Source organism: Entelurus aequoreus, linkage group LG11, assembly GCF_033978785.1.
Source record: "Entelurus aequoreus isolate RoL-2023_Sb linkage group LG11, RoL_Eaeq_v1.1, whole genome shotgun sequence".
NCBI lineage: Eukaryota > Metazoa > Chordata > Actinopteri > Syngnathiformes > Syngnathidae > Entelurus > Entelurus aequoreus.
Genome location: NC_084741.1, coordinates 28,578,185 through 28,650,273, shown reverse-complemented (window position 1 = coordinate 28,650,273; position 72,089 = coordinate 28,578,185).

Genomic DNA, 72,089 nt, shown 5'->3' with positions numbered 1-72,089 from the left:
AGACAAAAGTACACACAGTTGTACAACTATTATCTTTATGATCTTTTTTTTGTTAGTTTCTCTGTTACTGTGTGTGGCCAATTAAGCGACTTTTGGCCATACCTGGCTGGTGACATTTAGCGACTTTCTGGTTGATGTTAAGATTAATAATAGCAACAGTTCTCTTCATCTTAATGCAATTTATTGTGTCTGTCTCTCCACATTTTGCCATTAGGTACTTTGAGCTCTTGTTGGTCAGTCACTCTAAGGTACATTGTTGCTGCCATCATAGCTAGCAAGCTGCCTGCAGATAGCGACATTTTGGTGTCCTTTGAGAAATATTAAGAAAGAAGACAAAAGTACAAGACATTGTACGATTACTATCTTTTTAAAATTATTTGTTTCACTGTGTGATTGACCGACTTTGCCGCTAGATTTCGCGTCTTTTGGCCATACCTGGCTAGCGACTAAAAACATCATTTAGCGACTTTTTGGTTGTGAAGATAAGTGGTAAAAGCAGATCTTCCTGTTGGTCTTCCCACATTTTGCCATTTGGTACTTTGCACTCTTCTTGGTCACTCCAAGGCATTTGTCCCTGCCTTCAGCTAGTCACTTGGCTCTTTTGGAATATATTTCACTGTAATTGGCTCTCTCTCTCTCTTTCTCCTCAGTACAAATCAGCCTGTTCCCTTGCCATTCATCACTGACCACTCTGCTCTCCTGTCTGTCAGACATTATTGCTGCTTGCAGATAGCTTGGGGTCCTTAGAGAAAATATCAGAAGAGAAAAGTACACAATTATCTTAATTATCTTTTTTATTCAGTCAGTCCTTCAGTGAGTCCCAGTGTGTTGGCGATTAAGCAACGTTGGCATTCAATTAGCGACTTTTGGCCACACATGGCTGGCGACTCAAAAAACTAGAAAAAAAGTACAAAAAGTTGTACAATTAATATCTTTATTATCCTTAATTCCCCTGAATCCTAGAGTGTGTTGCAATTAAGCAACTTTGCTGCTAGGTTTAGCGACTCTTGTTTTGGGCATACCTGGCTAGCGACTACAAACATTATTCAGCAACTTTTTGGCTGTTAAGATTAACGTTAATAAATTAAATCCTAATACAATTTATTGTGTTGGTCTCGCCATCTTGCTATTAGGTACTTTGAATTCTTGTTGGTCTCTGCTAAGGTATCTGGCTGTTGTCTTTGCCTTCAGTTAGTCACTTGGCTCTGGAATATATTTAACTGTACTTGGCTCTCTCTTTCTCCTCAGTACAAATCAGTCTGTTCCCTTGCCATTTAGACATTTTCTTGATTGGATCATCACTGACCACTCTGCTCTCCTGCTGTCTATCAGACATTGTTGCTCCCATCATAGCTAGCAAGCTGCCTTGGTGTCCTTTGTGAAAATATTTAGATAGAAGACTAAAGTGCACAAAGGTGTACAATTATTATCTTTTCAAAATATTTGTTTCACTGTCAGTGTGATTGACCGACTTTGCCGCTAGATTTCGCGTCTTTTGGCCATACCTGGCTAGCGACTGAAAACATCATTTAGCAACTTTTTGGTTGTGAAGATAAGAGGTAAAAGCAGATCTGCCTGTTGGTCTTTCCACATTTTGCCATTTGGTACTTTGCACTCTTGTTGGTCACTCCAAGGCATTTGTCCCTGCCTTCAGCTAGTCACTTGGCTCTTTTGGAATATATTTCACTGTAATTGGCTCTCTCTCTCTTTCTCCTCAGTACAAATCAGTCTGTTCCCTTGCCATTTAGACATTTTCTTGATTCGATCATCACTGACCACTCTGCTCTCCTGCTGTCTATCAGACGAATCAGTTGATTCTCTGCTCTCAATTGTCTATGCTAGTAAGCTGTTATTCTCTGCTTTGGAGTGTTGATGCTGGGTTGCTAGTTTTCTAAATCACCTCACACACTTGAAGGAAGCAGCACCGATCATAAACACACAAACAAACTCACACACACACACACACACACACACACACACACACACACACACACACACACACACACATAGTTGGTTTATCTGTTGTGATAGGCAAAGAGCCAATGTGCAAAGAAAGAAGGGAAATATGGATCATAAACGTTTAAGTGGAGGAGCTAGAAAAAAAATTCAGCAAGAAAAGAAAAAAAAGGAATCAGTTTTACTTGAGAGTGTTCCAAATATCTCCAGCTTCTTCAGTACAAAGACATCTGCTGAAAGCAATTCTATAAATGCTACTGCAAATTCAGCTAAGGTTAGCAATGCACCTGAGCTAGCATGTAGCTCCCAAGATCCTGAGACCACTACAAGTGTAGACACTGAACCAAATGCTTCTGATGCTTATGATTCAACCAATTCAGCAGTAGCCAGTTGCTCGGATGAATGTGAGGTCACTGCACCTCTGGACAGCATAGAAAATGAGCTGAATCTTTCTTCAACACCATCTACAGTGACAACTCTACCTAGTGATCCCGCTAAATGGGCTGAGACCCTCACTGAGTCAATGAAGGAAGTTCTTATTCAAAGAGGTGCAAAATCATTTCACAACCGTCACAGCCATTATCCAGCTTCTGTGAGGAACAGTGGGCTAGGAGGCAAAACCCGATGCCTAAACAATGAACATTTTACTTCACACTTGCCCAATGGACAACGAGTACAAAGAGAGTGGCTGATGTACTCTCCCTCTACTGGTAATGTCTACTGCTTTGCATGCAAACTGTTTTCCCCAAAAACGCATTCTTTTGTGACAGGCTATTGTGATTGGAAACACTCAGAAAGATTTGGTGAACATGAGCGAAGTGCTGAGCACATAACCTGCATGCAAGCAGTCTTGAACCGCGCCAAAGGTGCCACAGTTGATGCAGACCTGTTCAAACAGTTTCAGGCAGAGAGCAGCTATTGGAGGCAGGTGTTACAAAGAGTTGTTGCAGTCATTAAATTCCTTGCAGAAAGGGGCCTTGCATTTAGGGGTAAAAATGAATCGTTAGGGTCTCCTCTCAATGGGAACTACCTTGGTATTCTGGAGGTCCTGGCTGAATTTGATCCCTTTCTAAAGGATCACATCAGAAAGTTTGGGCAGATGGGTCGAGGTAATACCTCATATCTGTCCTCCACCATTTGTGAGGAATTCATTGAATTGATGGGTGCAAAAACCAAACAGGCTATAGCAGATGAACTGCAAGCAAGCAAATACTACTCTATCATTGTGGATTCAACCCCAGATTTATCTCATGTGGACCAATTGACATTCATATTCCGTTTTGTTAGCAAAGAGGGCAGTGTTGTTGAACGCTTTGTGGGTTTTGAGCCCATTACTAGCCATACAGGTGAAAGTTTGGCTAACTGTGTCATGTCTGTGTTGGAAAATCTAGGGTTAGAGCTGTCAAATTGCAGGGGGCAGGCTTATGATAATGCCAGCAACATGTCAGGGAGGTATAATGGGTTGCAGGCTCACTTAAAGAAAAGCAACCCATTAATACACTATATTCCATGTGCAGCTCACTCTTTGAATTTGGTGGGAGTCAACAGCATTGACAGATGTGGAAATGAAGTCTCTAAGTATTTTGACTTGATTCAGTCTATTTACAACTTCACAACTGCATCCACACACCGATGGGACAGGGTATTTGGCAATTCCAACATAGATCTCACACTTAAAGCTTTATCCAACACGCGTTGGAGTTGCCGTGCAGAATCTACCAAAGCACTGTGGCAGAACTACAGTAAAATAAAAGCAGCACTACAGGTTATTTCCACTGATGACACAGAGAAACGAGACACACGAACTGAAGCTGACAGTCTAGTGCGGAAGCTGGATTCACTTGAGATGGCCTTCATGGCAGGCTTTTGGGACACTGTTCTGTCCAGATTTCAGGCCACAAGTCTGCAACTTCAAAAAGCAGACATGGACCTTGGTACAGCAGTTAGATTGCTGGAATCTCTGCGCACCTTTGTTCTCTCCCAAAGAGATCTATTTGATCATTTTGAGCAGAAAGCCTTAAACATGTTGGGTGGCACCCCATCTTACAGGGCTGAACGGACGAGGAAACGTAAAAAGTTTGCTGATGAATCAGCATCCCCAGATGTTGTGCTTGAGGGAAGGCAACTGTTTCAAATAGAGACATTTATTGCCTCTATTGATCAACTGAGTTCAAGCCTTAATCACCATCTGGAGGCCTACAAACATCTGAACAATTTGTTCAGTGTCCTTTTCTCTTTGGATACAGAGTCCAATGCTTCAGTCCTTCACAAGGCCAAGATTCTCACTGAATCATACCCATCTGACCTCAATGAAAGTCTTGGACAGGAGCTTATACAGTTCAAATCTTTTATACAGCTCAACAACACTGATGAGGAGAGGACCCCTTCAGGACTGCTCAAAACAATAATACATTTTGGACTACAGCCTACGTTTCCTAATACATACATTGCGCTACAGATTTTTCTCACTCTACCGGTCAGTAACTGTGAGGGAGAACGCTCATTCTCTCTTTTGTCAAGAGTAAAAAATGAGCTGCGCACAAGAATGACTCAGAAAAGATTAAATGCGTTATCTCTAATGGCAATTGAGAGTGAGCTGACAAGAGAGTTGGACTTCAATGATGTGGTGGATGATTTTGCAAAATTGAAAGCACGAAAGAAACCCCTTGCTTAAAGGTGCACTGTGTAAGATTTTTAGGTTATTTCCAGAATTCACCCATTCACTAATGTTAGGCTACCTGTTTTCATGAATACTTACCACCACCATAAAATTCTAAGTATCCATTATGACTTGGAGAATTGCACTTTTGCCATTTCTGGGAAGTGTCACCTGGATTGTGAAGATAGGATTGACTTTAGGCAGAAGCTTGGTGCTTTCTCTGGCAAACTGAACCTCAAGCTTCATTCTCTGCAGCTTTGCATTCTTGTGCAGACTTTCATCCACAAGGAACTTTTCAACTTCCCCACTATCGTGAAGGGGCCATCAAAAGATTTCAGTGTGTCCAGCATGTCTAGTCTCTTACTCTCCTTTCTTTGAGCCATCTCTTGTTTCTCATCTGCCCTACTCTCGAATTTTGCCTTCATGAATTTACTCCAGTTGAGTTCAACCTCCCTTTTTGCTTGTGCTGCTGCCTTGAAACCTCTGAAGCTCCTGGCTCTTCTGTAAAATTATTGACCTATTGACTGCGTTCAGTGTGCCCAACTTCTTCAGTTTGTAGTCCACCTTGCCACATTGTCTCTCCATCCCAATGTTGTGCACAGGGGTGCCATCAATGTTACTAGCCTGTTCACTGACAGGGTCCATTGGGAAGGTCTCCTCATCCATCCTCTGCCTGGCCAGGACAGTCTTCAGATGGGGCAGCATGAGATCTGTCAGCTGCTTCACTTCATCCAAGTATTCGGCAGCCACGTCTGACACTGAGTTCAGGACATGTCCAGTGCCTGTCCAGCCACTATAGCATTCTTGGAAATGGGCTATCTTGACCTGCATGCAGCCCTTGTACCATGAACTGGCCTACACCTTTCTTTGTGGTGCTCTCCGATGCATGTTATCATTTTACCTTTCTCCTTCTCCTCAAGCTTAACCACAAATAGATACAGACTTTGAGCCTCAATTTGCTGCACAGCTGCCGTTATGCCAATGTGTTTTCCTAAGATATTATTTTATTTTTAATGATAGAAGGGAGGAAAAGGGGGCAAAAATCATGTCCGATTTAGTTTTTTGGGTGGGTTGGGGGGTTTATTTCATGATAGCTACCAACTTCCAATACATAATATCTCTCAAATGACCCAATGCACCATCACTGAAGTGGGCGTAATCATTTTCAAAAATGTTTATTTTTAGGCCATTTATCCCCTCCCCCTGTGTCTGTGTGAAACCTGTGCTTGTCAGTGTCTGTGTGGTATACCTAATAGTGTGTGTGCAGTATGTGCACTCTTCTGTACAGTACAGTGTGCATGTCTGTTCACAGTATACAGTATTTCTTGCATAGTGCGTGCGTGTGTGTGCGCCCACACGCGCGGGGGGTTGAGGGGCCAAGACCATGTCAGGCCCAGGGGGCCAAAATTTCTTAATCCGCCCCTGACTCCAGCTTACTCTCACCTCACCTGGGGATAGGTTGATTGGCAACACTAAATTGGCCCTAGTGTGTGAATGTGAGTGTGAATGTTGTCTGTCTATCTTGTGAGGAACTCGCATGGCTGCCGTTTGTGTGTCCCCAAGATGCAAGAACCAGGAGGAGGATGAGCAGGTAAGATGATTTTAATTATCATAAACAGAAAATAAAGCGCTCTTGCATAAAAATTCCAAACATAGAGAGTCTATCATCGAGCACTGAGGAGTGCTCGAGACCAAGCATAAATAGCATACATGTTGATTGGCAGCAGGTGTGGACCGGCTGCCAATCAACGGCAGGTGAGGAAAAAACAGTGCTCAGCGGAACAAACAGGAAATATAACAAAATAAGAGCACTGACAGGAAGTAATACAAAACCCAGGAAACAAATGAAGTGACCGATCGTCACATATCTGTGTTGGCCCTGCGATGAGGTGGCGACTTGTCCAGGGTGTACGCCACCTTCTGCCCGAATGCAGCTGAGATAGGCTCCAGCAACCCCCGCGACCCTGAACGGGACAAGAGATAGAAAATGGATGGATGGATAATGCGTGGTATTCTTTGTTTGTACGCTTGATTCTTTGGAACGATACATGGGCAAACAGTTACGTTTGGCCGTACAATAACAAAGCTAAAATATACAAAAACTGGTACAACATTTGGACGATATCTTTGGTCAATAATTAAATCATGCGAAAAGTAAGGCATATAAAAAACAAAGCACCACTGTAGCACTGGCCTAACATATTCTATATGGGCTATTCAATGACTTTAGCCCAAAACAAGATAAGTACAGTGGAATCTCTTAAAGTTGATCACAATAGGCCTTTTTCCACCGCAGGAACTTTTCCATTTACCCGGGTAAATAAAGTACTCCCATGTGTTTCCACCAAAAATTACCCGGGTAGATTTAGTTCTTCAGGAACTATTTTTAGTTCCTAGTAGCGAGGTCCGACTTCCGGCAGTTCTCAGGAACCTTAGAGGGGCGTACTGTGCTGTCGACACAGTTAGGGGCGTTTCTAAAAACGTTATTTTCAAACACACGTCTATAGAATATGTTAGGCCTGTTTCCACTAAAAGTTCGGGAGCTTTAAGTTCCTGGAATCTTTACTTCATGAAATTAAAGGTTCCTGTAGAAGTGTGTGGTTTGTGTTTCCACCGCATTTCACAGTTCAGTGTAGTTTATACAAATCAGGCTGATGACGTATGGAGAAAAGGTTTACTGTGTTTCTTCACTGATATCATGTAAATAAACAGACAATAGGTCATACTTATTTTACTTAAGTGTAAGTACATAAAATACGAAGCAATAATATACAAAATAATTATATATATTTTTTTAAGTATACAGAATTTTACATACAAATTCAGGCTTTTGTCATCCTCTCAGTTAATGCTGAATTTATGAGGGTCAGGCGAGTCCTTATGGTCCATTTCATCTGTAAATAATCCATCCAACCATCTTCTTCCGCTTATCCGAGGTCGGGTCGCGGGGGCAGCAGCTTAAGCAGGGAAGCCCAGACTTCCCTCTCCCCAGCCACTTCGTCCAGCTCCTCCCGGGGGATCCCGAGGCGTTCCCAGGCCAGCCGGGAGACATAGTCTTCCCAACGTGTCCTGGGTCTTCCCTGTGGCCTCCTACCGGTCGGACGTGCCCTAAACACCTCTCTAGGGAGGCGCTTGGGTGGCATCCTGACCAGATGCTCGAACCACCTCATCTGGCTCCTCTCGATGTGGAGGAGCAGCGGCTTTACTTTGAGCTCCCCCCGGATGGCAGAGCTTCTCACCCTATCTCTAAGGGAGAGCCCCGCCACCCGGCGGAGGAAACTCATTTCGGCCGCTTGTACCCGTGATCTTGTCCTTTCGGTCATAACCCAAAGCTCATGACCATAGGTGAGGATGGGAACGTAGATCGACCGGTAAATAGAGAGCTTTGCCTACCGGCTCAGCTCCTTCTTCACCACAACGGATCGATACAGCGTCCGCATTACTGAAGACGCCGCACCGATCCGCCTGTCGATCTCACGATCCACTCTTCCCTCACTTGTGAACAAGACTCCGAGGTACTTTAACTCCTCCACTTGGGGCAGGGTCTCCTCCGCAACCCGGAGATGACACTCCACCCTTTTCCGGGCAAGAACCATGGATTCGGACTTGGAGGTGCTGATTCTCATCCCAGTCGCTTCACACTCAGCTGCGAACCGATCCAGCGAGAGCTGAAGATCCTGGCCAGATGAAGCCATCAGGACCACATCATCTGCAAAAAGCAGAGACCTAATCCTGCAGCCACCAAACCAGATCCCCTCAACGCCTTGACTGCGCCTAGAAATTCTGTCCATAAAAGTTATGAACAGAATCGGTGACAAAGGGCAGCCTTGGCGCAGTCCAACTCTCACTGGAAACGTGTCCGACTTACTGCCGGCAATGCGGACCAAACTCTGGCACTGATCATACAGGGAGCGGACCGCCACAATCAGACAGTCCGATACCCCATATTCTCTGAGCACTCCCCACAGGACTTCCCGAGGGACACGGTCGAATGCCTTCTCCAAGTCCACAAAACACATGTAGACTGGTTGGGCAAACTCCCATGCACCCTCATGGACCCTGCCAAGAGTATAGAGCTGGTCCACAGTTCCACGACCAGGACGAAAACCACACTGTTCCTCCTGAATCCGAGGTTCGACTCCAGCACACCTGAATAGACCTTACCGGGAAAGCTGAGGAGTGTGATCCCACGATAGTTAGAACACACCCTCCGGTTCCCCTTCTTGAAGAGAGGAACCACCACCCCGGTCTGCCAATCCAGAGGTACCGCCCCCGATGTCCACGCGATGCTGCAGAGTCTTGTCAACCAAGACAGCCCCACAGCATCCTGAGCCTTAAGGAACTCCGGGCGGATCTCATCCACCCCCGGGGCCTTGCCACCGAGGAGCTTTTTAACTACCTCAGCAACCTCAGCCCCAGAAATAGGAGCGCCCACCACAGATTCCCCAGGCACTGCTTCCTCATAGGAAGACGTGTTGGTGGGATTGAGGAGGTCTTCGAAGTATTCCCTCCACCGATCCACAACATCCGCAGTCGAGGTCAGCAGAACACCATCCTCACCATACACGGTGTTGATAGTGCACTGCTTCCCCTTCCTGAGGCGGCGGATGGTGGTCCAGAATCGCTTCGAAGCCGTCCGGAAGTCGTTTTCCATGGCTTCCCCGAACTCCTCCCATGTCCGAGTTTTTGCCTCTGCGACCGCCGAAGCCGCACACCGCTTGGCCTGTCGGTACCTGTCCGCTGCCTCAGGAGTCCTATGAGCCAAAAGAACCCGATAGGACTCCTTCTTCAGCTTGACGGCATCCCTCACCGCCGGTGTCCACCAACGGGTTCAAGGATTACCGCCGCGACAGGCACCAACTACCTTGCGGCCACAGCTCCAATCAGCCGCCTCGACAATAGAGGCGCGGAACATGGTCCATTCGGACTCAATGTCCAGCACCTCCCTCGTGACATGTTCAAAGTTCTTCCGGAGGTGGGAATTGAAACTCTCTCTGACAGGAGACTCTGCCAGACGTTCCCAGCAAACCCTCACAATGCGTTTGGGCCTGCCAGGTCTGTCCGGCATCCTCCCCCACCATCGCAGCCAACTCACCACCAGGTGGTGATCGGTAGAAAGCTCCGCCCCTCTCTTCACCCGAGTGTCCAAAACATGAGGCCGCAAATCCGACGACACAACTACAAAGTCGATCATGGAACTGCGGCCTAGGGTGTCCTGGTGCCAAGTGCACATATGGACACCCTTATGTTTGAACATGGTGTTTGTTATGGACAATCTGTGACGGGCACAAAAGTCCAATAACAAAACACCACTCGGGTTCAGATCCGGGCAGCCATTCTTCCCAATCACGCCTCTCCAGGTTTCACTGTCACTGCCAACATGAGCGTTGAAGTCCCCCAGTAGAACGAGGGAATCACCCGGGGGAGCACTCTCAAGTACTCCCTCGAGTGAATCCAAAAAGGGTGGGTACTCTGAGCTGCGGTTTGGCGCGTAAGCGCAAACCACAGTCAGGAAACGTTTCCCCACCCGAAGGCGGAGGGAAGCTACCCTCTCGTCCACCGGGTTGAACTCCAACATGCAGGCTCTGAGCCGGGGGGCAACAACAATTTCCACCCCAGCCCGTCGCCTCTCACTGCCGGCAACGCCAGAGTAGAAGAGAGTCCAGCCCCTCTCGAGAGAACTGGTTCCAGAGCCCTTGCTGTGCGTCGAAGTGAGTCCGACTATGTCTAGTCGGAACTTCTCCACCTCGCGCACTAGCTCAGGCTCCTTCCCCCCCAGCGAGGTGACGTTCCACGTCCCAAGAGCTATCTTCTATAGCCGAGGATCGTACCGCCAAGTGCCCTGCCTTCGGCTGTCGCCCAGCTCACATCGCACCCGACCTCTATGACCCCTGCTATGGGTGGTGAGCCCATTGGAGGGGGAACCCACGTTGCCTCTTCGGGCTGTCATGGGGACAGGCCCGGCCACCAGGCGCTCGCCATCGTGCCCCACCTCCGGGCCTGGCTCCAGAGGGGGGCCCCGGTGACCCGCGTCCGGGCGAGGGAAATCTGGGTCCATAGGTTTTATTTTTCATTGAGGTCTTCGAGCTGCTCTTTGTCTGGTCCCTCACCTAGGACCAGTTTGTCTTGGGAGACCCTACCAGGGGGCATAAAGCCCCCGGACAACATAGCTCCTAGGATCATTGGGACACGCAAACTCCTCTACTACGGTAAGGTGGCAGCTCAGAGAGGATATTAATAATAGATGTCTGCACACTAAAAAATGATGGGTTATTTTGATAACCCAATTTATGAGTTGCTAGTGTGGGGTTAAATGTTTGAGTTATTTTTATGAAGAGCAACCCATTTTTTGGGTTATAAGGGTATTATTTTCACTCAATTTCTGGGTTTTCAAAATGATGAACCATTTTTGGGTTGTTTTTCAATGAGTAACTCATTTTTGGGTAAATGGCTTTTTTAAAAAATGATTATTAAAAAGTTACTTTTTTCTTGAAGGGAATTGTATTAATGATTAATCTCATTGACATTATTTACATCTTATGTGCATGAAAATATTTGAGCATGCTGTACAGAACTACTATGACCATACATGGCAATTCTTGTAAAAAAAATGTCACTCATATCTTGCTTTTGAGTATATTTTAATGGAATAAAAATAATTTTGATCAGTAGTTGGGAAGGAGTAGGACAAACAAGCAGTAAAATGTATAATATTTAACCAAATTGCGCAACCCAATAGTTGGGTGGGGAATAACCCAACATTGTAGTGAGCATAACTCAGCTTTTGTGTTAAATAAATTAAACCCAATAGTTGGGTTATGAATCAACCAACATTGAGTTAGCATAACTCAACCTTTGGGTTTAATCATTCAACCCAATAGTTTGGTTGGGAATCAACCAACATTGAGTCATCATAACTCAACTTTTTGATTAAAAAATTCAACGCAAAAGTTGGGTTGAAAAAATTAACCCAACTTGTTGAGTTAAAACAACTCAAATAAGGGGTTTGTCTTTTTTTGATGCTAGTAACTACACAAATGAAGTGTCACTGACTACTTTTACAGCATTTAACGAAGTAAAGAGTATATATTTGTAATAAAGTAATATTTGATGTGATTTACTTTTGTTCCACTCGTCCTTTATTTCACATTCATCTTCAAACTACGAGGTCGTAGTGGCAGTGAGCAGCTTGCCTTGCTGCGTTGATGTCAGGCTGAATACTTTATATTCTTCCGGAATACTTTTAAAAGTGTTTGTCCACTTCTTGTGGCGTCCCATATTGAAATGGATTTTGTTAAAATTAATAAACAACATAAAACTGCCTACTAGATTAAAGACTACAGCTGAGTAAAAACACAGCAAGGTAGTTCCACTATTCAGCGTTCTTTAGCACAGTGGTCCCCAACCTTTTTGTAGCTGCGGACCGGTCAACGCTTGATAATTTGTCCCGCGGCCCGGCATGGGGGTTGGGGGGGGGTGATTTTTTTTTTTTTTTTTTTTTTTTTTTTTTTTTTTTTTTTTTTTTTTTTTCATGAAAAAAGTAAAATATTAAACGTGAATCCACTGTGTACTCATATGGACCTTTATTAGCACATTGCGCCAACAACATAACATCAGTATAACACATCAACGTCTCTGGTAACTTCCTCTCTGCCCATTACATAAATAAAAAAATCACGTGGAAAAATATATAAATGACAAGAATTAGCAATTCCACGCTACTTTCATTATGAATGTTATTTTTCAACAGCTGAAATAAAGTTGTCAGTTTGAACCAGTGGAGGCTCCTCCATAGAGGTGGAGGAGGCCTGGCCTCCCCAATAATTTGAGAGAAGAGAGAGATTTAAAAAAAACAATAAATATATTTATTTTATTTATTTATTTTAACAAAAAACATATTTTTTATTTTTTATATTCATATTATTTTAGTTTTGTTCATAAATCTAAATGTTCCCATGGCTAAAACCCAATATTGCAATTGTAAAGCAACAGGCCAGATTTCCCTATCAGTTTGTATTAAGGGAGGCCAGGCCTCCCCTAGGAAATTAGCTTCTCATAGAAGTCAATGTAATGCATGCTTTTTCATGCCAATATGTGATTGGCCAGATCACTGAAAATGGGTGGGCAACGGAGGCCTGGCCTCACCATGCATTGTGTCCAGGGCTGAAAGATTGACATTTTGTTCGTCCAATCACATGCTACTGGTTCATTTGGAATCAATCCTTTCCTTTCCTAATCAACACAGAAGCCATTTTGAGAATTCGCCAGCCACTTCAGTCAAACAAACACTCCCCATAGTGGCTACGAGTGTCCTATCAACTTGTGCTTTTCAGGAAATTTAGAGAACACCCCTGGCTATCATCCGTGAAGTTTATAGCTCATATAGCCAAATACTTTTGCTTAAAACGACCTCGGAAATCGGCGAGATTCTGGCGCAATTTGAGATCTTGGGCTGGAGATAGATACCTGGAGTCCAGGAGAGAGCATGCCGCCCCTCAGCTAAACCAGATGTGAGTTGAACTAATTAGATGTCTCTACCAGTGTTACACCACTAGTTCTCAGTAGTAATAACACTCCATTTTGTCTGTGTTTCTCAGCAGATAAAGCCAACTGGAACCATATTTTTACATATTTTATATTAAATATATTGAATAAAACTACATATGATAAAGAAAGTGTTATCTTATCTTTTTTATATGCTAAACTTGATTAAATTGGTGATTACATGTTGAAGCTGTAGAAGAATGAAAAATGTAAGCTAAACAAAATTGTTTTTAACTACATAATTAAAATTCCTGCCTTTTACACATGTTCACTTGGCGTTTATATAACATCCAAATGTCATTTCTCAGCTTAATTATCAGGCAGGCTCATAGACTTACAGCAATGTAATTTCTTCAGGAAGGCACAAGGCTAAGCTCTGCACAATGAATTGCATCAGCAAGAACTTTCTGACTGTAGCTTACACTCCAAATAGTATGCCTTTGGCCAGCACAAAGACAGATAAGAGAACAGGGAACATTCCATCGCGAGTGAAGTGAGCAAGCGGGAAAAAAATGGCCTCCTCAATTCTGGAAGTCACCAGCCTCCACTGGTTTGAACCGTCAGATAAGCCTCCTGCATGTTTGTGTGCCCGAGTCGACTCACAAGCTCCTCCTCTCCCTCACCTCCCTCTGCCCAAACGCGCTCTGATTTTCGTTGCTATGGTAACGTTTACATGCCTTCAAAATAAGATGCAGATACAACATTAAAAACAAATATAAAGTGCATGAGATTTTTAACTCACCGTAACGCTAAATCAATGGGAGCCCTGAGCTTGTTTCTCTGCAACGAGACGGTCCCAACTGGGGGTAATGGGAGACAAAGACACCCGAAGTGTGTTGCTTATGTCCAGTCTGCTACATTGTTTTGTTTTGGTGGCTGTCACTGCAGAAAATCCCGCTTCACACAGATAGGATGTTGGAAATAGCAACAGGGTTTTCAGTGCTGTGGTGGCGATCTCGGGGTATTCTGCCATGACTTTAATCCAGAAAACAGGCAGAGTTTTTGTCTGAAATACACTTTTAAGGCTGCCGTCATTTGCGATCTCCAGCATTTGATCTTCTTCTTGCACAGACATGCTGGATTCATCTGCTTTGTTGACAAATGGGTCGCGGATCCATTCCTCGGCAGTTCGTGGGTCTTTTGAAGTTGGGAAGTAGCGCTCAAACTCTTTTAAAAGCACAGACAGGTGATCGTGCAGCAGCTTGGTGAATGAAGGCGCAGGCTCAGTCTCACGCAAAACCCCCGCCAATGTTTGAAACATGTCCAGGTTTTTTGGGTTGGTGCACTAATTGTAAGTGTATCTTGTGTTATTTATGTTGATTTAATTTAAAAAAATAAAAATAAAAAAAAATAAAAAAAAAATAATAATAATAAAAAAATCTTCTGCGGCCCGGTACCAATCGAGCCGCGGCCCGGTGGTTTGGGACCACTGCTTTAGCACACATACGCACCACAAACTTCCGTCAGTCTACCCCAGGGCAGCTGTGGCTACGAAAGTAGCTTACCACCACCAGGTGTGAATGAATGATGGGTTTTTAACATGTAAAGCGACTTTGGGTACTTAGAAAAGCGCTATATAAATCCCAGGTATTATTATTATTAAAAGTTCCTAGAAATCGAAAGATCCTTTGTTTTTCTTTCTCTCCGTTGTCAAGAATGTTGTAATAGAAATACACAAGAAATAAGACATAAACAAACTGTCTGACTTTTTTTTTTTTTACAGGAATTGCCGTGGATGGTCATAGTAGTTCTATACAGCATGCTCAAATATGTTCATGAGCATAAGATGTGTGATTGTAAATAATGTTAATGAGATTAATCCATGATAAAATTCCCTTCAAGAAAAAAAGTAACTTTTTAACTTAAAAAAAAGCCTTTTACCCAAAAATGCGTTACTCATTGAGAAACAACCCAAAATTGGTTCATCGTTTTGAAAACCCAGAAACTGGGTTAAAATAATACCCTAATAACCCCAAAAATGGGTTGCTTTTCATAAAAATAACTCCAAAATTTAATTCAACACTAGCAACTCATAAATTGGGTTATCAAAATAACCCAGTATTTTTTAGTGTGCAGACATCTATTATCAATATATTATTATTTACAGATGAAATGGACCATAAGGACTCGCCTGACCCTCATGAATTCATCATTAATTGGGAGGACGACAAAAGCCTGAATTTTTATGTAAAATTCGGTACACTTTAAAAAAAAAAATCAAATCGTTTTGTATATCATTGCTTTGTTTTTTATTTACTTACACTTAAGTAAAATAAGTATGACCTATTATTGTCTGTTTATTTAAGTGATTTCAGTGTAGAAATACATTAAACCACTCCTCCATACAGTACGTCATCAGCCTGATTTGTATAAACTACACTGAACTGTGAAATGCGGCGGAAACATAAACCACACACTTCTACAGGAACCTTTAATTTCACGAAGTATAGATTCCAGGAACTTAAATCTCCTGAACTTTTGGTGGAAACAGGCCTAACATATTCTATAGACGTGCTTTTGAAAACATAGTTTTTAGAAACAGCCCCAACTTTGTCGACAGCACAGTACGCCCCTCTAAGGTTCCTGTTCCTGAAGAACTAAATCTACCCGGGTAATTTTTTGTGGAAACACACGGGGTATTTTATTTACCCGGGTAAATGGGAAAGTTCCTGCGGTGAAAAAAGACCTATTGTGATCCACTTTAAAGGCCTACTGAAACCCACTACTACCGACCACGCAGTCTGATAGTTTATATGTCAATGATGAAATCTTAACATTGCAACACATGCAAATACGGCCGAGTTAACTTCCATCCATCCATCCATTTTCTACCGCTTATTCCCTTTTGGGGTCGCGGGGGGCGCTGGAGCCTATCTCAGCTACAATCGGGCGGAAGGCGGGATACACCCTGGACAAGTCGCTTATAAAGTGCAATTTTAAATTTCCCGGGAAACTTCCGGTTGAAAACGTCTAGGTATGATGACGTTTGCGCGTGACGTCAATGGTTGAAGCGGAAGTATTCGGACACCGTTGTATCCCAATACAAACAGCTCTGTTTTCATCGCAAAATTCCACAGTATTCTGGACATCTGTGTTGGTGAATCTTTTGCAATTTGTTCAATTAACAATGGAGACTGCAAAGAAGAAAGCTGTAGGTGGGATCGGTGTATTAGCGGCTGGCTGCAGCAACACAACCAGGAGGACTTTGAGTTGGATAGCAGACGCGCTACCGTGACTACAGCTTTGGCTTCCAAACATTTGATTGCTTGCCCGTACGTGTGTGTCGCTATGTGCATGTCACGTACGTAACTTTGGGGAAATATATGTTTGTTGCCGACTCTGATGGCGGCCGGGGTGTCGTCGAAAGCTACAACGCCCGCCGCCGCACCGCTGTCCTAACCTTGACTTCCCGCGTCTCCGGGCCGCCGACCGCATCGATGATCGGGTGAAGTCCTTCGTCGCACCGTCGATCGCTGAAACGCAGGTGAGCACGGGTGGTGATGAGCAGATGAGAGCTGGCTTTGGTGGAGAGCTATTGTTTTTAGTATAGCTCTGTCGAAGTCCCGTAGCTAAGTTAGCTTCAATAGCGTCGTTAGCAACAGCATTGCTAGGCTTCGCCAGGCGGTACAGCATTAACCGTGTGGTTACAGGTCCAGAGTTTGGTAGTATTGTTGTTCTTCTGTCTATCCTTCCAGTCAGGGGCTTATTTCTTTTGTTTCTATATGCATTTAAGCACAATGCTATCACGTTAGCTCTGTAGCTAAAGTGCTTCACCGATGTATTGTCGTGGAGATAAAAGTCACTGTGAATGTCCATTTCGCGTTCTCGACTCTCATTTTCAAGAGGATATAGAATCCGAGGTGGTTTAAAATACAAATCCGTGATCCACAATAGAAAAAGGAGAGAGTGTGCAATCCAATGATCCCTTGTATCTAAGTTACGATCAGAGCGAAAACAGATACGTCCTGCACTGCACTCTAGTCCTTCACTCTCACGTTCCTCATCCACAAATCTTTCATCCTGGCTCAAATTAATGGGGAAATCGTCGCTTTCTCAGCACCAATCGCTCTCGCTGCATTGAAAACAATGGGGAAATGTGAGGAGCCCTTCAGCCTGTGACGTCACGCTACTTCCGGTAGAGGTAAGGCTTTTTTTAATCAGCGACCAAAAGTTGCAAACTTTATCGTCGATGTTCTCTACTAAATCCTTTCAGCAAAAATATGGCAATATCGCGAAATGAACAAGTATGACACATAGAATGGATCTGCTATCCCAGTTTAAATTTAAAAAATCATTTCAGTAGGCCTTTAAGAGATTCCACTGTACTTATCTGGGTCACCTGAAATGTTTTGGGCTAATGTCATTAAATAGCCCAAATGACTTCATGGAAATATTATCTTGAAAGGTATTTTGCAGCAGTGTTTAAATATATTGACTCACACTGTAGCCACTGTGGAACCTGTGAACTTTAATGGCCTGCTGGCGCAAAGTAAAATTATTACTTTTATATTGGTTGAGTGTGTGTGTGTTTGTGTGTGTGTGTTTAAGTCATGGACAGAGATAGAGGCCTACTGAGTCAGTCACAGACACACTGGGCAGCCGCTAACGCTACTAAAAGATTCCTCACTTGTGCTACAAACCTGATTTTGGGTTTCATGTCAACAACAGGATAGAAAGGAAACTTGTTTAGAGTAGTCAGTATACAGCTTGGATATCAGGAGAATTTATTATCCACTGAAAATGAGTCAACATAAATCAGGAGTGAGTGGTGTGTGCATAAAAGTAACAAACATGCATTTCAAGTATGTTTAAAATGACATTTTAAGAAATAATGTATTGTTCATATTTTACAAGTAGTGTAAAGATGAGTTTTTCTATAAATAATCACATATGAATAAAAAATAATAATACATGGAACACTACAAATCAGTTCAATCCAAAAATTGTAAAAATCTGAAATATGAAAAATTAAAACAAACATTTTGGGAGGTCCAAGGGGAAAGACAAGTGTTCCTACTGCAGTGAAGCCAATTCAAAACTGCTATTCTGCTTTGGCATTAATCCATCCATCCATCTTCTCTGAGGGAGAGCCCCGCCACCCAGCGGAGGAAACTCATTTCGGCTGCTTGTACCTGTGATCTTGTCCTTTCGGTCATAACCCAAAGCTCAAGACCATAGGGGAACATAAGAACATCGATCGACTGGTAAATTGAGAGCTTTGCCATCCGGTTCAGCTCCTTCTTCACCTCAACGGATCAATACATGGTCCGCATCACTGCAGATGCCGCACTGATCCGCCTGTCGATCTCATGATCCACCTTCCCTCACTCGTGAACAAGACCCCGAGGTACTTAAATTCGTGGGGTTTGCTGGTAGCGGGGGTGTATATTGTAGCACGGAAGAGTTAGGGCTGCAAGGGATTCTGGGTATTTGTTTTGTAGTGTTTATGTTGTGTTACGGTGCGGATGTTCTCCCGAAATGTGTTTGTCATTCTTGTTTGGTGTGGGTTCACAGTGTGGCGCATATTTGTAACAGTGTTAAAGTTGTTTATACGGCTACCCTCAGTGTGACCTGTAAGGCTGTCGACCAAGTATGTCTTGCAGTCACTTACGTGTGTCTGTAGAAGCCGCAGACAACATGTGAATGGGCCGACACGTTGTTTGTATGGATAATAAGCGGACGCGACGGCAGGTTGTAGAGGACGCTAAAGGCAGTGCCATCACAGCAAGCCCTCAATATTGTTGTCCGGGTGAAAATCGGGAGAAATTCGGGAGAATGGTTGCCCCGGGAGATTTTCAGGAGGGGCACTGAAATTCGGTTGGCAAGTATGACACATATTGTACATATACATTCACTGTACAAACATACATAGACACATATTGTACATATACAAGCACATTTGCATACATACACTCATGCATATAATCAAGTTTCCTCAGTGGTGTGCCGCCAGGGCCAGCAAGGCCTTCTCTGCTGGCTTAACATAACCAGAAATCATGATCATAATTAAAGATACAATTATTTTTTTATTTACTTTCCCTAAATATCTACAAGTATTCATATTCTCTTCATGTCATATTATGCTCGTTCCAGTGCTGTTGTTTTTAGTTTGAGTTTGTATCTAATCAGAATTCAGCTAGCATTTGTTGCCATGCTGTACCAAATCTGCCAAAGGCCTTCAGAATCAACAATATGGCACAGTCAGTGAATGGGGACATACAGTGATAGACAGTTGCAATAGCCAATCAGGTCACGAGTTGTTGTCAGTAAGGCCTTCTAGCTGGCTTCACGTTGAACGTGACATTTACACGTCCTGTGATTGGATACTCATCGGGACCGTTAGTGGATGAATTTGAGAACACATGGAGTTCATCACAAGTTGTTGACAGTAGCCTCTCTAAGTAGCCTTATGTCAACGAGACTGTGATTGCATACTCCTCATTCCAAAGTGAGTATCCATTCACAAGTTTCAATTGCACAGCCGATATGGGCATCTACAAACGTACATCAACAATATGATTTTCCTGAGAAGCTGGACAGGACAAAAAAATAAAAAATAATGTGCATGATGAATCTGTGTATAGCCATGATTATTGTGATACATTTTTGTGATTGTTCACATGAGTTAACTCGCAATTTTTTTTACAGCCCTACACTGCAAAAAGTCAGTGGTCAAAAACAAGGGAAAAACATACAAAAATTAGGGGTATTTTATTTGAACTAAGCAAAATTATCTGCCAATAGAACAAGAAAATTCGGCTTGTCAAGGCTTTCGAAAACAAGTAAAATTAGCTAACCTTGATGAACCCCAAAATACCTTAAAATAAGTATATTCTCACTAATAACAAGTGCACTTTTCTTGGTAGAAAAAAAAAGAGAACTCTTTGCTCAATATGTTGAAAAATATTCTTAAATTAAGTAAATGCTAGTGCCATTATCTTAATATAATGATATGCGCTCGGCATTACATTTCTTGAAACCAACAAACTTATACTAAAAACAAATTTATTGTTCTTGATAGAAAGGCAACAAGGCAACCGCTTGTTACTCTCTGGGTTTCCTAGCCGCTCAGGCAAATCATATGGTCTAAAAATGTATTTTTCCATCGATAACATGACATCATCGCGGCAAGTAAGTGCTCTTTCAGTCAATTAGTGCACATATATACAGCCCGGCCCCCGGTCAAAAAATGTTTCACTGTAATTTTGAAGAATTTATCTGAATGTGCATGAAATATTTGTGTTCAAAATTGTTTGAAATGTTAAATATTTAAACATTAACTGTCAGTTTACTGTACTGTGCCAACTGTACTACTATATGAGTAAATATTTTCTATTGTTTCATTGAAAATAAAACAGCAAAGTCTATTTGGCTGTCATTTGTTTTAATTATGAGACACATTTGTGTCAAAATCACGATTTTTTTTGTTGATGCTTGAAATAAGAAATTACTACTTTAAAAAAGTAGTTTTATACTTGTGAGTGTTGATGACACAGCTTTGCAACAGTTGATATTCTAGTTCCAAGCACGTTTTACTCAATATACAGTAGGTCATAACATCTCAGCAACAAGCTATAATATCTTACTGAGATCATTTAGGACCAAAACACTTAAAACAAGTAAAACACTCTAACATAAAATCTGCTTTAGTGAGAAGAATTATCTTACCAGACAGAAAATAAGCAAATATCACCCTTATTTGAGATATTTAATCTTACTTAGATTTCAGTTTTTGCAGTGTAATAGAAATACAATAGTGTGTAGAGGACAATTTACGGGGCTTTAAGGGGGGAAAGTCCAGAGTGTGTATGTGTGTGTAGCGACACTGTGTCAGATTTGCACAGAAACTTACGGAAGAACAGGCGTGTTCCCTTTGGCAGCAGAATGCATGCAGTGTACATCACGGGTGCCATCTGATGCTGGCGTCTGTGACGATGCAACAATGTGCGGCGGTTGCTGAGAAAAGATCTGTCTGCTATAAATAGGCCGTGTGTTAAAGAGGCGTGTTGTAAATATAGTTGTTCTGCGTGGTGACACTTTATACCACAGCACTAAGCGGCCTCCACACTGCGCCCTCCCTTCTATATGCTGCAGCCAAAGTCTTAACCGGACTCCCCTTAACGCTTTCATTATGGTGGCGTGCGTCATGAGTGGAAAAGAAAAAGAGTTGAAAAACACAGGAAGAAATGGAGAAGGAAAGACGGGGGCAGGCAGTGGCGTGTAGATGTGGGACAGATTACGCTCATGCGGTGTGAGTGCGTGTATGATGTAACAGGTCAGGCTTCCCCCGTTCCCCTGGCAGCTTCAGGAAGTCCCCATAGAACAGAGTTGCGCTCTCTACTTCTCTATCCTCACTCATTTCCTCTCGTCTCCATCAGCGTGTATCACATTTGAATTCCTTCCCATGACGTCGCACTGTGACGCTGGCACGGTCGAGCGAGGGGGAATTTCTGAGCATCAGGCGGCTCATATGGGGGTTGGGGAGGCGCAGCAGCTTAAAAAAAATGAAGAAAACACACTTTTTGGAAAAACTGCTAAGCTAACTTTAGATGTATTTAAAGGCCTACTGAAACCCACTACTACCGACCACGCAGTCTGATAGTTTATATATCAATGATGAAATCTTAACATTGCAACACATGCCAATACGGCCGGGTTAACTTATAAAGTGCAATTTTAAATTTCCCGCTAAACTTCCGGTTGAAAACGTCTATGTATGATGACGTATGCGCGTGACGTCAATCATTGAAACTGAAGTATTCGGACACCATTGAATCCAATACAAAAAAGCTCTGTTTTCATCTTAAAAATTCCACAGTATTCTGGACATCTGTGTTGGTGAATCTTTTGCAATTTGTTTAATGAACAATGAAGACTGCAAAGAAGAAAGTTGTCGGTGGGATCGGTGTATTAGCGGCTGGCTGTAGCAACACAACCAGGAGGACTTTGACTTGGATAGCAGACGTGCTAGCCGACGCTAGCCGCCGACCGCACGGATGATCGGGTGAAGTCCTTCGTCGCACCGTCGATCGCTGGAACGCAGGTGAGCACGGGTGTTGATGAGCAGATGAGGGCTGGCTGGCGTAGGTGGATAGCTAATGTTTTTAGCATAGCTCTGTGAGGTCCGGTTGCTAAGTTAGCTTCAATGGCGTCGTTAGCAACAGCATTGTTAAGCTTCGCCAAGCTGGAAAGCATTAGGTCCATGGTTTAATAGTATTGTTGATCTTCTGTCTATCCTTCCAGTCAGGGGCTTATTTCGTCTGTTTCTATATGCAGTTAAACCCGATGCTATCACGTTAGCTCCGTAGCTAAAGTGTTTCGCCGATGTATTGTCGTGGAGATAAAAGTCACTGTGAATGTCCATTTCGCGTTCTGGACTCTCATTTTCAAGAGGATATAGTATCCGAGGTGGTTTAAAATACAAATCCGTGATCCACAATAGAAAAAGGAGAGAGTGTGGAATCCAATGAGACCTTGTACCTAAGTTACGGTCAGAGCGAAAAAAGATACGCTCTGCACTGCACTCTAGACGTTCCTCATCCACAAATCTTTCATCCTCGCTCAAATTAATAGGGTAATCGTCGCTTTCTCGGTCCGAATCTCTCTCGCTGCTGGTGTAAACAATAGGAAAATATGAGCAGTCCTTCCTCCGGTGTCGTCACGCTACTTCCGGTACAGGCAAGGCTTTTTTTTTATCAGCGACCAAAAGTTGGGAACTTTATCGTCGTTTTTCAATACTAAATCCTTTCAGCAAAAATATGGCAATATCGCGAAATGATCAAGTATGACACATAGAATGGAAATGCTATCCCCGTCTAAATAAAAACATTTCATTTCAGTAGGCCTTTAAAAGGCAGAAACATGCACCTGGGGATAGGTTGATTGGCAACACTTATAAATTGGCCCTAGTGTGTGAATGTGAGTGTGAATGTTGTCTATCTGTGTTGGCCCTGTGATGAGGTGGCGACTTGTCCAGGGTGTACCCCGCCTTCCACCTGAATGCAGCTGAGATAGGCTCCAGCACCCCCCGCGACCCCGAAAGGGACATTCGGTAGTAAATGGATGGATGGATGGAATGTGGGGACATTGTATGTGTGTGTGTGTGTTCTTGTATTTCCACGCTTCTTGAGACATCAACAAGGAAAAGTACCTTCCATGTGAGGACCGGTGAACAAGTTAAGACATAAGTCATGGTCCCAATACAAAAAACCATTGCATCTAATAAAGAATGTCTCATTTGCACCCCTGGTGCTGAAATCTATCAAAATTAGGGTGGTCCCAAAAAGGAGGGATACAGTCCGTAAGCACACATGATTGTGCGTGCTGCTGGTCCACTAATAGTACTAACCTTTAACAGTTAATTTGACTCATTTTCATTAATTACTAGTTTCTATGTAACTGTTTTTATATTGTTTTACTTTCTTTTTTATTCAAGAAAATGTTTTTAATTTATTTATCTTATTTTATTTCAGTAATTTTTGAAAAAAGGACCTTATCTTCACCATACCTGGTTGTCCAAATTAGGCATAACAATGTGTCGATTCCACGACTGTATATATCGGTATCGGTTGATATCGGTATCGGTTGATATCGGTATCAGTAATTAAAGAGTTGGACAATATCGGAATATCGGCAAAAAGCCATTATCGGATTATTGAAAACCAATTACAAACAAAAAATTTGAAAAAAATTAATTATTAACTAAAAGGCTTACCTTTTTTGTGTTTGCATAGTATGTATATATCACTAATGTTGTAAATATAAATCTTTATATATCTAGAAAGGGTGGTCCTAAAGAGGTAGGCCTTTTTCGGAGGTCTCAAGAAGATAACAAATACAAAAACGTGTGTGTGTGTGTGTGTGTGTGTGTGTGTGTGTGTGTGTGTGTGTGTGTGTGTGTGTGTGTGTGTGTGTATTTGATTGATTGATTGAGACTTTTATTAGTAGATTGCACAGTGAAGTACATATTCCGTACAATTGACCACTAAATGGTAACACCCGAATAAGTTTTTCAACTTGTTTAAGTCGGGGTCCACGTTGATCAATTCATGGTACAAATTTATACTGTCACCATATCAGTTACGTGCAGTCAGGGGAGGCAGGTGAGGCGGGGCCATCATGGAAAGAAAAAAAATGTAAAAAGAAAAAAGAAAAATTTAATTGTTATATGTATCCAGTGATTATACTATGAAGTTATTTTCCATTTAACTTCACCAGTTTTAGATTATTTTTATTCAAAATCACTGAATTTTCACATTTGCCGTTCAAATACTGAGAAGAGACTTGCGGTGAGTCACCAGCCAGTTGAGGCACATCACTGAGTTGAGCCTCACCAAGGATTGCGCAATGACTCGGCTAACTGCTGGCCTGCTGTGCAGTGAGACCGTATTGCTATATGAATTATATTATACATTTCCATAGTTTAGTTAGCTGAGGTATATAATGTACAGTGTATTTTGTCAACAACTGTATGTGTGTAACGTATTTTTTTGTGCTGAGCAATCATAAAACGGCTGCAAAAGACGCACTGTGTGAGGCTCGCAGTAATCCCGCCTCCTGGTGGTAGAGGGCGGTAGTGATCCCAGAGATCATTCTTGCGACTACTCGGCTGCAGAAGAAGTGACAACAAACAGCAACAGTTAGCAGCGATCGTTTATTTTTTCCTCTTGCCTGGACTATTAAAATGGAGGATTACATATCTAAAATAAAACAGTTTTCTAAACTGGACTTTCAATCGAAGCAGGAGGTAATAATTAAAGGATCATCTCCATCGAGACAGAGAGACTTTTAAAACTGAAGAAAGATAACGAAGACTGCTATGAACAAGTTAGCGATGCTTTTGTTCAAAAGGAGCTGCGCATGGACTTCATTTATAAGTAAAGGTAAGACCATAATAACGTTTTTTTTTATTAAATGTGCTTTTTTGTGTGCTACAGTTTGTATGTGTAAAGTTAAAGTTAATTTAAAGTACCAATGATTGTCACACACACTAGGTGTGGTGAAATTTGTCCTCTGCATTTTACCCATCCCCTTGCTCACCCCCTGGGAGGTGAGGGGAGCAGTGGGCAGCAGCGGTGCCACGCCCGGGAATAATTTTTGGTGATTTAACCCCCAATTCCAACCCTTGATGCTGAGTGCCAAGCAGGGAAGAATGCTAGTATGAGCTTTTAAACATAACCCGTTAACTGCTGCCAATCAAATGGTGAATAAGATACTCTTTAGGGTTCATATGTTTGTAAATCTGACTGTGATGAAGTCAGTGCCTCACCAGCCATGAACCTCACCGCACGTCACTGCAGCATATAACAGTCATCACACAAGTAAATCATCATCAGAGTATATACATTGAATTATTTACATTATTTACAATCCGGGGGGTGGTATGTGGAGGGGGTTGGGGCGGGGGGGGGGTTAGGTTTGGTTGATATCAGCACTTCAGTCATCAACAATAATATCATCTGAGAAATGGACATTGAAACAGTGTAGGTCTGACTTGGTAGGCTATGTACAGTGAGCAGTGAACATAGTGAGCTCAGAAAGCATAAGAACAAATATATACATTCGATTATTTACATTTGATTATTAACAATCTGAGAAGGTGGGATGTGGTGGGCGGAGGGTGTTAGTCTAGGGTTGTAGTTGCCTGGAGGTGTTCTTTTAGTGTGTGTGTGTGTGTGTGTGTGTGTGTGTGTGTGTGGTGTGTGTGTGTGTGTGTGTGTGTGTGCGTGCGTGTGCGCGTGTGCATGTGAGTGTGTGTGTGTGTGTGTGTGTGTGTGTGTGTGTGTGTGTGTGTGTGTGTGTGTGTGTGCGTGTGTGTGTGCATGTCACATTATATTGTACGTTACAACCTCTGGCAAATTATGGAATCAGCAAACTTGGAGGACGTTCATTCAGTTGTTTCATTTTGTAGGAAAAAAGCAGATGACAGACATGACACAAAAGTATCATCATTTCAAATGGCAACTTTTTGGCTTAAGGGTTAAATTTTTTAGATCAAGTATTAGTATTGAACCGTTTGATACAATGGTCTTGGTTCGGTTTATCAACTTTTGACAATGCCCTGATGGCAAGCGTGTTGTGGACAAAGATATGACAGTATTTCGCAAATGTCACACAGCAATAAACTACAAAGTGGAAATACAGCAAACATGACAAAACATTTACACCGACATCACCCCGATGCGAAAACAGGTGAAACCAAAGAAAAAAAAGGAGTGAAAACACACAGGCTACAAACTTTATCTGTTGTGGTAAATGTTGTGTTTGCTGCGGACACTTGAGCCCTGTAACACGTTTTTTTTTTACAAACCTCTATTACCGATACCGTAGTTCCTGCTTTGTACAACAAGACAAAAAGCATAATTAGAGACTATCAGAGGCACCCCTGTTACTCTGCTGCTAAGAATACACCACAGAAGATGGGTGATTTATCAGATGCATAGATTATTATTATTATTATTATTTTTACAAGGTGTTGTTTTTGTTTTATATGGTGCTTAGTATGCACAGCAGAAAATGGGGTACATATAGCTGCACCAAATAAATGTACATTAATTTAAAAACTGTACTTTTCAGTTGAAACAAACATTTTGATAATCTTAATAAACTACAAGTAAAAAAAAAGTAAAAATATGAAACCGTGAGCCTAAAATATTGAACCGAACCATTAGTTTTGTGTATCGTTGCACCCTTATTATATGTATATATATATATATATATATATATATATATATATATATATATATATATATATATATATATATATATATATATATATATATATATATATATATATATATATATATATATATATACATATGTGTATATACATGTGTATATATATATATATATATATATATATATATATATATATAAATATATATATATATATATATATATATATATATATATATATATATATATATATATATATATATATATATATATATATATATATATATATATATATATATATATATATATATATATATATATATATATCAATTCCTAGATATGGTCGAAATTATTTAAAGTGCACTACGCATAATAAACGTAACATTATTAATATTGCTACTACGGATACTTTCAACAAAAACTCCTCAAAACAGCCCACTACCTATAATATGGGCTTTTTAAACATAAGATCATTGTCTTCCAAAACGTTATTAGTTAATGAAGTCATTAGAGACAACAATCTTGATGTCGTTGGTCTAACCGAGACCTGGCTCAAACCAGATGATTTTTTTGCGCTTGGTGAGGCGTCTCCTCCTGGCTTTACGGGAACGCATATTGCCCGTCCCATTAAAAGGGGTGGGGGTGTTGCACTAATATACAACAAAAACTTTAGCCTTACCTCGGACCTAAATAATAAATATAACTCGTTTGAGGTGCTTACTACGAGGTTTGTCACACCGCTGCCTCTGCACCTGGCTGTCATCTACCGCCCCCCAGGGCCCTATTCGGACTTTATCAATGAATTTTCAGAGTTCGTTGCTGATCTAGTGACGCACGCCGACAATATAATCATAATGGGAGACTTTAACATCCATATGAATACCCCATCGGACCCTCCATGCCTGGCGCTCCAGACTATAATTGATAGCTGTGGTCTTACACAAATAATAAATGAACCCACTCATCGCAACGGTAATACGATAGATCTAGTGCTTGTCAGGGGTGTCACCACCTCCAAAGTTACGATACTCCCGTACACTAAAGTAATGTCCGATCATTACCTTATAAAATTCGAAGTTCTGACTCATTGTCAACAAACTAATAATAATAATAATAACTACTATAGCACCGCAACATTAATGCTGCCACAACGACGACTCTTACTGACTTACTGCCTTCGGTAATGGCACCATTCCCTAATTATGTGGGCTCTATTGATAACCTCACTAACAACTTTAATGACACCCTGCGCGACACCATTGATAGTGTAGCACCGCTAAAGCTAAAAAGGGCCCCTAAAAGGCGTACCCCATGGTTTACAGAAGAAACTAAAGCCCAGAAATTATCATGTAGAAAGCTGGAACGCAAATGGCGTGCGACTAAACTTGAGGTTTTCCATCAAGTATGGAGTGATAGTTTAATAACTTATAAACGCATGCTTACCTCAGCTAAAGCTAAATATTACTCAAATCTCATCCACCTCAACAAAAATGATCCTAAATTTTTGTTTAGTACAGTAGCATCGCTAACCCAACAAGGGACTCCTCCCAGTAGCTCCACCCACTCAGCAGATGACTTTATGAATTTCTTTAATAAGAAAATTGAAGTCATTAGAAAAGAGATTAAAGACAATGCATCTCAGCTACAACTGGGTTCTATTAACACAGATACGACTGTATATACGACGGACACTGCCCTCCAAAATAGTTTCTCTCTCTTTGATGAAATAACATTGGAGGAATTGTTAAAATGTGTAAATGGGACAAAACAAACAACATGTTTACTTGACCCAATTCCTGGGAAACTTATCAAGGAGCTTTTTGTATTATTAGGTCCATCAGTGTTAAATATTATAAACTTTTCACTTTCCTCTGGCACTGTTCCCCTAGCATTCAAAAAAGCGGTTATTCATCCTGTACTCAAAAGACCTAACCTCGATCCTGACCTCATGGTAAACTACCGGCCGGTGTCCCACCTTCCGTTTATCTCGAAAATCCTCGAAAAAATTGTCGCACAGCAGCTAAATGAACACTTAGCGTCTAACAATCTCTGTGAACCTTTTCAATCCGGTTTCAGGGCAAATCACTCTACGGAGACAGCCCTCGCAAAAATGACTAATGATCTATTGCTAACGATGGATTCTGATGCGTCATCTATGTTGCTGCTTCTCGATCTTAGCGCCGCTTTCGATACTGTTGATCATAATATTTTATTAGAGCGTATCAAAACGCGTATTGGGATGACAGACTTAGCCTTGTCTTGGTTTAACTCTTATCTTACTGACAGGATGCAGTGTGTCTCCCATAACAATGTGACCTCGGACTATGTTAAGGTAACGTGCGGAGTTCCCCAGGGTTCGGTTCTTGGCCCTGCACTCTTTAGTATTTACATGCTGCCGCTAGGTGACATCATACGCAAACACGGTGTTAGCTTTCACTGTTATGCTGATGACACCCAACTCTACATGCCCCTAAAGTTGACCAACACGCCGGATTGTAGTCAGCTGGAGGCGTGTCTTAATGAAATTAAACAATGGATGTCCGCTAACTTTTTGCAACTCAACGCTAAGAAAACGGAAATGCTGATTATTGGTCCTGCTCAACACGGACATCTATTTAATAATACCACCTTAACATTTGACAACCAAACAATTAAACAAGGCGACTCGGTCAAGAATCTGGGTATTATCTTCAACCCAACTCTCTCGTTTGAGTCACACATTAAGAGTGTTACTAAAACGGCCTTCTTTCATCTCCGTAATATCGCTAAAATGCGTTCCATTTTGTCCACAAGCGATGCTGAGATCATTATCCATGCGTTCGTTACATCTCGTCTCGATTACTGTAACGTTTTATTTTCGGGCCTCCCTATGTCTAGCATTAAAAGATTACAGATGGTACAAAATGCGGCTGCTAGACTTTTGACAAAAACAAGAAAGTTTGATCATATTACGCCTATACTGGCCCACTTGCACTGGCTTCCTGTGCACCTAAGATGCGACTTTAAGGTTTTATTACTTACGTATAAAATACTACACGGTCAAGCTCCTGCCTATCTTGCCGATTGTATTGTACCATATGTCCCGGCAAGAAATCTGCGTTCAAAGAACTCCGGCTTATTAGTGATTCCCAGAGCCCAAAAAAAGTCTGCGGGCTATAGAGCGTTTTCTATTCGGGCTCCAATACTATGGAATGCCCTCCCGGTAAAAGTTAGAGATGCTACCTCAGTAGAAGCATTTAAGTCTCATCTTAAAACTCATTTGTATACTCTAGCCTTTAAATAGACTCCCTTTTTAGACCAGTTGATCTGCCGTTTCTTTTCTTTTCTTTTCTACTCTGCTCCCAACCCGGGGTGGACCGCTAGCCTGTCCATCGGATGGGGACATCTCGGGATGGTTCCTGCTGGCCCCACTATGGACTGGACTTTCGCTGATGTGTTGGACTTTCACAATATTATGTCAGACCCACTCGACATCCATTGCTTTCGGTCTCCCCTAGAGGGGTGGGGGTTACCCACATATGCGGTCCTCTCCAAGGTTTCTCATAGTCATTCACATTGACGTCCCACTGGGGTGAGTTTTCCTTGCCCATATGTGGGCTCTGTACCGAGGATGTCGTTGTGGCTTGTACAGCCCTTTGAGACACTTGTGATTTAGGGCTATATAAATAAACATTGATTGATTGATTGATTGATATATATATGTATATATATATATATATACACTACCGTTCAAAAGTTTGGGCTCACCCAAACAATTTTGTGGAATAGCCTTCATTTCTAAGAACAAGAATAGACTGTCGAGTTTCAGATGAAAGTTCTCTTTTTCTGGCCATTTTGAGCGTTTAATTGACCCCACAAATGTGATGCTCCAGAAACTCAATCTGCTCAAAGGAATGTCAGTTTTGTAGCTTCTGTAACGAGCTAAACTGTTTTCAGATGTGTGAACATGATTGCACAAGGATTTTCTAATCATCAATTAGCCTTCTGAGCCAATGAGCAAACACATTGTACCATTAGAACACTGGAGTGATACTTGCTGGAAATGGGCCTCTATACACCTATGTAGATATTGCACCAAAAACCAGACATTTGCAGCTAGAATAGTCATTTACCACATTAAAATGTATAGAGTGTATTTCTTTAAAGTTAAGACTAGTTTAAAGTTATCTTCATTGAAAAGTACAGTGCTTTTCCTTCAAAAATAAGGACATTTCAATGTGACCCCAAACTTTTGAACGGTAGTTTATATATATATATATATATATATATATATATATATATATATATATATATATATATATATATATATATATATATATATATATATATATATATATATATATATATATATATATATATATATATATATAAAATTGATGGTTTGGTTCTATATTTAGGGTATATATATATACAGTATATATATATATTCATATATATATATATATATATATATATATATATATATATATATATATATATATATATATATATATATATATATATATATATATATATATATATATATATATATATATATATATATATATATATATATTTTGTAATAGAAAATTTGCCCTTTAGTTACCCCTCAAACCGAATGCATTGGGAAGGACATGACACATAAGAGGTCAGGTCACCCTGACAGAACTAGTTCTGGTGGTGGGGTGATATTTGAACATTGGACAATTGCATAAGTTGTTATGATAGAATTAGACCATATTGGAACTTATAAATAACAAGGGAGGACCAAGCATGGTGTGCATTCTTTCTAATTCCTTCGAGGATGTACCACCTTTTGTCTCCGGAGATACTGTCTGTGTAAACATGTATCTAGCCAATCCAACTGCGTAACTATCTGATTGGGTAAATAAACTCTTGTAACCAATTCTCTTTTATTCCTGTTAAGACTCTGACTTTTCCACCACATATATATATATATATATATATATATATATATATATATATATATATATATATATATATATATATATATATATATATATAAATAGAGTAGTATATTTTGTAAAAAGCTTTTATAATGGTAAAGGACAATGTTTAATCAACTGATTGCAAAAATGTAAATTTGTTTTAACTATTAAATGAACCAAAAATATGACTTATTTTATCTTTGTGAAAATATTGGACACAGTGTGTTGTCTAGCTTATGAGATGCGATGCAAGTGTAAGCCACTGTGACACTGTTGTTCTTTTTAATTGTATTATTTTATTTTATTTAATACGTCTAATGATAATGTCAATGAGGGATTTTTAATCACTGCTATGTTGAAATTGTTACTAATATTGATACTGTTGTTGATAATATTAATTTTTGTTTCACTACTTTTGGTTTGTTCTGTGTCGTGTTTGTGTCTCCTCTCAATTGCTCTGTTTATTGCAGTTCTGAGTGTTGCTGGGTCGGGTGTGGTTTTGGAACTGGATTGCATTGTTATGGTATTGCTGTGTATTGTTTTGTTGGATTGATAAATTAAAAAAAAAAATTAAAAAAAATCGATTTTTGAAAAATGAGAATTGATACGGAATCGTACAACGTGAGAATGGTGATTTGAATTTGAATCGATTTTTTCCCACAACCCTAATATATATATATATATATATATATATATATATATATATATATATATATATATATATATATATATATATATATATATATATATATATATATATATATATATATATATATATATATTTATTCATATATATATATATATATTTATTCATATATATATATATATATTTATATATATATATATATATATATATATATAGAACCAAACCATGAATTTTATATATAATATATAATATAATATATAATAATATATATATACACACACACACACATACATACATATTGTTGGATATAGAGAACGCTGAAACCCTTTATTTATTGAAGCATAAATATTGAAATGTAATGTTTTGATGAATTTGCAAACAGATACAATTATGTACAAAGCAAACTATGACCTGTTACCCAAAAATATACAACAATTCTTCTCAAAAAAGGAGGAGAAATAACCTTCGAGCAAAATGTAATTCAAAACAGTTGTATGGACGTACAACACTTAAAACATTTAGCATATCAGTATGCGGAATTAAATTATGTAATAGATCTTTTAAACCAGGAGTGTCAAACTAATTTTATCTCAGGGGCCACATGGAGAAAAATGTGGCCTGGACTGCTAATACATGGTATGATAACTTAAAGTTAAAGTCCCAACGATAGTCTCACATACACTAGGTGTGGGGAAATTACCCTCTGCATTTGACTCATCCCCATGTTCACCTCCTGGGAGGTGAGGGGAGCAGTGAGCAGTAGCGGTGGCCGCGCTCGGGAATCATTTTGGTGATTCCAACCCTTGATGCTGAGTGCCAAAAAGGGAGGAAGTGGGTCCCATTTTTATAGTCTTTGGTGTGACTCGGCCGGGGTTTGAACTCACGACCTTCCAGTCTCAGGGCGGACACTCTAACCACAAGGCCACTGAGCAGGTCAAATTTAGTTCAAACTTAATATAAAAACAACTTCAAATTGTTTTCTTTGTTTAAAAATAGACCAAACACATTCTGAAAATATAAAAATCATGTTTTTTACACTTACATGTTGCGGTTAATAGTCTATCTTCATCTGTGCTTATTTATACTCACTGAATAAATGATGTGATAATGTTCATCAGTCAAATACATAGAATTGAGTCTGGCAGAGTTGTAAAATGCTAGTATTGGTGTTAATTTTCTATCTATCAGAAAATGAAGTGAACAATAGTATCAAAATCAAATCACGGGATGTTATCAATGTAATTAACTAATTTTCCTCAAGTCTCAGGGCATTCAATCCATCGCAACTGGACTCTTTGATTTGTCTTAGAAGACGTTTCGCCTCTCATCCAAGTAGGCTTCCTCAACTGATAAATTGACATTATATGGTTTATTCTGTACATATGTAGCATCTACAACAAAACTTGTGAATTTGGACTCATGTCAAGAACACATGAAATTAGAAGGGGATACATATTGTTTCAGCATATTTATGTGCGGCCAAAAATGTCTCCTCAATTCTAAGTACAGCACGAAGTGTACAGATTATCAAAAGCATTTGTTTGGGTATAAATGGAACAGGTTACATTACCAACATCTTTTTTCAATCAAGGCATGAACGTAACAATCCACATGTTGTATACTATCACTAATAAGAAGCGTAAGTATGTAGTGTCCAAACACGGAAGTGTTGACACACGGCCCATAGCTCTGCCCCCTCTGAAGTCAGGGAATTCAAAGAATTGCTACTGCGACATCTTGTGGACACATTTAGAACAGTAGTTAATTTTATCTAAACATTTCAGCTCCTTTTAGTACTTTGCAAACTCATCTCACCGGAACAGGCCGGGACAGACCCGCAAACAGGTTTTATCCGGCTTACGTTTGGCATCCCTTATTTAAACAAAGTACTAAAATAATCCAGTTTAAGACACTATTCTAATTTTAAGTGTTTACGTACTACAAGAAAAATAATCCTGATAAAGATATTGAACCTTATTGAAAATTAGATAATCTTATTCATCTCATAATGTGAACCATAAATTATTTAAGTGTTTATTGATGAGAACTGTAGTATATCACTCATTGATTTAAATTGTGTACAAATTGAGAACAGGAAAAAGGGTAGGGTTAAATAAGCTCTGCTTCCTCCTACTTCTTTTCGGACATGCTGTAAAGAGAAACTGGACATATGTGTACTATGTGTATCATATTGTAACTGTTTGCATGTTTGAAATAAACTTAAACAACTACAACATTGTTTTATATTATTGTATTAAATATGAAATTCTAATTATAAATATAATTTAAAACATTTGTATAACACTTAAAACATTTAGCATATCTGTATGTGAATTAAATTATGGAATGGATTAACCAAAGAAATCAAACAAAGCACCAATATGATTCAGTTTAAGAGACTGTTCTAACTACAAGTGTTCACAAAGTACACAGAACAAGAATAATGATGAATATCTTAAACCCTTTAAAAAAAAAAATTGAGACAAAGATTGTTTATGTATTTGTTTACTTACTATGGTATATTATTTGTTTATTATTTATTTGTTCACTGTTTTGTTACAGAGAACAAGGAAATAGGATAACACTGCTATGGAATGAAAAAGGGGTAGGATTAAATAAGATCAGCTTCTTCCTACTCCTTTTCGGACGTGCTGTAATGAAACAACTGGAAATATGTGATGCATTACATTGCATCGTATGCATGTTTGAAATAAAATGAACTGAACTAAATTGTACACAAACTAGTGTGCCTTGTTGTTTTCCCATAATCTTGTCCATATTTTATGCAAATTATAACCAGGATCAACAAATTTAAGGCGAACATTGACATAACAGTTAGAGATGCTACCTGAGTAGAAGCATTTAAGTCCCATCTTAAAACTCATTTGTATACTCTAGCCTTTAAATAGACCCCCTTTTTAGACCAGTTGATCTGCCGTTTCTTTTCTTTTCTCCTCTGCCCCCCTCTCCCTTGTGGAGGGGGGGCACAGGTCCGGTGGCCATGGATGAAGTGCTGGCTGTCCAGAGTCGAGACCCGGGGTGGACCGCTCGCCTGGGCATCGGTTGGGGACATCTCTGCGCTGCTGACCTGCCTCCGTCCTCTAGCCCCACTATGGACTGGACTCTCACTATTATGTTAGATCCACTATGGACTGGACTTTCACAATATTATGCTAGACCCACTCGACGTCCATTGCATCCGGTATCCACTAGAGGGGGTCACCCACATCTGCGGTCCTCTCCAAGGTTTCTCATAGTCATTCACATTGACATCCCACTGGGTTGTGAGTTTTTCCTCGCGCTTATGTGAGCTCTGAACTGAGGATGTCGTTGTGGCTTGTGCAGCCCTTTGAGACACTTGTGATTTAGGGCTATATAAATAAACATTGATTGACTTGGATTGATTGACATCGTTATGGACGATACTGGTCTTGTATTTACTTGATATCAGGCACTTGTGTGGCTTGATTGAGAGGATTTTTTTTTTTTTTTTTTGTGGGCACAATTTAGCGAGAAAAGTGCAAGTGTGTTCCCGCTATTAGACGTTGTGTGTTTGCGCATGTCTTCGTGTGACACATCTGGCAAGAATTTTCAAGAGCTTTTTTTTTTTCCCCTCTCCCTTTTTGTTTCTTTCCAGCATGAACAAGTGACTTTTTTACAAGCAAAAGTTGGATGGTCTCATTCACACACACACACACATACACACACACACATAAAACAAAGTGCACATCCACGCACAATGTGACGCAACAGCCACTGGTCGTGTTCCCAAGGTCCTGTTCTCAGAGCACTTTGACTGAAGGCCTTTGTCTGAGCTCACTTTAAAAATAAAACCAGAGCAGGGCTACTACTACTACTACACACACACACACACACACACACACACACACACACACACACACACACACACACACACACACACACACACACACACACACACACACACACACACACACACTCTTTGACCCACATCCTAAGTCTCTCGAGTGTGCATATGAACTAAGGCTGACCCTCGGTGGAAAAGGAGAAGACTGCCAGCCCGTGATGCTGTTCCAGTGTGTGCATGTGGACCACGTATGTGTGCCTTGTTCCACTAAGGCCTCCGTCTGAAAGTATAATTATGGGCTTGTATAACACCCATGCGTACGCAAGCACGCTCGAACATGATCACACCACCTGTCCATTCAACTGCCGGCCACAGAAATCTGATCGTCCACAAACTACAGCAGCCGGATTAAACCTGTTCAACTCTTCTTAACTCCTCGTAAACGGAAGAGCCTCCATGTGTGAGACTTGCACATCCATGGCGGCAACATCCTTGAACGGGATGGCGTCGACGGCGAGCGCTATCTCCTTTCAGCGTGACTCGAATCGTCGCATTAGATGAACAGAAACACCATACCTCTTTTCACAGTGGGGGTGGGGAGGGGACATAAAATACTTTTTTTTTTTAAATAAAACAAATCAGGTGACAACACATGACTGAGGGTCTTTAAAGTTCTGTAGTTACGGATCTCAAAAGGTCAGACAAAAACAGAATACATTTTTCCTACAAGAAATTATGTAAATGATGTAAATCCACTCCAGATACCCAAAAATATCAACCGAAAACATTTTTTATAGAAAATAATTATAGGTTTACAAGCAGAAAACAATGTGAAATACTGTAAATGATGAATGAGCTGGATACGAGATATTTTGTACTTTTAAAAAGGTCATCCTTAAATTCAGTTGTGTTTCTTACCTTCTTTTTCAAAGTGCTGGAACTCGCAATTTTCTTCGGCCCCACGTCATACTAAAAAAAGCACAGAGACTCAGTCACCAACATCCATCCATCCACTTTCTAACCGCTTGTCCCTCTAGGGGTCGCCGGAGCCTATCTCAGCTGCATGGGTGTCCCAATACTACTTTTTAACTTCTGACACCGATATTGGAGCCTTAAGTATTGTCGATCACAGACCTGGGCAAAATACGGCCCACAAGCCACATGTGGCCCATTAAGATTTTCAATCCGGCCCGCCGGACGTTGTACATCAGGGATGTCCAAAGTGCGGCCCGGGGGCCATTTGCGGCCCGTAGGTCATTTTTTAATGGCCCCACGGCCCATTTTAAAATACGATTAAAAAAATAAAAAACATAAAAAGTGGTATGAAAGACCAAACAGGTGAAATGTAACAAGAAAATGTTGCAATGTTTTCTCTAATAACACAAAGCTGCCATGCAGGCTATTTCTTTCTTTAAAAAATAATAATGAATCAAAATCAATGTTATTATGAATTATTGACCTATCCAAGGCTCCAATTACGTCACATTAAATATTGCACTTTGAGATATTTTTTTGATAAATGTTGCATATTTTGTGTTTGCCATATAAAAAAATTTAGCTTTTTTTTTTTTTTTTTTTAAAGAAGGGCCTAAAACGAACAAACAAAAAACATAAACAACAATACAACGTATAATTGACGGATAAATCTGAAGCTGATCTCGAGATTATTGTGTTAAAAGTAAACAGTAAAAAAAAATTATAATTTATTTTTTAACACTTTAATCATTAAAGTTTAATGAGTAGGACCCTTTTGGTTCCCCAATAATTTGTGTGTGATTTGGTTTTAAGTGTCATTGCTCAAAAAATAATAATGAATTAAAATCAATGGTGTTATGAATTATTTACCTTTTTAAGGCTCCAATTATTATATAATCTGAAATATTCCTCTTAAAATTTTTATTGGGTGAAAATATTGCATATTTTGTGTTTTTTCCTTAAAAAAAACAGGGTTTTCTTTGACAAAAAGAGCATACGACTTAAATCTTTAAAAACGTAATTTGACAGATAGACCTAATGTTGATCCAGAGATAATAATACTGAATAATGACACATTTTAAATATTTTTTGGACCAAAACCCTTTGGGGTCCCCGGGATCAAGCCTGAGTGGAGGCCTTAATGTATATTTTTTATACATATATTGTATTGGTTTTTAAAATAAAAAAATATCAAAATGGCCCCCGCTTGCTTTGATTTTTCAGTGTGCGGCCCTCAGTGGAAAAAGTTTGGACACCCCTGTTGTACATCATTTTTTTAGACCTTTAACATCAGAACTGTAGCCGCCATTATGATGTGCAGTGTTGTTTTTAAATGACCGTAAGTCTTGAACTACAGAAAGTATTTCAATGGTTGAAATCTGCACTTTTGGGTGTTATACGAGTTATTACGGTAATCTACGTCACAGCAGCTCAGACGAGGAACAAAGCAGAGTGGGCGGGGTTTGTTTACAGAGCAGCCAACCCGAAACGCGCGTGTCAGAAACATATGTGGAAGCAGATTTTTACAACAAATTTCTGCATAAAAATTATAATGTTTATTAAATTGTAGGTGTTTATTACCCCTTGCATTCACATTGTGCTGTTTGTTACATTTTTGTTGTGTTTTGCTTAATTGTAAAATATGTCTATCGAGGAGCTGGTCTGAGAAGTAAAAGAGGAGCGACGTTCATATGTTGTTAAAATTCAGTGTTTTATCGTTCTTAGTTAATATTGTAAATCCCACTTTCTTTTTTTTAATGTACATTTTGCGTCTTCTATTCAGTAAAAAAACTGTAAAATTCCATTCCGTTTGTTTGAGGTGGTCTGTCATAACTTTTTTTAGAATTCTATCGGACATTGTGACTTCTGGTGTTAGTGTTCCTTAAAAAAAGGGACCCAAACACACATACTGTACAGCAGATTTTTACAGCTAAATGTGTACATATAATTTACACACATACACCCAGACAAATTTTTTTCTCTCAATGTGGCCCTCGAGTCAAAATATTCGCCCAGCTCTGGTCTATCAGCATGATTCATTTACTGTATATATATATATATTTATATATATATATATATATATATATATATATATATATATATATATATATATATATATATATATATATATATATAGGGATGATACTCGAAACCGGTTTTCCCGGTTGTTTGATAAGAAAAGAACCGAGTCCTCGGACTCGAATCCCTTTTTGAGAACCGGTACCCGTTATCGAGACCACTATAGTAAAGGAAAAGAGTTGATTCTTTATTCGAATACTGTCCCGACCAGAAATGCTCCGTGGGACATCACAAGAAATGACGTCACGTAGCTCAATCATTAGGCGCAGATAGAGAAAGCAGGAAAACAATGGACGGGAAAAAGCGCTCCAAGGTGTAATAAAGTTCAAAACAAAAGCTATAATCCATCGAATAACTTTACTGAGAGATTTGAGCAGGGTACAAACACATGACGAACACTTTTACGACCAACCGGAAACATAGCAACCAGGCTAGCAACGCACCTCCTTTACGGCAGCTGTCGCAACGTTCTTAAAACAACCGCAGCACATACATATATATATACAACATATCTCCTTTTTTTAACTTTTGTTTTTCTTTCCTTGTAAACAAAAAAACTGTAGATGTGTTGTTCGTCTAATTATAAATAATGCAGACGAGGCGTGTTGGCTGAGTTCTTGACGTTTACTTTCACAGCGTGGCAACATGCAACACTTTTCGGGGGGGCTCCGCGCATGCTCATAACTCCCGTTGCATGCTGGGTAGTGTAGTTGTTATATTCTCTAGCTCATAACATTTTCCCCCCATAAAGAAATAATGTTAACTCAATAAAGTGTATTTCTTTTTTTAGCTTTAACTTTTCATTTTTTAGCATTGTAACCACATTTGCAAAGAACTTTTCTCTTCATAGAATTTTCTTTCAATAAAGAAATAAAGTGCAAAAATGTCAAAGCATCATAACAAACAGTTATGTCAAATAGCAGCAGAAGTGCACTTTTTGGAGAGCTGTATTATTTTCAGTTTTGTGCCCAAAGGAACTGATTTTATTTAACACTATATTATTATTTATACACCTATAGTGATCACAGAGACAGGTTGTTTTTGTGTTACTGTATATATTTGTTTCTCTAAAAAATCCCACTTAATATACTTTGGGTAACAACAGTCAATATTTATTTATTTTATTTCATTTTTTTAGGTGGGTAACAGTCAATATTTATTTATTTATTAGATTTAATTTTTTTTATTATATAATAAAAGTGAGCTTTTGTTAAACCAAATATTGTGTGTTTTTTTCCATATACAACAACCTATCTGGACTCGATAAGATAATCGATAAGGAATCGGTTCGATAAGAGGATTCGATAATAGGCTCGAACTCGATAATTCCTTATCAAACATCATCCCTATATATATATATATACAGTAAATTTATATATATATATATATATATACATATATATATATATATATATATATATATATATATATATATATATATATATATATATATATATATATATATATATATATATATATATATATATATATATATATATATATATATATATATATATACATATACACACACAGGTATATATATATATATATATATATATATATATATATATAGAATATATATATATATATATATATATATATATATATATATATATATATATATATATATATATATATATATATATATATATATATATAATAGAATACAATTACATATATATATATATATATATATATATATATATATATAAATACCTGTGTGTGTATATATATATATATATATATATATATATATATATATATATATATATATATATATGTATATATATATATATATATATATATATATATATATATATATATATATATATATATATATGTATATATATATATATATATATATATATATATATATATATATATATATATATATATATATATATATATATAGAAGCACTGAATTAAGGACACTTATTGTGTATGTCTCGCTTGTGTGCTTAGATGTTGTGTAGCTGCTAGCCTATAGCATGCTTACCTTATGTAAAAGACTTCACTAAATAAAATATAAGAATAGACCAACTTGTGTGCTTATTGGAGGACATTTAGATGTTAACTTGTTGCACTGCAGGACTGCTTGTATCGAAACCTTAATTGGAGAATTTACATGCAAGCCCATAAAACGTAATCCCTGTTTGTTTGCTTTTTTATGCTATCGTGGTTGGATTTCACCTTTAGTTTGAACACTCGATTCCACTGAATGATACAGGGGAAAATAAATTATTTTTTAACATCTTTGGTCCATAAGTGGGCTGTAAGAAAAACACTATGGCAAAGTACTTTCCCTTTTCCAAACCCTTTCTGTCAGCAATTTCCCTGAAGGAATTTGTGAAGTCTAACTCCCAACCAAATCAGTCAATCTAATCATATCATTGAAATGTGCTCATCATTCATCAGTGTGTGTGTGTCTAGGCCACACAAGTCAGTCCTGCGTGGCACGGGACATGGAGAGTGTTGGGGGCACCTGCTGAGTCAGGCGCTTCTACGCCATGCACACAGTTAAGTGTGTGACAGAACCTGATCCACTAATATCAGCCATGTTGCTATTAGTGGCCAGTGCAAACACACCAATAATACTGTAGTCCGTCACACACACGCGTCCTTCTATAAATGCACGCTCACGCGGTGGCCGTCACACACCTCTGATCTGGTTTCAGCCATCCCAGCAACGCATGAAACAAGCCAGCGGACTGCGCCACACACACTTACACTAGTGGGCCATGGCTGCCAGTGTCCTGTTCATTGCACGCATGAAAGGACACCCCTGAGAGGGGTCCTTTTCACAGTAATAGCGCCCGGCAGCACTTTGTGCTGACCCGCCGGCTCTCTCTCGCCGCGGCAGAGGGGATGAGGGTGCTCACTTCCCCGGCTGCGCCACTCTCCGCTCGGCGCCAAGTGGAGGAAGAAGAGTCTTTCATGGACACGCCACTCCACCGGCCGCATACTCAGGCGCACTCCAAAGCACTCGCTTAGCCCTTGTCATCCTTGGAGTGCCAGAGCTCTAATTGGAGTGAACGAGCCAGTGGTAAATGGCGACGAGTGTGAAATATTTCTGATGATGTTCAGGTGGCCTGTTGAAGAGTGGCATGAGCACGCTGAATGAGTTCAACGTGTGTGTGTGTGTGCGGCACTCACTCACATCTGCTCATATTGCAAAACCATTTGTCCGAAGGGAAGCACTGAAAATGGAAATAATTTGTTCCCGGGTTAAACTGTCACACCATATACCTTTTAACTGTACAGGCAATCTTTTAAAATAACTATTTAACATGCTTCACTGTCGGATTGTGATTGGATCGGGGCCAATATTTGCCTTGACTTACTTAAAGTTAACCTCTTAAGGCCCAAGCTGTTTGTTTACATGATTTTTTATTTCTCTTTGCTATTTGGGCTTATTGTACCCTAATTACAATAAAAACTAAAAACCATCCTTTTATATGATGTACTTCAGGGGTGTCCAAACTTTTTCCACTGAGGGCCGCACACGGAAAAATTTAAGCATGCGGGGGCCATTTTGATATTTTTCATTTTCAAACCTTAACAAAATATATGGATTTTTTTTTTTTTTTTTTAACCTTTAGGGCTCCCGGGGACCATAAAGGGTCTCAGTCATTAAACTGTTAAAAATAAGTCAAATTATCATTTTTTTTTTTAATTTAACGCTTACAGTAAATCTGTATATCAACTTGAGGTTGATATAAAGTAAAAAAAAAAAAAAAAAAGGTTTTATGGCTTTTCTGTCAAAGACAACTTTGTTTTTTATAGTAAAACTGAAATATGCAGTATTTAGTAATTAGAGCCATAAAAGGTCAATAACGCAGGACACCATTGATTTTAATTCTTTAATATTTTTGAGTAATCACAGTGAAAAGTTAAATAAAATCCCACTAAATATATCTGGGATCCAAAAGGTCCCCCACTCCTAAAGTGATACATTTTTATTAGGTTTTTTTCACTTTTAACACTTAAGTTACGAGATCAACTTCAGATATATCTGTCGATTTTACGTTTAAACTATTATTTTGTTTGTTTTATGCTCTTTTGTCAAATAAAACGTTGATGTTTTTATATGGCAACCACACAATATATGCAATATTTTTTTCCACATAAAACATTTTTTAAGTAATAATTCATTGTAACATAGATTTTTTGTCTTTTTTTTTTTGAGCAATGGCAAAACAAATAAAAATAAAGACAAAAGAAAAAAAACAGCCTGCATGGCAGCTTTGTGTCAACGTTGCAACTTTTTCTTGTTAGATTTCACATCATTCCACTTTTTTTAAATGTTTTTTTAAATTTTTGCAATATTAGCAATTTTGCAATTTTTGAAAAATGTGTGGCGGGCCGGTAAACAATTAGCTACGGGCCGCAAATGGCCCCCGGGCCGCACTTTGGACACCCCTGATGTACTTAGTCCATAAGTAACAAACGTGTACTTCATATCCTACCAAGTCAGACCTACACTGTTTCAATGTCCATTTCTCTGTTCTCAATTGTTGATGACTGAAGTGTTGATAACAACCAAACCTACCCCCCCCCCCACCCCCCACACACACACACACACATCCCACACCCCAGATTGTAAATAATGTAAATAGTTCAATGTATATACTTTGATGATTATGTTGTGTGATGACTGTATTATGATGATAGTATATATCTGATAGTATATATCTATATCATCAAGTGGACCCCAACTTAAACAAGTTGAAAAACGTATTCGGGTGTTACCATTTAGTGGTAAATTGTACGGAATATGTACTTCACTGTGCAATCTACTAATAAAAGTTTCAATCAATCAATCAATCAATGTGTAGTGACATGCTAATTTTTATTTTTACACTTTTTTTTTTCCAAATTCCATTGTATGTTATACTCTTCTGACACCACCAGATAGCAGTATAAGTGTCCATTTGTCGGCATAAGACCCCAATTCAGTAGTGTACACAATTTTGGAAATAAGAGCTAAAAGGTGCTGTCCACGCATGTGGCCAACTAAGGCCTTTAGAGGTTAAAGTTAAAGTTAAAGTACCAATGATAGTCACACACACACTAGGTGTGGTGAAATGTGTCCTCTGCATTTGACCCATCCCCTTGTTCACCCCCTGGGAGGTGAGGGGAGCAGTGAGCAGCAGCAGTGGCCATGCCCGGGAATCATTTTGGTAATTTAACCCCCAATTCCAACCCTTGATGCTGAGTGCCAAGCAGGGAGGTAATGGTTCCCATTTGTATAGTCTTTGGCCAGGATTTGAACTCACAACCTACTGATGTCAGGGCGGACACTCTAACCACTAGGCCACTGAGTAGGCTTGAATCTGAATCTGGTACTTTTTTGGCACCGACCTAATCCCACTGGTTGACGTAAATCCAGTGGCGGGCCGTGCCTTTCTCACCTAGTCCTTCTGTGATGTCCTGTGTCCAATGATTACCTCTCAAAATACCATCATTTATGTCACCAAATGACCATGAAAAATACTATACAGAAACACATTTACGCACTACTGGGCATTGAATCTCAACAGTGTACAAAACTAGTTATTTTCTGGCGCATTTAAAAATCAATTAAAACGCATCAGCAATTAAAATATATCTTATGTGGTACTGTCAAAATTTAAATTGAAAAAAACATATTAAACGTGAAAAAATAAAGAAATAAAATATCTGAACTCACAATTTGTAGCACCCATTCGAGCTTCCGGGGTTGGCCGACATGGTCTCACAAGATGTAGTTTCTCTTTAAATATATTTCTTGAAAATGGCCTTGCAAATATATGTGTTGTCTTGTCTAATCATAAAAGATGCAGACGAGGTGTGTTGGCTGAGTTCTTAAAGTTTACTCCACAGCGTGCTCGTCAATAACATCGAGCTGCCGGCATGGCTACATTCAACAACCTATACAGGGCTACTGCGCATGCGGTTCACTACTGTGGCATGCTGGATAATGGAGTTCTTATTTTACCTAGCTCTTAACATCACAATATATATCTGCCTTAGGCCATCTACAAGGCCTTACTGACAACAGCTTGTGATCTGATTGGCTATCGCAACTGTCTGTCAAATGTTTGTGTCCGTTCACTAAGAGTGCACGGACACCCGCATTGTTGATTCTGAAGGCCTCGAGTAGACTTGGTACAGCATGGCAACATAAGCAAGCTGAATTCTGATTGGATAAAAACTATATAACCTAAAAACAACAACACTGGAAGGAGCATAATATGACATGAAGACAATATGAATACTTTTAGATATTTAAGGAAAGTAAATAAAAAATTACTTTTATCTTTATCATGATTTAGGCTAGCAGAGAAAGCCTTGCTGGCCCTGGCGGCACTTTTTGATTGATTGATTGAAACTTTTATTAGTAGATTGCACAGTGAAGTACATATTCCGTACAATTGACCACTAAATGGTAACACCCAAATAAGTTTTTCAACTTGTTTAAGTCGGGGTCCACTTAAATTGATTCATGATACAGATATATAATATCAGATGTATACTATCATTATAATACAGTCATCACACAAGATAATCATCAGAGCATGTACATTGAATTATTTACATTATTTACAATCCGGGGTGTGGGATGTGTGTGTGGGGGGGTGGGGGTGGGGGGGGGGGGGGTTAGGTTTGGTTGTTATCATCACTTCAGTCATCAACAATTGAGAACAGAGAAATGGACTTTGAAACAGTGTAGGACTGACTTGGTAGGATATGTACAGCAAATAGTGGGCATAGAGAGAGAGATCAGAAAGCATAAGAAAAAGTATCTACATTTGATTATTTACATTTGATTATTTACAATCCGGGGAGGGTGTTAGTTTACGGTTGAAGTTGCCTGGAGGTGTACTTTTATTGCGGTTTTGAAGGAGGATAGAGATGCCCTTTCTTTTACACCTGTTGGGAGCGCATTCCACATCGATGTGGCATAAAAAGAGAATGAGTTAAGACCTTTGTTAGATCGGAATCTGGGTTTAACGTGGTTAGTGGAGCTCCCCCTGGTGTTGTGGTTATGGCGGTCATTTACGTTAAGGAAGTAGTTTGACATGTACTTCGGTATCAGGGAGGTGTAACGGATTTTATAAACTAGGCTCAATGCAAGTTGTTTTACTCTGTCCTCCACCCTGAGCCAGCCCACTTTGGAGAAGTGGGTAGGAGTGAGGTGTGATCTGGGGGGAGGTCTAGAAGTAATCTGACTAGCTTGTTCTGGGATGTTTGGAGTTTAGATTTGAGGGTTTTGGAGGTGCTAGGGTACCAGGAGGTGCATGCGTAATCGAAAAAGGGGTGAACGAGAGTTCCCGCTAGAATCTTCATGGTGCTTTTGTTGACCAGAGAGGAGATTCTGTAGAGAAATCTCGTTGGTTGATTGATCTTTTTGATTACCTTGGTTGCCATTTTATCACAGGAAAGATTAGCCTCTAGAATGGAACCTAGGTAGGTGACCTCATCTTTCCTGGTGATAACAATATCACCCACTTTTATAGTAAAGTAATTGACTTTCTTAAGGTTTATGTGGGACCCAAACAGGATGGATTCCGTTTTACCCAAGTGTATGGATAGCTTGTTGTCAGCGAGCCAGGTGCAAATTCTACAGAGTTCAGCACTGAGGATTTTCTCCACCTGTGACTTGTCCTTGCCGGATACCAGCAGGGCAGAGTCATCCGCAAACAAGAACAATTCACAGTCGCACGCTGCGTAAACCCAATGGTGCCATGTTACTGTACCTGGGTTGCCGACACTTGGCGATCACTCCAGCAGCACTGAGAGCGGACTCTGCTAAACTTTGTCTAGGTAATGTTGCAATTTCTAATGCTAACAAATAAATGTAATCAAAAAACACTCCAACGCAAAATGTGCTAGCTTGGTGCTAATATACACTTGCTTTGCTATTGACATGCTACCAATTAGCATTACCGATTTTAAAAGCCAATTTCAACAATTCCAAATGTGGTAATGAAAACAAGATGCATGTTTCAATCAAATAGCTGGTGTGTATAAGTACAATACTTACAGTTTTAACACTTTTTAGGGCACAATAAAAGACTAGAGAGCAAAGACTGAACTGACTGGCCAACACACCACAAACTACACTACTGCCATTTAACATCTTGGACTTGCAACTGTAACTGCAACTTACTGTCAAACTTGAAAAGACTCAAGTGTACATAAAATATACAACTAAACAGCAGTGATAATCAGTTAATTATTAAATGTCACAGCAAATGAGATCTTAATATAAAAAACAATTACTATTTATTAAATGCACACAAAAGCACAGGTATCGATTCCTAGGTACCAAAAATTGGTACTGCATCGGTTCAAATGTAAACAGTACCCATCCCTAGTTGCATGAACAGTTTCTTCCAAGTACCAAGAAAAGCGCTACATAAATCTAATCCATTTTTGTTTACCAACTCCAGGATGGCTTTGTGGGCAGAAGCCAAATGATTTAAATGGAAGCAAATAGGAGTTTTTGCTTTTGTTATTGTACATTAGACTGTTAGGTTCGGGTCGCATTGTGGTCGATGGTGCTTTTCTTTCTGAGAAGGACAGGAAGCATCAAGAGCAGCGTGCAGGTAAGATTCCTTTTTCCATATATTATGCAAAAACATGAAAACATGTCGCACAGGAAGCCACAAAGCAAAACTTAGCAACACAAACGTACCTGACGCTTAGAGTGTACTTTGATCCAGCGACTTATGGCTGGGGAAAAAACTAAATATAAATCGGAGTGATTAGGGGCAAAACAGGAGCGGACACTAATCACTAGACGAAAAACAGGTTATTGTTTAGTGTCCACGGCCACCAAAAGTAAACGAAAGGAAAGAGGGTAGAGAACAGAAATGTTACAACTTGGACATGGTGTTGACCCCAGATGCAGAGCCGGGAGGCAAGATGAAATCAAAAAACTGAAATCTTTAATTAATTAGGTTCAAAAATGCAAACAAAAGGGGATGGGGCAGAAAGGCGCATCATATAAGGCAGTCAATAAGCTGGAACCTCTGAGGTCGTCAGGGGGAAAGGCCAGGGCACACCGAGCAAAGAAGTCCACAAAAAAGATTACACCACCATAGGGAGGATAGAAAAACACATACAGGTTAGGTGAACAGTAAAAAGGTAAAAAACGTACCCATGGACATGGACTTAAGTAGTCCATGGATTGATTAGCTGCAGGTGTGCCTCCAAGGTCCGCTCCTCGCAGAGGAAGAATGAACTGAAAAAAAATGGCACAACAGGGAAAATGCAGGCACAAAATAGAAGACTTAAACATAGGAACAAAGGTACTAAACATAAATCAAGACATGACCCGGCAACACTAGGCACTTTATTTTGTTAATAAAATATATCACACCAGATTTATAACAAAACATAATAAATTTAATATTATAATATAAGCTTTATAAAAATGTATTAATATGTTTAATTTAGTTACCTGCTATAAAACATTTTCACTTCTATATTCTATTGTCAAAGTATCGAATCGGGACTTAAAATCGGATAGGATCTGAGGCCAAAAAAAGGCTACAACTGTGGAGGCCCTGAGGAGCTCCTTCAGCATAAAGACTGTTACATCCACAGTGCAAGAAGGAGCGCTACCACAGGTCCTTCCTACCCACAGCCATAAGACTTTACAGCACACTTATGTGACTTCTTTTTTCTTGGTGTGCAATACAGATGTTAGTATTTTTTTGTTTTATCTTTTTTGATACATATTAGTGTGCAATATCTAGTATTTATTACTTTTTTTCATTTTTTTTTTCATTATATTTTACTTCTTAGACTTCCTTTTTTTTTAAATTTTTTTTATTGTCATTCAAATTTGAATTTTACACTACAGATAAGAACGACATTTCGTTGCATTAGCTCATGGTAGTGCAGGATAAAAAAGCAATAAGGTGCAGATATAAATAAATAGATTACTGTACAGATAAATATATTGCACTTTTGCATATGCATCCAGGTTTATGAATGTATGTTATATTGTCTTTATATTCCAGCGAGTTAATCCATTTTGGGGTGGAATTGAGGGGATTTTTAGGATGTGTTCAAGAGTCTTACGGCCTGAGGGAAGAAGCTGTTACAGAACCTGGAGGTTCTGCTTCGGAGGCTGCGGAACCTCTTTCTAGAGTCCAGCATTGAAAACAGTCCTTGGTGGGGGTGGGAGGAGTCTCTGCAGATTTTCTGAGCCCTGGTCAGGCAGCGGATTTTTGCGATCTCCTGGATAGGAGGAAGAGGAGTCCTGATGATCTTTTCCGCCGTCCTCACCACTCTCTGCAGAGACTTCCAGTCTGAGGCACTGCAGGCTCTGTTCTGTTACTGTATGTAAAAACCTGCACTGCAACAACGTCATTTCCCCATTGTGGGATAACAAATAAAGTATATCCTATCCTGTCCTGATCCGGGCATCCACAGTGCAAACTAATTCTAATAACAATGGTACCATAAATAAAAATGGATATTTGTCCACTGATTTGTAGGCTTCACTGAACTCGAAGGTCATTCCCTGGGGAGAATTTGGCCCCTGAGCCGCCAGTTGAATAGCCCTGTTCCAAATTGTTTGTAAGTGTAAAAGTGAGTGTTGTTTTTGGTCCGTATGTACCCTCTGACTGGCTGGGGACTAGTCTAAGGGCCACAATCTAGTCAACTGGATGACACAAAATCAACAGCAGAGTTCTGCTCAAAAAACTTGGAAGGGACTAACATTTTTGCAGCAGATTCCTATAAGCACTGGAGTGCTGTCATACAGACGATATTGGACTACCGTATTTTCCAGACCATAGGGCGCCCCAGATTATAAGGCGCATTGCCGATGAGCGGGTCTATTCAGGTCTATTTTCATACATAAGGCGCAAGCATTAAAGGGGTCGTATTATCATACATTTCCTTGTGTTCTATAGAACATGTAATGGTGGTTCTTTGGTCAAAATGTTGCATAGAGTATGTTTTACAGATTATCTTCAACTTCAAGTCGCTTTCTGACAGTCGCTTCAAGATGCGCCGTTTTGTTTGCACATTTTCAGGACTTATGCAGATCTCAAATACACATCACCATGTACCAAAAGGTAAGAAAAGTTGGTTTTGCATCATATCGTGAAGCAAAATGCCAGATAATGTCTGCTATTGGGTGCCATTTTGCGGTCCTTATACACACCATAGTAATACTTGTATCTCTGACTACGGTAGCCGTAATGGGCAGACAATCCATCAAGCGGTGCAGCTTAAAAGTCATACTAAAACATTTTGACAGATTTTTGAGTGCCGTGTGTAATGTTTTTTTTATTTTCAATGGAACATTTAACGTTTTGGTGTTGTTTACTGGCGTCATATTGCAGTCTACATGTATCTCTTATGTGTGACTACCATCTACTGGTCACACTTATCATTACACTATGTACCAAATACAATAGCTACGAGGTCGGTAAGCACAACCAGAATTATTACGTACATTAGGCGCACCGGATTATAAGGCGCACTGTCGATTTTTGAGAAAATGAAAGGATTTTAAGTGTGCCTTGTAGTCCGAAAAATACGGTAGTTTTTTCTGCTGTATGTCCTTAAAAACAGCAGATTCTCAACAATATACACAACTAAAAATAATAGTGAAGAGAGGTCTCTGGAAATGTGGTCACCACAATTTAATTTAATAGTTCTGCTGTAAACCCCAAACCTAACCCTAACCCTAACCCAAAAAGTCATACAGCATCATAAAAATATCTAATAATAAAATGTTTGGCCCAAACTCTGCCAAAGGTGCCCATAGAGCGGCACTATTTAAACATGTAGAAAACATTATTTCAATACTTTTAAGTAAATATTGTCCTCACCGGCTCCTGGGCTGTAGCCATACCACATGGAAGGCCCTCCGACAGCACCCAATTATCAGACAACTGACCTTTCTTAATGAAGCAATTGATAATAATTTATGTCATAATCCATGCAAGCTGCTGTTTGTGTGCCACAGAGCACCGTCTACACTCTACAAGGACGTGTCCCTTGTTTGCCTCCTCCAAAACAGAATGCAAATTGGAAGTAAAGATATTATTTTTTACGTCTGACTCAGTTGAAAGTTAATAGTGGTAGTCAGAAAAGGCTGTTCAAACATTGAACTTTGTCGTCCGTATGATATTATGGTAAATAGTAAACAGTTGTCCAATCTGTACAGTTACAATCATACAATGGAAGCCGTTTACGTCGACATCCTTCAGAATGGCTGACTCATGTTGATGTAAGCCACAGGTCCCGAGACATCATTTCATCTGGACCGCAAACACCTGGAAATGATATGTGTCAATAAAGTACTTAATATTTTCTCACTATATGTAATTGATTTTTTTAATTGTGCCAGAAAAAATATATGTACTGCTTGAAATTGCACACCTTTTAAACTTTAAGAGTATCCAATATTGCAACAAATATTACAGTATATTATCATACTTTCCAAACATGTTTATGTCTAAATAAAAATACTTAACTTTACAGCCAACTACCCTTTAAATTAATACAAATGACAATAAATGTTGTGTTGTTCTTTACAGCATAGTACTGTATATTGAAAAAAAACTACTACTGTTTTTTTGCCTTAAAATTCTGTTGACTGAGCTGCCAGTTTTTGACTGTAAAATCTATGGTTGTTGTTTTTAACGGTGTATTACTGTAAATGGAAAGACGATTTTTTTTTTTTACGGTAGAAAAACTGTCAGCTAAGTTGTCTGAATAAAAAAATAACTAGTACTGTTTTTTTATTTTTTTATTTTAATTATTTAATTTTATTTTAAACAACATAAAAAAAGACACAGGATACACTTACCATTAGTGCATCAACCCAAGAAAACCCTCCCTCCCCCATTCACACTCATCCACACTCATTTACACAAAAGGGGCTGTCTCTTTCTGTTATTAAAAAACTTCTGCTTCCTACAATATAGAATAATACAGTCTGCAAGGGATACAGTCTTTAGAGCACACATGATTGTGTGTGGTGCTGGTCCACTAACATTTTTATTTAATTACTATTTTTTATGTAATTGTTTTTATTTTGCTTTAGTTTCAAACAAAAGAAACAAAGGACCTTAACTTCACCAGACTGGGTTGTCAATGAAATCAGATTGTTCAAAGGGGTTCTTAAAACCAGATCCAGTTCAGATTACGTCCAGATCGGGCTCAGCAACACACACCTTCACCCATTTACACCAAAACCAGGGAACACAACAGGTTGCATACAATCCACAAACAAAAATACATTTTCAAATTAAGCACCCATGTACAGTCCAGATCACATCCAAGTCGAACTCAGCAACACATACCTTCATTTATGTACACTTAAAATAGGGAATACACAACAGATTGCATATCATATATAAAAAAAATTAGATTTTCAAAATAAGCCTTTATGTTTTTTGGCATCATGATCGTTTTCAACCATATAATTTTCTAAAGTTAAAAAATACTGAATAAATGTTTTAAAGAAAGAAATACTAAGTGAATATCTGTTTTTGGCCTTAAAAATAAACCTTTTACCGAGTACTATAATTAAATTGACTAAATCATGACTGTCAATGAACTCTCCTAAAATAACAGAAACCACATCAAGCTTCATAAACAAACCAATCTTTAAACACATTTTTTCAACTTCCACCCAAAACGAAGACTCAATATGACAATACCAAAACAAATGTAGGCTCCTGACAACAAAATTGGTAATCATCTGACTCTGTCATATTCCATATTTTTAACATTTTTCCCGTGGGTAGGAAGTTATAAATAATTTTAATTTGAAAATAACGATTTTGCACATCGATAGTGGTTTTGTAGATGAATTTGAATATTGCATCCCACGGCAACGGGCAGTCAAAAAAGTCCTCCCATTTTCCATATGTGTTGTATGGGGCAGCCTTCAAAGATTTCTTTATTTAATAAAACTTATATATTTTTCTGTTTATTTTAGTTCCTTTGTGCCAACTAGAATTTCTTATTAAGGGTTTACAAACTAATAATTTGGTAGTTCCATAATTAATTTGTTTCCATCTTTTCCCAATGACTCCAGTTAGTTGATTAAATGAAAAGCTTGAACAAGCATCACCATACGTAGTTGTTAATTCATCATATTTCATAATTTTACCATTCTCATTGATAATGTCATTGACAAAAATTATTCCTCTTTCAAGCATATTTTTCCAAAAGAAAGGCTTTCCATCTATTACAATATTAGAGTTCATCCATATTATCTGCTGCAAAATATCATCTCTTTTTTCTGGTACATCAAATTGGAAACACCACCATGAGTGGATTGTTTCCTTTATGAACCCCGCCATGTTTCCCAGCAGACTCTCTACATAAGGAAAATGGGAGGGGATCACTTGTAAAAAAGGATACAATTTCTTATGATACAGTACATGTTTTTTGTACAACAGGACACTTGTGTACCACTCAGTGTTTAAATACATCTTTGGAACAATTGGTGCTTTTAAAGACAGACACATAGCTTCAAGGTTAAAAAAAATAACTTGTACTGTTTTCCCATGAACAATATAATGTCGTAAAATCCAATGTAAATTCAACACAAAAATTCCGGCAACTAAGCTGCTGGCTTTTTGTTCCAGACCACAGCAAACGTTACCCAGCTTGCAAAGATTGTAATAAATCCATTAGAAGAAGACAGCCTGCCGTTTCCTTGAACTTGGACACACACATCTATACCTTTGGCCATTATAAGCCAGTAATTTCCAGGAGTTATTGCATCCTGTGAGAAGCCTGCATTTTACTAATGATTTCCGTTGCTGCAAAAATGTGTAGAATAAAAATTAAAATACAACATTTCCGTCAACTAAGATTTGCGTCAGCCTTTGATAGTAGTCTAATATCATACTTGCCAACCCTCCCGTTTTTACCGGGAGACTCCCGGTATTCAGCGCCTCTCCCGATAACCTCCCGGCAGAAATTTTCTCCCGACAAACTCCCGAAATTCAGGCGGAGCTGGAGGCCGCGCCCCCTCCAGCTCCATGCGGACCTGAGTGAAGACAGCCTGTTTTCACGTCCGCTTTCCCACAATATAAACAGATTGCCTGCCCAATGACGTCATTACTGTAGAATGATCGAGGGCGAGTTCTTGGTTTCTTATGTGGGTTTATTGTTAGGCAGTTTCATTAACGTCCTCCCAGCGCTGTAACAACACACAACAACAGCAGTCACGTTTAGTCTACCGTAAAGCAGTTTGTCTGCCGTAAACAGCAATGTTGTGACACTCTTAAACAGGACAATACTGCCATCTACTGGATAGCCTCCAGGACACTGAAATTCAAGTATTTCTTTTATTTATATGTATAATAAAATAAATATATATATGTATATATATATATATAGCTAGAATTCACTGAAAGTCAAGTATTTCATACATATATATATATATATATATATATATATATATATATATATATATATATATATATATATATATATATATATATATATATATATATATATATATATATATATGTATGAAATACTTGAGTTGGTGAATTATAGCTTAAATATATTCCCCTCTTAACCACGCCCCCAACCACGCCCCCCGCCCCAACCCCGACCACGCCCCCACCTACCACCTCCCGGTATCGGAGGTCTCAAGGTTGGCAAGTATGTCTAATATAGCCTACTCATGTGTTGCTTTCATTATAACACTTTTAATTTTTTGCGGCTCCAGTCAGATTTTTTTTTTTTTTTTTGGTCCGATATGGCTCTTTCAACATTTTGGGTTGTTGACCCCTGATCTAAAAACATGACAACAAATATTAAAAATATAAACAAAATACATCATACTCACTAGAGATGCTGATTATTTATAGACAAAATAATTTTACAAATGTTTGAACAGCTTTACTGTAATCAAGAAAATAGGAGGACGGAAACTTGCTGACATCACACTGGGCACCGTGAGGCTATTCTGACTTCTGATTGGTTAAAGAAAAAGCCCCATTGCTTATTTGTTATTTATTTATTTATCCACTCTTTCTGTTACAGATTAGTGTAAACAAATGTGTTAGAAATTGCTACGAAGCGGAAAGAGGTAGGATTAAATAAACTCTGCTTCTTCCTACTCCTTTTCAGGTATGCTGTAATGAGAAACTGTTATGTACCGTATTGTAACTGTATGCATGTTTGAAATAAACTAACACCATAACCATAACCATTGCTAGTATAGTTTAAGTGACATGGGCCTGCACTCCCGAGTCTGAAGGCCCTGGGCAGATTACATTGACATGGCAACATATGGACACTGAAACCTGATTGGCCCAAAAAGTGAACATATATTTACTGCACGCAGGGCAGCTAATATAAACAGCAGGGAATGATGATAATAGTCTGTTGGGAATACATTGTTGCAACTTCATGTAACAAATACCTGAATTTAAGTAATTAAGGATAGTTTTTTATGGTGCAAACTATAACCACATTAATAAACATACTCTCTGACAGCGTCAATCAGGTGTTATTCTCTCACACTGGAATTTATTAGCTCAACGAGGATGGGCGCCTTCCCCCTATTGTGCAGTTATTGCTTCTTCACCAGCGTGTTTGTTGTGTAAACACAGTCAAGTAAGGACCCTCCCTCTACCCTAACAGTGGAAAATTAAGCCGTGGGCATGCAGGTCTGCTAAGAACCATCAACTTTGCTGTAAACTAAACATTGATCAATTTTTTTTTTTAGGGTCGATACCGCCTCGGAGCCAGTCAGAATCGGTTTCTCGTCATGCTTATCTAAATAAGGAGGCGTTCATTTCAACTTAACAAAAAATAGCGCTAACATAATAGTTGTTGTATTCAGATGACGTGCTAGCGTTACTGCTGCTGGGATGAGATCGGAGCGGTTCATAAACACGACTTTCATTTATAATTATTACATTGTGTGTTCAAATGTTTCAGTATATTGCTCGCATGTCCTCTTGATGAAATAGCAGCCATATTACTATTAGAGATGTCCGATAATGACTTTTTTGCCGATATCCGATATTCTGAAATTGTCCAACTCTTAATTACTGATTCCGATATCAACCGATACCGATATGTACAGTCGTGGAATTAACACATTATCATGCCTAATTTTGTTGCGATGCCCCGCTGGATGTATTAAACAATGTAACAAGGTTTTCCAAAATAAATCAACACAAGTTATGGAAAAAAATGCCAAAATGGCACTGCCATATTTATTATTGAAGTCACAAAGTGTATTATTTTTTTTAACATGACTCAAAACAGCAGCTTGGAATTTGGGACATGCTCTCCCTGAGAGAGCATGAGGAGGTTGAGGTGTGCGGGGTTGGGGGGGGGGGGGGGGGGTTGGTTGGGGGTAGCGGAGCGTGTATGTTGTAGCATCCCGGAAGAGTTAGTGCTGCAAGGGGTTCTGGGTATTTGTTCTGTTGTGTTTATGTTGTGTTACTGTGCGGATGTTCTCCCGAAATGTGTTTGTCATTCTTGTTTGGTGTGGGTTCACAGTGTGGCACATATTTGTAACAGTGTTAAAGTTGTTTATACGGTCACCCTCAGTGTGACCTGTATGGCTGTTGAGCAAGTATGCATTGCATTCACTTGTGTGTGTGAAAAGCCGTAGATATGTGACTGGGCCGGCACGCAAAGGCAGTGCCTTTAAGGTTTATTGGCGCTCTGTACTTCTCCTTACGTCCGTGTACACAGCGACGTTTTAAAAAGTCATACATTTTACTTTTTGAAACCAATACCGATAATTTTGAAACCAATACCGATATTACATTTTAAAGCATTTATCGGCCGATAATATCGGCGGCCCGATATTATCGGACATCCCTAATAACTATTACAAGTCACTACGCACATTGCGTAATGACGTCATCCCCACCCGAAAGCATCGATAAGAGAATCGCATGACAAAATGGCAAGCGATTCCAAGGAATTGATATGCTGGGGCCTGGTTCCCTACTAAACACTGATATCATAAGTGCAGTGGCAGGCCGTGCGTTTCTCACCTAGGCCTTCAGTGATGTCCTACTTAGTCCGACTTCACCTCTCAAAATACCGTAATTGATGTCACCACATGAACACGGCTGGAGATACTATACAGAAACACACTTGCAGCTAGAAGGCCTTACTGACAACAACCCGTGATTTGATTGGCTATGCTAATTGTCTATCAACCGTATGTGCCCGTTCACTGACAGTGCACAGACGCCCGCATTGTTGATTCTGAAAGCCCCGGGCAGATTTGGTACAGCATGGCAACATAAGCTAGCTGAATTCTGATTGGATACAAACTCTAACCTAAAAACAACAGACTGGAAGGAGCATAATATGACAAGAAGAGAATATGAATACTTTTAGATATTTAGGGAAAGTAAATAAAAAAGTCCTTTTATATTTAATTATGATCATGATTTCTGGTTGTGTCAGGCCAGGAGAGAAGGCCTTGCTGTCCCCGACGGCACATAAGTGTATGTATTGTAGATCGGTAGGTCGTGAGCAGTGTTGGGACTAACGCGTTACTTTGTAACGCGTTACTTTAACGCCGTTACTTTTGGCGGTAAATAGTAATCTAACGCGTTATTTTTTATATTCAGTAACTCAGTTACCGTTACTGCTGTATTTTACGTTATTTTTTATGTAGTATCGGCTAGAAACTGAGAAGATCTGAGTGTGTTTTATTGCAGCGCTGCCGAAGAGGCGTCAAGAAAGAGGCGCGCCGCGCGCTGTCTGTGTGTATGTGTGTGTGTGTGTGTGGGAGGGGGCGTGTCTGTGTTTACTAACAAGACATCATGGCGAAGCCCGAAGCCGAGTTTCTTAACAGGGAGATATTCTCAATACTTTTATTTTGTCGACCACAAAGAAAAATACATTTTAGTTGAATGTAAGTTGTGTTTTGGATCAAAGATCCTATCCTAGCAATTAAAATCTGCTGAAACAGCTACAAAAGCAACATGCTTCGACGAAGCTAGTAAAGAGAGACACACTTCACCTGCTAAGCAACAGCAGCTGGATTTTAACGAGGCACTGCGCACTGAAGGTACACAATCTGTCAATTATCTTATATACTGTTGCTCTTTCATTCTAGACTTCTAGAGTGTTTGATTATCACATCACTCTAAATGTATAGACTATAAAGTTCACAAACATAAAGAGAGATGCTAGTGGGCCAGGCCAATCTTTCTTTATCTCTAAACTAAAACTGGGGAAATGTGTAGAGTGTTCTGGGCTTCAGACATGATTTTATTTCAGAATTCCTTGAGATAAAAAAACGCCTGGTTAGGCTTTGTGTATGTAGTGTGTGCCTTTCTTGGTTTACAGTTATGTTGTTATTATGCTGTTTGTTACTTATGTATGTTATGTTGCAGCTATTTAAAATAGTTTTGTCAATTTGTTCTGGCCTGAAACAAATCAGCCCTTTGAAACATATCTTTGTCTTTGTGTGTTGTATGTAGACCACATTGCTTAGCAGAGTTCAGTGATGCAAATGCATGTCAAGTTGATCAACAGATTGTATTATTTTCCAGTGCAATAACAGTACTGAAATGAAGGCTAAAAGGGCATTAAATGGGGCCTTAAAAAAATAAAAAATATATATAAGTAACTAAATAGTTACTTTTCACAGTAACGCATTACTTTTTGGTGTAAGTAACTGAGTTAGTAACTGAGCTACTTTTGAAATAAATTAACTAGTAACTATAACTAGTTACTGGTTTTCAGTAACTAACCCAACACTGGTCGTGAGTTCAAACCCCAGCCGAGTCATACCAAAGACTATAAAAATGGGACACACACACTCAGCATCAAGGGTTGGAATTGGGGGTTAAATCACCAAAATGTTTCCCGGGCGCGGCCACCGCTGCTGCCCACTGCTCCTCTCACCTCCCAGGGGGGGATCAAGGGTGATGGGTCAAATGCAGAGGATAATTTCACCACACCTAGTGTGTGTGTGACAATAATTGGTACTTTTTATCTGCTGATGTAGTTATGTTGTAGATACTGATAAAAAAGGCCGATACGATAGACTGTATGAGTCGATCTCTACTACGTACACTACCGTTCAAAAGTTTGGGGTCACATTGAAATGTCCTTATTTTTTAAGGAAAAGCACTGTACTTTTCAATGAAGATAACTTTAAACTAGTCTTAACTTTAAAGAAATACACTCTATACATTGCTAATGTGGTAAATGACTATTCTAGCTGCTAATGTCTGGTTTTTGGTGCAATATCTACATAGGTGTATAGAGGCCCATTTCCAGAAACTATCACTCCAGTGTTCTAATGGTACAATGTGTTTGCTCATTGGCTCAGAAGGCTAATTGATGATTAGAAAACCCTTGTGCAATCATGTTCACACATCTGAAAACAGTTCAGCTCGTTACAGAAGCTACAAAACTGACCTTCCTTTGAGCAGATTGAGTTTCTGGAGCATCACATTTGTGGGGTCAATTAAACGCTCAAAATGGCCAGAAAAAGAGAACTTTCATCTGAAACTCGACAGTCTATTCTTGTTCTTAGAAATGAAGGCTATTCCACAAAATTGTTTGGGTGACCCCAAACCTTTGAACGGTAGTGTACAAAGCACTTATTCAAATGTAGCAAGATGCCAGCTATCAGCAGCGTATCAATCTTCCTTGCTTATGAATTGTCTCATGTATCATCCCCCCCCGGAACATATTGTGCATGTTCTGTATCCTCAGTGGTATTCCCGAGTGTGTGGCCGCCAGCTCAGCATCACCACACGACTTTATCACTCGCGATTCGGCGTGGCGAAAATTACGGCAGCATTCCTCCGCCGCAACGTCACGATGTAAAATGTCTCTCTCCCTCTCACTGGGTTGGTGAGATGTGTTTCTTGGCAGACTATCCAGACAGGATGAGCATGTTACTAAAGCCCTCAGGAATCAGGAAGATATCTTCCAGGATGCTTGGAATTCCTTGTGGAAATGTTTCAGTCTGACATGGAGGGTGAACCGCAGTCCAGCCAAGCGAGTGTTTGAAGAGAGGGAGAAGGTGCAGCGCTCGTCTCCCCCGCTCGCCCTTCCTTTTGAGGCCAGAGCCAGCTGGATCTCCTCAGAGCTCGAGAATTATGGGACAGTTACTCGGGGAAGCCTATTATGGTATGAGGACACAACACTTTGCAGTCAGTCCTCACACACATACATAAACACACACATCAACGGGGGGGGGGGGCGATGATGCCGCGTGTCGGTGATAGGGATCAGGCTTTTCCAGCGTTATCGGGCCAGGAAGTGATGATGCAGCGCATTCCTCAGATAGCTAAGTGGTCAGGTTTGCTCCTCACTTTGGACACGTGAGGCAAATATTTACCTGAAAGCAGACGGGGGGGGGGGGGTGGGGGGGGGGGGGGGCTGCAATAAAAGTAAATCTTCAGCTTGCCATTACACTCATGAAGTCAGAAACTGGGGGAAGAAGAAACTAGTGAGGGGATGAAAGGAATGCAGAGGGAATGCAAGAGAGTGACGGAGGCACATTTTGTCAAGAGCGCTGACACACAGCTTTTACTTCAAAGCCACCTGCGGACCACACAGCACATTAGCAGTTACTTCACAGCATCCTACTTACATCACTTCTTCCAAACATTTGTCCTGAATTTCCGGGTCATTTTAGGCCGATCCCCGATGTAATATTTGAAAATGTTTTTTACACACAATGGCCATTTTATCAGGTACACCCGCCCAAATCTACCGTAATGAGATCGAATACATAAGCTCTATGTGAAAACGTCTCACAAACACTATGTTAAAAGGATGAGATATATACTTTATTTATGCCACAATGGGGGAAATTATGTGGTTGCAGTGCATGTTCAAAGAGTCCACAAAAAATAAGGTAAAAACTAGAGATGTCCGATAATGGCTTTATCCGATATTCCGATATGGTCCAAATCTTAATTACCGATTCTGATATCAACCAATACCGATATAAACAGTCGTGGAATTAACACATTATTATGCCTAATTTTGTTGTGATGCCCCGCTGGATGCATTAAACAATGTAACAAGGTTTTCCAAAATAAATCAACTCAAGTTATGGAAAAAAATGCCAACATGGCACTGCCATATTTATTATTGAAGTCACAAAGTGCATTATGTTTTTTTAACATGCCTCAAAACAGCAGCTTGGAATTTGGGATATGCTCTCCCTGAGAGAGCATGAGGAGGTTGAGGTGGGCGGGGTTGGGGAGGTGGCGGGGTTGAGGTGGGGGGGATATGTAGGCGGTATGGGGGGGTTTGTATTGTAGAGTCCCGGGAGAGTTAGTGCTGCAAGGGGTTCTGGGTATTTGTTCTGTTGTGTTTATGTTGTGTTACGGTGCGGATGTTCTCCCGAAATGTGTTTGTCATTCTTGTTTGGTGTGGGTTCAGTGTGGCGCATATTTGTAACAGTGTTAAAGGCCTACTGAAATGAAATTTTTGTATTTAAACGGGGATAGCAGATCCATTCAATGTGTCATACTTGATCATTTCGCGATATTGCCATATTTTTGCTGAAAGGATTTAGTAGAGAACAACGACGATAAAGATCGCAACTTTTGGTATCTGATAAAAAAAAGCCTTGCCCCTACCGGAAGTAGCGTGACGTAGTCAGTTGAAAGGCTCCTCACATTTTCCTATTGTTTTCAATGCAGCTAGAGCGATTCGGACCGAGAAAGTGACGATTACCCCATTAATTTGAGCGAGGATGAAAGATTCGTGGATGAGGAACGTTAGAGTGAAGGACTAGAATGCAGTGCAAGACATATCTTTTTTCGCTCTGACCGTAACTTAGGTACAAGCTCTCTCCTTTTTCTATTGTGGATCACGGATTTGTATTTTAAACCACCTATATCCTCTTGAAAATGAGAGTCGAGAACGCGAAATGGACATTCACAGTGACTTTTATCCCCACGACAATACATCGACGAAACACTTTAGCTACGGAGCTAACGTGATAGCATCGTGCTTAACTGCATATAGAAACAAAAGAAATAAATCCCTGACTGGAAGGATAGACAGAAGATCAACAATACTATTAAACCATGGACATGTAACTACACGGTTAATGCTTTCCAGCCTGTCGAAGGTTAACAATGCTGTTGCTAACGACGCCATTAAAGTTAACTTAGCAACCGGACCTTAAAGAGCTATGCTAAAAACATTAGCTATCCACCTACGCCAGCCAGCACTTATTTGCTCATCAACACCCGTGCTCACCTGCGTTCCAGCGATCGACGGTGCGACGAAGGACTTCACCCGATCACAGATGCGGTCGGCGAGACGGAGGAAGTTAAGGTGAGTTCGGCGGCTAGCGCGTCTGCTATCCATCTCTGTCCTCCTGGCTGTGTTGCTGTAGTCCGCCGCTAATACACCGATCCCACCTACAACTTTCTTCTTTGCAGTCTCCATTGTTCATTAAACAAATTGCAAAAGATTCACCAACACAGATGTCCAGAATACTGTGGAATTTTGAAATGAAAACAGAGCTTTTTTGTATTGTATTCAATGGGGTACCAATACCACCGTATCAATCGTTTACGTCACGCGCATATGTCATCATATCTAGACCTTTTCAACCGGAAGTGTGGCAGGAAATTTAAAATTGCACTTTATAAGTTAACCCGGCCGTATTGGTATGTGTTGCAATGTTAAGATTTCATCATTGATATATAAACTATCAGACTGCGTGGTCGGTAGTAGTGGGTTTCAGTAGGCCTTTAAAGTTGTTTATATGGTCACCCTCAGTGTGACCTGTATGGCTGTTGACCAAGTATGCTTTGCATTCACTTGTGTGTGTGAAAAGCTGTAGCTATTATGTGATTGGACCGGCACGCAAAGGCAGAGTCTTTAAGGTTAATTGGCGCTCTGTACTTCTCCCTACGTCCAAGTACCACTCCGTACAGCGGCGTTTTAAAAAGTCATACATTTTACTTTTTGAAACTGATACCGATAATTTCCGATATTACATTTTAAAGCATTTATCGGCCGATAATATCGGCAGTCCGATGTTATTGGACATCTCTAGTAAAAACATGTGAAAACAAATCGCTTCCATGTTAGCTACCTCTCTTTGTTTAGAATGTATATTTTCTGCTGGATCTACTCTCTATTTTATGCTGACCTTTTTTTGTGCTGCAGCTGTTACATATACTGTAATATTGTACATGGTAATTGGGATTTGTTATATATTGTATTAGGGAGGTCCGATAATGGCTTTTTGCCGATATCCGATATTCCGATATTGTCCAACTCTTTAATTACCGATACCGATATCAACCGATACCGATATCAACCCATACCGATAGATACAGTCGTGGAATTAACACATTATTATGCCTAATTTGGACAACCAGGTAAGATAAATAAATTAAAACCATTTTCTTGAATAAAAAAGAAAATTAAATATATAATATAATCTAATTAATATAAAAACAGTTACATAGAAACTAATAATTAATGAAAATTAGTAAAATTAACTGTTAAAGGTTAGTACTATTAGTGGACCGGCAGCACGCACAATCATGTGTGCTTACGGACTGTATCCCTTGCAGACTGTATTGATATATATTGATATATAATGTAGGAACCAGAATATTAATAACAGAAAGAAACAACCCTTTAGTGTGAATGAGTGTGAATGAGTGTAAATGGGGGAGGGAGGTTTTTTGGGTTGGTGTACTAATTGTAAGTGTATCTTATGTTTTTTGTGTTGATTTAATTTTTTTTTTTTAAAACAGAAAAAAAACGATACCGATAATTAAAAAAACCGATACAGATAATTTCCGATATTACATTTTAAAGCATTTATTAGTCATCTGTATATTGTATGTCCATCCATCCATTTTCTACCGCTTATTCCCTTCGGGGTCGCAGGGGGCGCTGGACAAGTCGCCACCTCATCGCAGGTATATTGTATGTATTATATAAAAATATAATATAATATAATAATATAATATATCACTATATATTATATACTGGACAACACGGTGGCAGGGGTTAGTGCATGTGTCTCACAATAAGAAGGTCCTGAGTAGTCCTGAGTCCAATCCCGGGCTCGGGATCTTTCTGTGTGGAGTTTGCATGTCCTCCCCGTGACTGTGTGGGTTCCCTCCGGGTACTCCGGCTTCCTCCCACCTCCAAAGACATGTACCTGGGGATAGGTTGATTGGCAACACTAAATTGGCCCTAATGTGTGAATGTGAGTGTGAATGTTGTCTGTCTATCTGTGTTGGCCCTGCGATGAGGTGGCGACTTGTCCAGGGTGTACCCCGCCTTCCGCCCGAATGCAACTGAGATAGGCTCCAGCACCCCCTGCGACCCCAAAAGGGACAAGCGGAATATATTATATACTGTATATAATATGTAAAGTTAAAGTTAAAGTACCACTGATTGTCACACACACACTAGGTGTGGTGAAATTACCCTCTGCATTTGACCTATCCCCTTGTTCCACCCCCTGGGAGGTGAGGGGAGCAGTGAGCAGCAACGGTGGCCGCGCTCGGAAATCATTTTGGTGATTTAACCCCCAGATCGAACCCTTGATGCTGAGTGCATATATGTTATATTTTATATTGCTACTATGGTAGTGTGGGTGGTATGGTTGGGATATAATCAAAAAATATTTTGACATTTAGGGCAGACAACAGATGTATGATGTATGTGAATATGATGTAATGGATAGGAATGTCTGATGCTGGATGTCAAAAAAATAAAATGAAAAAAATATATAAATATGTTTTCAGTTATTTCACCGTTTTTTGTTAAGTACATAACTCAACATGTGTTCATTCATAGTTTTGATGCCTTCAGTGACAATCTACAATGTAAACAGTCATGAAAATAAAGAAAACGCATTGAATGAGGAGAAGTTGTGTCCAAACTTTAAGCCTGTACTGTATATCCTCACTCTGAGCACAAACCACTGACACGAGATCTGTACGGCATGTTAGCAAAAATACACATCAGTCCCCCTCTGATCTCTTTGAAACACAACACGCGGTTGTTTTGTACTTCTTGGAAACTTACAGCAGAAAGACAAGCTAGCTAATAAGCCTGACTTTTTAATAAATATACAATGTATATCCTATTTCCCCCAGGTTCTGGATGTTTGCTTCTCTCAGAGAAAGAACAAATCAATGTTCCACATCCAGAAAGCAGTGGAAAGAATCTCCCTTCTGTCACCAGTTCCCACATCTCCTCACCTACAGTGACCCATGAGGGACAATAGGCACATTGACTTACAGTATGAATAGCTGAACTACTTCCCGGACTTCTTCCATGAGTGACAGTATACAAAATAATGGGAAATAAATGTGGTCACACCTCCAGCTATTTGGCCCATTTTGGACATTCCTAACTACTACTGTATTATTATTATGTTTTTACTGTGAAATGCCATGTTCTTTACTGACCCATCTCATTCAGGTTCCCACACGTCTGTAGCAATGTGACTACACTTTTGACTGCGTGGTCATTTTTTTTTTGCAAACAAAGAAGTGGAAAGATTTTACTTTGGGTTTGTTTCTGAGCTGAGAGTGCAGAGAGACGCATTAAGGGGGCAGATGAAAGGCCGTCATGTACCATAGAATCTTGGATGAGAACTTCCTGGCCTCATCCAGAACACCAAGGATGGGTTCTGGATGCGGGTTCCCAGTTTTACAAGTATCCAAAACATACGGCAAAGGGAACAAAGCCGTGGCTCAAGAACAAGCACATTAAGATGCTGGACTGGCACCAGACCCTAATCTCATAGAAAATATGTGGAGGGAGAATAATCTTCAAATTGCCAAGTGAGTGTCTAAAAACTTTTCAGTATTTAGAAAGTATCTGTCACTTCCCTGTCACCCTCTGTTATCTCTTTGAGTCCTCATTCTCACATTCTCACACATGATTTCAGTTTCCCTCATAAACTGTGGATTCCGGACTGTTCCCTGCCTAATGTATGCTTGCTGTTGCGGCTCAATTTAGCGTTTGCTCCAGCTCCCCTGGATGTACGTGTGTCCGTTGTTTGATACGGGTTCACGAGTACAGTAGGACCTCAATTTACGAGCACATTGCGTTCCACGACAAAGCTCGTAACTCAAAACACTGGTATGATCTGGTATGTCTGCCATTCGCTGACAGCAAAGTAAAAATGATTTTACTTTTTAACTATATATTTATTATTGTAGCAACATTGTTGTTAACGTTTTTGAGAGCATCAAACATATGTAAAGTACTATCAAACAAGAGAAGAATAAGTGCTTAATACATTTTAACAGAAGAGTGGTTAGAACACGTTAGAACACAGAATGTAAGAATATATTAACAGTAAATGAACAAGTAGATTAATAATCAATTTTCTACTGCTTGTCCCTCATAATTCTGACAAAACAATAGAATGTGAAATGACACGATATGTTACTGCATACGTTAGCAGCCAAATTAGGAGCCTTTGTAAACTGTTTGCTTACTTACTACAAAAAGTAAAGTTTTCTAGTATGTTCATTATATTATTTAATGCCAAAGTTGTTCCTTGATTGCAATAAGAAACATACACTACCGTTCCAAAGTTTGGGGTCACCCACACAATTTTGTGGAATAGCCTTCATTTCTAAGAACAAGAATAGACTGTCGAGTTTCAGATGAAAGTTCTCTTTTTCTGGCCATTTTGAGCGTTTAATTGACCCCACAAATGTGATGCTCCAGAAACTCAATCTTCTCAAAGGAAGGTCAGTTTTGTAGCTTCTGTAACGAGCTAAACTGTTTTCAGATGTGTGAACATGATTGCACCATTAGAACACTGGAGTGATAGTTTCTGGAAATGGGCCTCTATACACCTATGTAGATATTGCACCAAAAACCAGACATTTGCAGCTAGAATAGTCATTTACCACATTAGCAATGTATAGAGTGTATTTCTTTAAAGTTAAGACTAGTTTAAAGTTATCTTCATTGAAAATTACAGTGCTTTTCCTTAAAAAATAAGGACATTTCAATGTGACCCCAAACTTTTGAACGGTAGTGTATGTTCAGTTAATCATATGATTTTTTTGTTAATATAAAGTCAATAATACAATTTTTTGTGGTCCCATTTATTTATAAAAGTATCGAAAAAAGTTTAAATACATTTAAAACACATAGCTTAGGAGCAGAGACACAGGAATTAGGAGCGTGAGCGGAGCCAGAGCAGAGGAGAGGAACGCGACTGAAAGGGTGAAGCACCAGGAATCAACTGGCGCCGAGTTAATGAACTGGAGAGCTTAAGGTGGTTACCCTTCGTAGCACAAAATCCAAGCACTGCAACAAAAAACAGACAGGCGGCAACAGATAATGATAAAAGTATCTTCAAAGTGTGCATTCTTTTGCTAAAATAGGGACGTTTGTTGAGGCTAGAACACATTATGTATGTTTTCATTGTTTCTTATGGGGAACTCTGCTTGACTTTAAGAACTTTTCGATTTGCAAACCATGTTCTAGAACCAATTAAGTTTGTAAATCGAGTTTCCACTGGAGTTGAATAGCCTTAGACCAAGTGCCACAATATGCTTATTACCTTTATCCATTCTCTCAGTATCTTATCCAACAGTACTGTTTTTTGTTATCTTATCAAGTTTTGTGTAACGCGGATTCGTCCTCTCTTGTTGTTTTCTGTCGCTTCTTGTAATTCTTTGTATTGTTGAACAACCAAACACTGACTTTATCTGTAAAAGGTGTGGACTGCGATTCAACGGAGGACAGAATCCACCTTCTGTCAGTAGTTCTTCACCTACCAGTCGCCTACCTATTACCCCGCAGGCACAAGACATTGAAACAACGTTGAGAACTTGTTAAATCAGGTGACGTTAAAGGCCTACTGAAACCCACTACTACCGACCACGCAGTCTGATAGTTTATATATCAATGATGAAATCTTAACATTGCAACACATGCCATTACGGCCGGGTTAACTTATAAAGTGCAATTTTAAATTTCCCGCCACACTTCCGGTTGAAAACGGCTTTGGATGATGACGTATGTGCGTGACGTAGCCAGTGATACAGAAGTGTCGGTACCCCATTGAAAACAATACAAAATAGCTCTGTTTTCATCTCATAATTCCACAGTATTCTGGACATCTGCGTTGGTGAATCTTTTGCAATTTGTTTAATGAACAACGGAGACTGCAAAGAAGAAAGTTGTAGGTGGGGTCGGTGTATTAGCGGCTGGCTGTAGCAACACAACGAGGAGGACTTACTTGGATAGCAGACGCACTAGCCGACGCTAGCCGCCAACCGCATCTGTGATCGGGTGAAGTCCTTCGTCCTTCCGTCGATCGCTGGAACGCAGGTGAGCACGGGTGTTGATGAGCAGATGAGGGCTGGCTGGCGTAGGTGGAGCGCTAATGTTTTTATCATAGCTCTGTGAGGTCCTGTTGCTAAGTTGCTAAGTTAGCTTCAGCGTCGTTAGCAACAGCATTGTTAAGCTTTGCCAGGCTGAGAATTATTAACCGTGTAGTTACATGTCCATGGTTTAATAGTATTGTTGATCTTCTGTCTATCCTTCCAGTCAGGGATTTATTTATTTTGTTTCTATCTGCATTTGAGCCAGATGCTATCACGTTAGCTCAGTAGCTAAAGAGCTTTGCCGATGTATTGTCGTGGAGATAAAAGTCACTGTGAATGTCCATTTCGCGTTCTCGACTCTCATTTTCAAGAGGATAGTATTCAAGGTGGTTTAAAATACAAATCCGTGATCCACAATAGAAAAAGGAGAGAGTGTGGAATCCAATGCGCCAGCTTGTACCTAAGTTACGGTCAGAGCAAAAAAAGATATGTCTTTCACTGCATTCTACTCCGTCACTCTAACGTTCCTCATCCACGAATCTTTCATCCTCACTCAAATTAATGGGGTAATCGTCGCTTTCTCGGTCCAAATCGCTCTAGCTGCATTGAAAACAATAGGAAAATATGAGGAGGCGAACAACTGACTATGTCACGCTACTTCCGGTAGGGGCAAGGCTTTTTTTTAATCAGAGACCAAAAGTTGCGAACTTTATCGTCGTTGTTCTCTACTAAATCCTGTCAGCAAAAATATGGCACTATCGCGAAATGATCAAGTATAACACATAGAATGGATCTGCTATCCCCGTTTAAATAAAAATAATTCATTTCAGTAGGCCTTTAAACAACTCATATTTTAAGTTGAAACAACCTGCTTTTTGACAACATTTTTTCAATGCCGGGTTGTGACATTGATGTGACCATTGAAATTTGGTCATTTCCCAACCAACAATGTGGATCCAACGTTAGACATCCATATTGTCTCAATTTACAAATACAAATATTTTGCAACCATATTTCAAAGTCAGTTTTAAAGGACATGTACCCGGTATGTATAATCATTGTTGGATCAATGTCTTGTGCCTGTTGGGTTACTCCTTTTTTGACATCCCTCACCGTCTTACGTGCATGACACAAGTCTGCAAGACACAAAACAAATCTGCATTAGGGTTGTACGGTATACCGGTATTAGTGTGGTACCGCGATACAAATGAATCATATTCGGTACCATACCACCTTTGAAAAGTACCGGTCTGCGCCCCCGTCGTCGTCACGTCGTGACATTGCTGGTTTACGAGCAGACGAGCATGTTTGGCAGTGCACAATCACGGAGTACTTACAAACAGACACAGTGTGTAGACAAAAAAGGGAGAATGGATGCATTTTGGCTTAAAAAGTAACGATAAAGGTGAAGTTATAACACTGAAACGCCCTCAGGAAGAGGTGCTTTAAGACATAGCTAGCTAGTCTAGCCTCAGTCGGCAGTGTTTTAGCTACTTCTAAATCACTAATCCTCACCTCCATGGCGACAAATAAAGTCAGTTTCTTACAAGTATCATCCCTGCAAGACGAGGAATAGCTAAACATGCTTCACTACACACCGTAGCTCACCGGCGTCACAATGTAAACAAACGCCATTGGTGGATCTACACCTGACATCCACTGTAATGATACCAAGTACAGGAGCGTATCTAGTCGATACTACTATGATTACGTCAATATTTTTTAGCATCACAACATCTTCTTTCGTTTTTTAAAATTTATATTATGTTTATAAACTCAGAAAATATGTCCCTGCACACATGAGGACTTTGAATATGACCAATGTAGGATCCTGGAATGACTTGGTATCTGATTGATACCCAAATTTGTGGTATCATCCAAAACTAATTTAAAGTATCAAACAACAGAACAATAAGTGATTATTCCATTTTAGTAGAGGTGTAGATAGAACATGTTAAAAGAGAAAGTAAGCAGACGTCAACAGTAAATGAACAAGTAGATTAATAATTAATTTTCTACCACTTGTCCCTCATAATTTTGACAAAATAATAGAATGGATAATGACACAATATGTTACTGCATATGTCAGCAGCTAAATTAGGAGCCTTTTTTTGCTTACTTACTAATAAAAGACAAGTTGTCTTTTAAGTTCACTATTTTATTTAAGGACAAACTTGCAATAAGAAACATCGAAGTATCGAAATAATTTTGGTCCCGGTACCGGGACCAAAATATTGGTATCGGGACAACACTAGTCTGCATCAATGGGAACACGCACTAACAGGCACATGACAACACTGCACGGCCATTTTTTGCTCCTAAGAAGCGAGCATTCGATTGTGATTAATGGTTTGATCTCAGCATGACCCGCTGCTAATTCATTGTGTTTGCCTGTGTGTGATATCTGTCACTTTGACGCTCCCAGCTCTATTATAACGAGCATACGGTTGACGTCACACACTGCTCATATTAGCCTGATGGCACTTTTGTGTGCCCCGATCCATCTCCGCACCCCGTTGCGCCCGCGCAGGCAACTGTGTGAGCGCTTTGTGCGTCTAGTGTTGTGCGTTTTAATGTCCGATTACAGTCAGTTAGTCAGGGAGGGAAAGAGGCAAAGTCTTTGACTGGAAGGCTTTGGCCTCCTCATCTTGCCTCATCATCCATCTTTATTGTGTCCACGCCCTCAAGTGGCTCTGCCAAACTTCTGCTGGCTTGAGAAAAGGCAATCAGAAAGCATCGCTCCCACAGCTGCTCAATAAGCGTCATTCATGATCTGCACTCACAACTGGACATTGTGCTTTCAACGGTCACAGTGAAAAAGACGTGAGAAAGCAACCCAGTAAAATCCGAATCCCGTTTTCACGAGAGTAATAAAACATTTGAAAAAAAAAAATCACTGAAGGGGAACAAAAAAAAAAAAAAGACACAATCAGAGGTTTCAATGCAAGTATGCTCTGTGAAGAACTGAAGTCAAACATTCAAGTGACGTCATGCTCCCTTCAAATCCCTGCTGGAACAAGATCCACAAGCAGGCAGATATCTAACCTGGCAATGTGTGTGTGTGTGTGTGTGTGTGTGTGTGTGTGTGTGTGTGTGTGTGTGTGTGTGTGTGTGTGTGTGTGTGTGTGTGTGTGTGTGTGTGTGTGTGTGCGCCCTGGGCCGTCCCCTAAGGGATACTTGCGTCTCGTCTGTGAGTCACAGGCAGAGTCTGTGTCTGTGTTTGAGTCCATCAGAACAAATCAGCTTCAACATCCACTGCTTTACCTCCGGCGTGCACACACACACACACACACACACACACACACACACACACACACACACACACACACACACACACACACACACACACACACGCACATGCGCATGCACACACATAGAACACACTTGCATTGTACGTACTTAGACATCCCAAGGGCTATGTGCTATCCCCCACTGTCCCCTACAGCTGAAATCTCCTCTCTTTTCCCCCTCGCTTTTTCCTGTCAAACAGACACACTGCAAG